This window comes from Balaenoptera borealis (genome assembly GCF_965194805.1).
Source record: "Balaenoptera borealis genome assembly, chromosome: 5".
Taxonomy (NCBI): Eukaryota; Metazoa; Chordata; class Mammalia; order Artiodactyla; family Balaenopteridae; genus Balaenoptera; species Balaenoptera borealis.
Window position 1 is genome coordinate 143,803,912 of NC_138862.1, and position 72,089 is coordinate 143,876,000.

The 72,089-nt window shown below is 41.9% G+C and overlaps 1 long non-coding RNA gene and 1 pseudogene across 2 annotated transcripts in view; one reads left to right on the forward strand and one right to left on the reverse strand.

The window, feature by feature from the left end:
• Window positions 1-21,228: 21,228 nt before the first annotated feature.
• LOC309629095 (S-phase kinase-associated protein 1 pseudogene) lies at window positions 21,229-31,821 on the reverse strand (annotated as a pseudogene). The gene has a single exon. The product of its transcript is annotated as an S-phase kinase-associated protein 1 pseudogene (transcript).
• Window positions 31,822-44,861: 13,040 nt separating this feature from the next.
• Window positions 44,862-72,089, forward strand: part of LOC309629151 — a 147,355-nt gene continuing 120,127 nt past the window's right edge. Inside the window, exon 1 of the long non-coding RNA XR_014244895.1 lies at window positions 44,862-46,455. This is a non-coding gene — a long non-coding RNA (uncharacterized lncRNA). The remainder of the gene's footprint in view (window positions 46,456-72,089) is intronic.

Here is a 72,089-nt window from a genome sequence, read left to right on the forward strand (position 1 = left end):
TATATGTTCTGAAAATTGTTTTTTGCTCTTAACTGGGCCTCATATTAAAAAAAAAAAAATCTGGGCTTCCCTGGTGGCGCAGTGGTTGAGAATCTGCCTGCCAATGCAGGGGACACAGGTTCGAGCCCTGGTCTGGGAAGATCCCACATGCCGCGGAGCAGCTAGGCCCGTGAGCCACAATTACTGAGCCTGCGCGTCTGGAGCCTGTGCTCCGCAACAAGAGAGGCCACGACAGTGAGAGGTCCGCGCACCGCGATGAAGAGTGGCCCCCGCTCGCCGCAACTAGAGGAAGCCCTCGCACAGAAACGAAGACCCAACACAAGCCATAAATAAATAAACAAATAAATAAAAAAAATTAAAAAAAAAAAAAATCTCCTCCCTCCCTCCCTCCTTCCCTTCCTTCCTTCCTTCCTTCCTTCTTTCACTACTGAACTATCTCCCCAGCAGGGGGGGCAATGGAGTGGGTCACGCCCAGTGTTTCCTGCATCACCAAGAGTGCTCTGAGGATTCTCCTCATCTCTGTCGTCTTGTGGACACAGGCCAGTGCTCCTCTGGTGTAGATACTGAGTAATGGAATTGCTGGACCAGAAGATAAGCGCATCTCAAACGTGAGCACATTTTGCAAAGTGATCTCACCAAGATTCCGTAATTTCACGGGAGTGGTGAGTTTTGCCCCATCTTCTCCGACACTTGATGTTGTAAAACTTCAAATTTCACTTATCAAATAGGCCTCAAATGGTTTTCCATTGTTATTTAATTTGCATTTTACTGATTACTAGTGAAATTCAGTGCCTTTTCATGTGTTTATTGCTCATTTGTTTTTCTGCTTCTATGAATCATTGATGCGTTTTCATTTTCCATTTAGGTTGTTTGTGTTATTTATCTGTAGAAGTCCTTGGTATATTCTGGATATTGCTCTTTTGTTATAAACATTATAGTTTCGGTAGTCTGTCTCCTTTTAAACTCAATTATGGTGCCTTTGTGGTATAGAAATTTAAAATTTTTGTTGTCAGATTTATTAATATTTTACTTTCCAGATTATTATTATTATTGAGGTATAATTGACACATACCATTATAATATCAATAGTTTTATGTGTACAACATAATGAATTGATATTTGTATATATTGTGAAATGATCACCACAATAAGTCTAGTTAACATCTGTCACCATACATAGTTTCAAAATTTTTTTTCTCGTGATAAAGACTTTTAAGATCTACTCTTTTAGCAACATTCAGACACACAGTATGGTATTATTGACTGTACATTACATCCCTATGACTTCTTATTTTATAACTGGAAGTTTGTACCTTTTCACCCCCTTCACCCATTTCACCCACCCCCTCACCCTCTGCCCCTGCTCTGGAAACCACCAGTCTTTTCACTCTATCTGTGAACTTGTTTTTTTTGTTTTTTGTTTTCCTCTTGTTTTGTTTGTTTTGTTTTTAAAATTCCACATGTAAGTGAGCTCGTATGGTATTTGACTTTCTCTGTCTGACTTATTTTACTTAGCATTCCGATTTAGTATTTATCTAAAAATCATGTTCCAAAGAGACTTTTTGAACTCAAGGTTATAAACACATTCTAGATTTTTTTTTTCATTTTTTTAAACTTTAAATCTTCAATTCACATGGAATTTATTTTTGTGGGTGGCAGGAAACCTAATTATTTTTTTCCAGATTGATAGTTGTTCTCGGAATTATTTATTGCATAATTCATCTTTTTGCCAATGATTTTATGTACAACATTTAAAAAAATCATATACTAAATTCCTGTCACACATGGAGGTATGTTTAGGGTTTCTCTTTTTTTCTATTTCTGCTCCAATGCCCCATTTAAAAAAATTTACCGAAATCTTTAAAGTATATATTTGACAATTAGTATGGCAAATCCCCTTCCAATGCTATTTTTCAAAATTATCTATTCTTGGACATTTTCTTATGAATTTTAAAATCAGCATGGTCTTCTCTGTGAAAATCTTCTGGGGATTTTAATTGAGGTTTCTTTGAATTTGTAAATTATTTTGGGGAGATATATTGAGGACTGCTTTTATACAATAAATTCAGTAAATTTTTTAGATTTCTTTATGTAGGTATAATATATTTCTTGTTTATTTATAGTGGTAATAGTTTTTTTTTTTTTGGCTGTGTTGGGTCTTTGTTGCTGCATGCGGGCTTTCTCTAGTTGTGGCGAGCGGGGGCTACTCTTCATTGTGGTGCCTGGACTTCTCATTGCAGTGGCTTCTCTTGTTGCAGAGCACAGGCTCTAGGTGCATGGGCTTCAGTAGTTGTGGCATGAGGGTTCAGTACTTGTGGCTTGCGGGTTCAGTACTTGTGGCTTGCGGGCTCTAGAGCGCAGGCTCAGTAGTTGTGGTGCACGGGCTTAGCTGCTCTGCGGCATGTGGGATCTTCCTGGACCAGGGCTCGAACCCGTGTCCCCTGCATTGGCAGGTGGATTCTTAACCACTGCGCCACCAGGGAAGCCCAATAGTGGTAATAGTTTTAACTGCTAGTGTAAATGGGATATTTCTTTTTTCCCCCACAATTGGTAATTATTAGTTTATAGTAGAGCTATGGATTTTTGTATTTTGTAACTAGCTACCTTGTTGTGACTTTCTGTCAGTTAGTTCTCATGGTTTCTTCATGCTACACAATTATATTACCTACAGAGCTTTTTTCTTTTACTTTATTTATTGAATTGGCTAGGTCTTCCAGTATGATTTTTAATAGTAGCAGTGATAGAAGGCATCCTTGAGTTGGACCTGATCTGAGTGGGAAAGGTTCTAATTTTCACCATTAAGTACAATCTTTGTTTTGGTTTTTGATGTTTTTTTCCACTCTAGATTGTTGAGTTTTTTTTTTTTTTTTTTTTTTTTAAGAAATAGGTATTAACTTTTATCTTGTACTTTCCTGTCATCTATTGAAATGTTTATACACGTTTTCTTCTCTGATTTGTTAATATAATTCAATGTATAATAGATTTTTAAAATGTGATCTAACATTGCATTCCTGGAATCAGTCATATTTTTTTCATTATTTAAATATTCTAGTAGGTATACATTCTGCATGTAGGTTCATACATGAGATTGGCCTGTGGTTTTTTCCTTGTATATTCTTTATCTGGTTTTGATGTCACTGCTATGCTAACTTCATAATATCAATGAAAAATCTTTCACCCTTATCTGTGATTTGGACTTGTTTGTATAACATGGAAATGCTAAACTTCAAGGTTTGACAGAACCCACCTATCATACGGACCTGATGCAGTTTCAGGGAGGAGACATTTGATTATCTTTTGTGGTTAGTGTTCTATTTAGATTTATAATTTCTATTTTACTTTTTCTTTCACGTAGGCATTATTTAAGAGTTTGCATTTTTGTGGCTATCCCCATTCTTTGGCTGGAGGAGGGGGGAGGCACTGTCCATCTTTTTGTTTTGTGAATTTTAAATTGTGTTACGATAATGATCTGCCTTTTTGCTTTTTGGAGTGTCTGAGGTTTTCTTTGTGGCTTGATACATAGTTTTTATAAATGTGCCATGTGTGTTTGCACACAAATTGTTGGCTACAAAATTCTTTTTTTGCATCTTTAGTTCAAGTCTGATGGCTATGTGGTTTAAATCTGCCATGTTATTATGTTTTGTTTACTTTATTTGTAGATTTCTGAGTGGGGTGTGTAAAAGGCTTCTGTTGGATTATGTTTTCCTTGTCTCCTTTTCTCCTAACGTCTTGGAACTTACATGTACTACTTCAGTTCTTCTGGAGGTTACCTTTACATTGAAAACAATTAATTTAATTTTAATTTTGTTTTAGAGATACAACCCAGATGGTCCAGAACTATCTTTAGAGCCAGGTTCCCTGATTCTGTGTACTCTAGATGATTGCAACAGGGATAATTTAATTCTATAAACATTTAGCAAGCACCTGCTGTATGCTGGACCCTGAGCCAACCCTTGTGGATACGGACGATGAGTGAGATAGTTCTTGCCCCCATGAGGTTTAGAGTCTAGGAGGGAGGCTGACAAGTAAACAGATGATAACATCACATGGGAGGTGATAATAGAGGTAGGCATGGAGTCATGGGGGATTGTGGAAGGGTGGATGTCACAAGGATGCCCCCCGTGGGTCATCCCTCCCAGTCCTGTGTGGTCCCCTCCCCTTTACTCTGGGCTCAGTAACTAACCTGTGATTCATTTCTTACCAGTAGAATGCAGCATAAATAACACTGTAACTTTCATTTCATATTTTTGATCTCTTTGAAAATTTGGGCTGCATTCTGAGAGAATTTCTTGATTTATTCATCGCTCCTCAGCTGTATCCATTGTGCTGTTTATGTTTTTCCAAGATCTCTAGTTGATTCTTTTCCCAGTACTTCTTTCAGTGTTTCTGTTTGTTTCATTAACTCTGTTTCCTTAGGTATTACTTCTGTCTGTTGAATTTAGTACCTCTTTTTCCTGATGTTCACTTCCTTCAAATATTAGAAAATTATTGCTTCTGTACTCATCTAGATACTTGAGACTTCCTGTCTTATGTCATATTGTCTTTAAGGAGAGGTAAGGTATGATGCTGGTGGGATGCTGGTACACAGTTACCTGGTGGTGAGAGTTTGTGTTACTTCTGGGTCTCTCCAGGTACCCCAGGCACTATGGGGTCTCTTTCATCCAAGCGTCCATCCCTGTCTCACTCTTTTGGCACAGGTGGTGTGTGGTGAACCACCTGGCTGCCTTATCTGTTAACCTCACTGGGCATGTGGTCATTTGCCCCCTCCAAATCCCAACTTTGCTCACCTTTTTTTTGGTCACCTCCAAGCTTGGGCCTCTCCTGTGGCAGCTCCCACCTTGACAGAAGCCCTCTCCCATGCCTGAATTGTGCTGGGGTTTCCCTCTTTGATCTGACTGCATTTGCTTTCTGTCTTTGTTCCTGACATGTTCATCATTAAGAAAAATGACTTGGGATAAAAATATAACGTGGAATCGAGAGCTGGCATGACAGATAGGAAACTTTGTTAATTTCAGCCCAGAATTCAGACCTGTTCAGATCATTTGGAAATTTGAGTGTAATAGAAATAAGTGTAGGCCCTGGAATTTAGCTTCTTTTTTTTTTCTATTCACAACCATTTTATTTTATTTTTTAAATTTATTTTTAGACATCTTTATTGGAGTATAATTGCTTTACAATGTTGTGTTAGTTTCTGCTTTATAACAAAGTGAATCAGCTATGTGCATACAATATCCCCATATCCCTGTATCTCCTCCCTCTTGCGTCTCCCTCCCACCCTCCCTATCCCACCCCTCTAGGTGGTCACAAAGCACCGAGCTGATCTCCCTGTGCTATGTGGCTGCTTCCCACTAGCTATCTGTTTTACATTTGGTAGTGTATATATGTCCATGCCACTCTCTCACCTCATCCCAGCTTACCCTTCCCCCTCCCCGTGTCCTCAACTCCATTCTCTACGTCTGTGTCTTTATTCCTGTCCTGCTCCTAGGTTCTTCAGAACCTTTTTTTTTTTTTTTTTAGATTCCATATATATGTGTTAGCGTATGGTATTTGTTTTTCTCTTTCTGACTTACTTCACTCTGTATGACAGACTCTAGGTCTATCCGCCTCACTACAAATAACTCAATTTTGTTTCCTTTTATGGCTGAGTAATATTCCATTATATATATGTGCCACATCTTCTTTATCCATTCATCTGTCGATGGACACTTAGATTGCTTCCTGGCTATTGTAAGTAGAGCTGCAATGAACATTGTGGTACATGACTCTTTTTGAATTACGGTTTTCTCAGGGTATATATGCCCAGGAGTGGGATTGCTGGGTTGTATGGTAGTTCTATTTTTAGTTTTTAAGGAACCTCCATACTGTTTTCCATAGTGGCTGTATCAATTTACATTCCCACCAACAGTGCAAGCGGGTCCCCTTTTCTCCACACCCTCTCCAGCATTTGTTGTTTGTAGATTTTCTGATGATGCCCATTCTAACCAGTGTGAGGTGATACCTCATTGGAGTTTTGATTTGCATTTCTCTAATAATTAGTGATGTTGAGCATCCTTTCATGTGTTTGTTGGCAATCTGTATATCTTCTTTGGAGAAATGTCTTTAGGTCTTCTGCCCATTTTTGGATTGGGTTGTTTGTTTTTTTGATATTGAGCTTCATGAGCTGCTTGTATATTTTGGAGATTAATCCTTTGTCAGTTGCTTCGTTTGAAAATATTTTCTCCCATTCTGAGGGTTGTCTTTTGGTCTTATTTGTGGTTTCCTTTGCTGTGCAAGAGCTTTTAAGTTTCATTAGGTCCCATTTGTTTATTTTTGTTTTTATTTCCATTTCTCTAGGAGGTGTGTCAAAAAGGATCTTGCTGTGATTTATGTCATAGAGTGTTCTGCCTATGTTTTCCTCTAAGAGTTTTATAGTGTCTGGTCTTACATTTAGGTCTTTAATCCATTTTGAGTTTATTTTTGTGTATGGTGTGAGGGAGTGTTATAATTTCATTCTTTTACATGTAGCTGTCCAGTTTTCCCAGCACCACTTACTGAAGAGACTGTCTTTTCTCCAATGCATATTCATGCCTCCTTTGTCATAGACTAGTTGACCATAGGTGCGTGGGTTTATCTCTGGGCTTTCTATCCTGTTCCACTGATCTATATTTCTGTTTTTGTGCCAGTACCATACTGTCTTGATTACTGTAGCTTTGCAGTATAGTCTGAAGTCAGGGAGCCTGATTCCTCCAGCTCCATTTTCCTTTCTCAAGATTGCTTTGGCTCTTTGGGGTCTTTTGTGATTCCATGCAAATTGTAAAATTTTTTGTTCTAGTTCTGTGAAAAATGCCATTGGTAGTTTGATAGGGATTTCATTGAATCTGTAGATTGCTTTGGATAGTATAGTCATTTTCACAATGTTGATTCTTCCAATCCAAGAACATGGTGTATCTCTCCATCTGTTTGTAGCCTCTTTAATTTCTTTCATCAGGTTCTTATAGTTTTCTGCATACAGGTCTTTTGTCTCTTTAAGTAGATTTATTCCTAGGTATTTTATTTTTTTTTGTTGCAGTGGTAAATGGGAGCGTTTCCTTAATTTCTCTTTCAGATTTTTCATTGTTAATGTATAGGAATGCAAGAGATTTACACCAGCATAGAATGAAGAAAATCAAGATTGGTAGTAAATCATTAAAAAAAAAATTGTAGAGCATTTAGTTTATTGCAGGTGTTGCAAGTTGTGATTACTGAAAGAGGCAGTGCAGGGCATCATCAAGATGGGGAAGTGGGGACCCTAGGCTGTGTCCCACAGCAAAGGTTAGACAGCTGCCCACCAACAGAAATAGCTCTAGGAGAGATCCGGAGTCCACTGAAGAAACTTAAGCAACGCAGTGGAGCAAAAACCGTGGGAAAAACTGCACCAAAAGGGAAAGGAGAGCAGCTCACTCTGCCTGCATCATCCCATTCCCCTCTGCTCAGTGCTGAGAGATAACGTCCCACCCAGAAAGAGTTGCCCTTGCCTGGAGAGGGAGGTGGGGTGAGCCACTAGCTTCCCAGCCTTTTGGGGCACCATGTGAAGGACCCACTTTAGTTTCATCCTGTTCAGAGACTGGCAAAGCTGAGACACGTCGGGATGGCTGGGAACAAGGAAGAAGAGCAGGGGCCACCAGAATCAGCCACACCTTGGGAGCCACTGAGGTTCCCAGTGCCCTCCTCTACAGAGGACACCAGAAGCTTTGACGCCGAGGAAACCAGTGGCCAGCACGGCCACCGTGGGCCCTGAAGATTTCACCAGTTTTCTGCCATCAGCCGCCTGATGTCTTCCACTGCCCCTTCTTCACCTCCCCACTGCCATTGGAGCCTGGCGTCTGCACTGACAGCCTGCCCAGGCCTCTGTGGTGGCACGAGTGCAAGGTGCCAGCCTAAACCCTGCAGCTGACCCTCACTGCTGCATGCACACGTGGGGCTAGCCCCTTTAGCTGTGCACCTGCACCTGCTAGCCTGACTCCCGTCACCAGCCTCCGTGCCATGTGTGTGCCCATAGTGTGAACCTGCAGCCACGGAAATGGCTGTTAGCATGGCTGTTATCAAAAAGACAGAGATCAGGGTCTTCCCTGGTGGTGCAGTGGTTAAGAATCCTCCTGCCAATGCAGGGGACACGGGTTCAATCCCTGATCTGGGAGGATCCCACATGCCACGGAGCAACTAAGCCCCTGCGCCACAACTACTGAGCCTGCGCTCTAGAGACCGCGAGCCACAACTACTAAGCCCACATGCCACAACTACTGAGCCTGCGCACCACAACTACTGAAGCCTGCGTGCTTGGAGCCCATGCTCTGCAACAAGAGAAGCCACCGCAATGAGAAGCCCGAACACGACAACAAAGAGTAGCCCCTGCTCGCTGCAACTAGAGAAAGGCCATGCACAGCAATGAAGACCTGACACGGCCAAAAGAAAAAAAAGACAGAGATGAGAAATGGTGGGTAGGATGGGTCGAAAAGGGAACCCTAGTGCTCTGTTGGTGGGAATGTAAGTTGGTGCAGCCACTGTGGAAAACAGTATGGAGGTGCCTCAAAAAACTGAAAATAGAACTACCATATGATCCAGCAGTCCCACTTGTAAGTATATAACCAAAGGAAGTGAAATTGCTGCCTCAAAGAGATACATGCATCCCCATGTTGCAGCATTATTCACAACAGCCAAGCCATGGAAACAGCCTGAGTGTCTATCAATGGATGAATGGATAAAGAAAATGTGATTGATATATATGTATATAATATAAAAAAGAAAGGGAATATTATTCAGCCATAAAAAAGAGTGAAATCCTATCTTGAGGACATTATGCTAAGTGAAATAAGTCAGAGAAAGACAAGTACTGTATGATCTCACGTATATGTGGAATCTAAAAACATTGAACTCACAGAAACAAAGAGGAGAGTGGTGGTTGCTAAGGGCTGAGGGTGGGGGAAGTGGGAGGATGTTGGTGAGAGGGATAAGCTTTTACTTATAGGGTAAGTTCCAGGAATCTAATGTACAGCATGGGGACTGTAGTTAGCAATACTATATCGCATACTTGAAAGGTGCTGTGAGAGTAGAGCTTTAATCTTCTCACCATGGGGCTTCCCTGGTGGCACAGTGGTTGAGAATCTGCCTGCCAATGCAGGGGACACGGGTTCGAGCCCTGGTCTGGGAGGATCCCACATGCCGCGGAGCAACTAGGCCCGTGAGCCATAATTACTGAGCCTGCGCATCTGGAGCCTGTGCTCCGCAACAAGAGGCCGCAATAATGAGAGGCCCGCGCACCGCGATGAAGAGTGGCCCCCGCTTGCCGCAACTAGAGAAAGCCCTCGCACAGAAACGAAGACCCAACGCAGCCAAAAATAAATAAATAAATAAATAAATAATAAAAACAAAAAAAACAAAAAAAACCCCCAAAGTTTAATCTTCTCACCATAACAACAATAACCACAATGAATGGTCATTATGTGAAGCCAAGGATGTGCTAACTAACCTTATTGTGGTAAACATTTGTGATATATACGTGTATCAAATCATCACATTGTAAACCTTAAACATATACAGTGTTATATGTTAAGTATATCTCAATAAAGCTGGAAAGAAAGAGAATGAATAAAAATGCTGATGCAATTTTAGATTCCATTTTTAAAGGTGAAACATCTTTTTTTATGTTTAATAACATTGATTTGTGTGTTTTTTACTGAGAAATGTTTGTTCATATCCTTTGCCTTTATTTTATTGTGCCATTAATCTTTTTCATGTTGATTTGTGAGAATTTTGTACGCATTGCCCCTTTCTTGTCACGTATATTGTATACGTTTTCCTTTTTGTGATCTGAAATATTGTGTATGGTCACTTTTGCCCCTTGGATGCTTAAAATTTTGACCAGAAGTCAAATATATGAATATTTTGCGTCACGTTTTAAAATATCTTCCCCCTCCAGGATTATAAAAAATATATTTTCTTCTAGCGTTTTTATAGTCTTATTTTTATGTTGAAATCTTATATTCAATTTGAACTTCATTTTCACTGATGTGTGATATAAGGTTCCATATGTATTATTTTCTGAATGGGTGACCAACTGCTCCAGTGTCATTAGGGTTTTTGTGCCTGTATTCCTGTTGAGGTTCTTTGGTACTTCCTGTTTGTATCCTCCTTTGTCAGATATACTAAGAGGATTGTGCGAGCCTTGAAAAAATGAATGGGGAGGATTTTTATGGAAAAAGCAAAAGAAAATATGCTCTGGAACAGAGTGATATGATGTAAATGTCTCATGCCTCTCCTCTGCTTAAAATCCTTCAGTGAAATTCCCATGTTCTCAAGGTAAGCCGTACTTTCCTGGCTGTGCTTCAAGGCCCTGCCTCCCTGGCCCCCTTTTCTCGGATGCTTCGGGTTCCTCGGCGCCCTGCCTTGCCTCCCTGCTTCCACCAACACAGTAAGCGTCGTGAGGGTCAGGGTTTTTGTGGTGTCTTGCTTTCTGCTGTCCCTCCAGACTTAGAACCATGCCTGGCACATCGTAGGTGCCTGTGAGTATTTGTTGTAGGAAAAACTTGCGGTTCCTGGAAGAAACCGCTCTATCCTCCAGACTTCCACATGACCTTTCCTCTGTCTTTGGCACCTTCTCCTTACACTCTGTGCTTAGGTAAACCTGCGTGTCCTTTAGGACTCAGCTCAGATCTCACCTGCTCTGGGGAAACCCTCTCGTTTCTGCCTGGGTCAGGTCCCCACAGAACAGGCCTATTGTGGAGCTATTAGTGTTTCCCTGTGTAACAGCGGAACTCAGAGGGACTTCCTGTCTAGAGCTATCAACAGGGGCCAACCTGGGCTTGAAAGTGACGCTCATTCTTTCACAGCACTAGCAGAGCTGCCAACAGCTGGGCCTAATAGCCACTGCAGGGCTTGCTGAGGGATTGGTGGCTGGAAATGCTACCACCAGCCAGGTGTTCGGGGCGCCGAACGGCCCGCAAGGGCAGCGGGCACTCACCTGTAGACTCACGGGTTGTGAGCCGGCGAGGAGTGCCGTGGCTCTGCCCGTCTTCCCCCGTGGTCGCTCTCTTCCCGCCCCGCCCTCGTAGAGATGCCGCTCCCGGGAATCCCAGCCCAGAGAGTGGAGGCATCTGCAGGCCCCGGAGCCTGGCACCCATTCCCCAGACGGAACGCCGCTAAGGCGGCGGGTTAGGATTGGGTCCGGGCCGGGGCTCCCCGAGCAGGGGAAAGGAGACCTGGAGAGAGACGATTGTGTGGCTTGAAGCCGCTTGCTGGTGTCCCGGGCAGGAGGGGTGCCTGCTGGGCAGTGGGACTCCAGCAGGAAGCGGGGTACCTTCAGGGGGAGGGCCAAGAGGGGGTCTGAGAGAGGGCGAGACGGGGCCTGACCCCCGTCGGGAGCCCCGCAGAGCAGAGGCCCTCCCATCCAAGAGGCTGTGCTCCCTGAGACATGGGGCGTCAGGAATAGGAGACGCTTTTCTTCCTTCGTTCTCCCTGTCCTGGCACATAGGCAGGAGGGAGAGCAGGTGCTCCAGAAGCTGACCTTGCCACCCTCTACCCCGCCAGCCAGGGAGAGGAGAGACACCGTTCATGTTGGAGTTTTAAAATGGAATTTTAATCGCTGAAATGACCAGAAAGCTATACGATCTGCCTGAGACGTTGCGATGGAAAAGAGTAATGCAGCACAACGCAGTGGGGGAGAGAATTTGGAAAAAAGAAAACCACTTTATTCACCTCTGTACTCTACTTGGTCTCATACTTGTGTCTATCTTGCTTTGGTTTGTAAGCTCCTGGAGGGCAAGACCTTGTAGGCCCAGTACCTACTACATAGTAAGTGTTCAGTGAATATTTGTTGAATGAGTGGATAAATGAATGCATGAATGAATATAGCAACATGACTAAGGGAAGTCAGTAATCCCATATAATGAATTATTTTACACAGTGATATACTAAAACTTACTGAGGGATGGATTGGTCTGCGTCCAATCAAGAGAGAGGAACCGTACAGCAATTTGAACAGGGAGACCGTAGTATAAAGACGTGCCAGTACAGCAGAGGCTTGTGGAATGAGGGATTGGGTAGTCAGAAGTAAAGAGATCTCTAAACAATACAGGATTAGCAGACATAAGGAGCGGCCACCGCCCCTTGGGCTGAGGTCCTAGGAAGAGCTCCACCCCTCCCCTCCCCCAGGTCTGAGCTCCAGACGTTCTGGGGAGGCTGTGGCTGAGTTTCACTGACCGGTTGAGAGGTTGCTGTGGGGCCTCCCTGGTGGAACCTGCTGGAAATCCGCCCTCCAGGTGCCCGGGGAAGTTGCGCAGGGGAGCTTCACAGAAGGCACACAGCTCCAGAAGCCCTTCGGGGGTGCCGGGGGTACCTGGCTGCTGGGTCCTGCAGGCTGTCATTCGCTGTAGGAGTTGGGTGCTGGGGGAGTCATTTGTACTGCGGGAGCTGGAGGTGGGAAAAGCTGCCCCTGCAGCAGGAGTCTCTCCAGAACCAGGAAGCAGAACCCCTTCCTCCTGCCATCTCTCCAGTGCCCTCCACAGACAAAACTTAATTTCCAGCCAGCAGCCAAAGGGAAATGTTTAAAGGGCCCAGATTCATTCTCACGGAGCAGGAAGGAAAGCGTGAATTTCGCTCAGAGAGGCAATACATTGATAAAAGGTACAAGGGGGAATATACGCACACACACACGCACGCGTACACACACACACACTTCTGCTGGCTTGCTCTCTGAAGCAGAAGCTTGTGAGCCTTACTTTTTTTTTTTTTTTTTTCCTGTAGCTGAGATCATTGACAGTACTTTTTTGCAATGTCTGCACTTGCTAATTTCCTGAATTCTAAAGGCAACTTTCTCTTATGTTTATTTCCTCAGCCCCTCCAATGTTTTTGTAAGCTTCTAATCTCTAGTATTAAATCCCTTCCTGTTCAAAATACCTAGAGTGATTTCCGTTTTCCTGAATGAAGTCATTACTGACAAATGTGTAACTTTATTTTTGTTAGTTGCTTAAGACCTGTGGCCAGGAATGTACACTTTGAGGCAGTAGTTAAGTTCTGTAGTTACATTTAAAATTTTACATCTTTCCTTTAAGGTCAGGCTATCAGCCATCTCTTTTCCTGCCTTGAAAAGCACTTCCCATCCTCTTCCTGTAGACTGAGAAAACTAAGACGGTTCATTGAGCTCTTTTGAAACACTATATAATGTCCCAAGCATGTTCACATGTTATCTCTGACCCTCAGAACAGCCCTACGACAGAGGCAGGAAGGCAGTAATTCATGTGTTCATCCATCTTGTTAACTGAAAAGAAAAAAAAAAGCACACCATGAGAGCTGTGAGTTAAGTTTTGTTTGGGGCAAATTGAGGACTGTAGCCCAGGAGACAGTGTTTCACATGGCTCTGGGGAACTGCTCCAAAGACGTAGCGGGTGAGGTCAGCATGTATGTGATTGTGGTGAAGGGGGTATATGTGTGGTGGAACACACATGTTGGCACAGGCTGCCTGCTAGTCATGAGGAGCAGAGAGATGAGAAGATGTAAGAATTGGGGCTCATCAGATCTTCTGAAAATATCTAACTATCTGAAGGGCCTGTTCTGCCAGTTTTCCCAGAGCACAGAGAGCCTCCTTCCTGATCTCCACTCTGAACTCCTTTCGGCGGGTGTTGAAGGTCAGCGACTGTGGTGGCTCATGATTTAATCCTTGTAGGGGTAGATGGCAAGTGCCAGTGTTTAGTTGGCAATCTGTTTATCTGTTCAATAAATACTTATTGAACACTATGGATGTCCCAACTCCCATGCTCCGTGTTGGGATTACGGAAGTAAAAGATAACATCTTTGCCCTCCAGGACATACAGTCTAAGGGGCAACTAGACAGGCAAATATGATACAGTAAGTGGTGAGAGGGATTCTGGAAGCCTGTAGAACAAAGAGACTGCCTTTGTTTCCATCTTCAATTATAAATGAACCTTCATAATGCAGTGGAAGTTCTGTGTTTTGGTGCCATCTTAATTTTTTCTGGAGGTGTTCTTCGACCCCCTCAAGTACATTTTCAGTGGTGTTTACAGAACCTGACTTAGGCAAAGTTGAGCTTAGAGGAAATTGAGCTTTATTTGTAAAGCTTTTTGGGTTGGTTAAAAAAAAAAAAAAGGCAGGAAATCTCATGTAACTCTCACAATCAACCTGTTATCTGGGCATTGTGACCCCCGTAATATAGTTGGATAAACTGAGGCTCCAGAGAGATGAATTTGCTCAGTCGCACACAGCCAGGGCTAAGTGGCAAGGCCTGGTTAGAACCTGTCCTGTTTCTACAGGCTTTGAAGACATGTTCTATGATGATACCACAGTGTCTCTTAGATGGTGCAAAGCTTTGCTGTTTTTTGAGACAGGAGCTTAGAAACAGGCAAATAAGTGACAAGTGACTTTGGTTTTCTGGTCTTACTTTTTGGGCTCACATTGTCCCACCTTTTCTTATTTCTGGCATGGTTACCTGCGCTTGGCTTCTCATCTGTCTGCGCAGAGGTGGCAGCAAAGGGGTTATCCCATTCTTCAGGTTTGACTCAGTTGAGCTGAGATGCTTCTTTGTCAGCCTGTAGTGCCTGCCCTTGTGGCCTGCTAAATACCTTTCTGCTTAGGATCTTCTCTGTGGCAGAATTAAAAAAGCTCCGAGCTTGCCTTGAAATATACGCCTATAGAAATACAGAAATCCGTGGAGATACTTGCTATGAGTGTGAAAAGGAATCAGGCATAAATTAGCCTTCACTGGTTTATGAGAACAGGAAAACACTTGAGAACAGAATAAACTGTTGTTAATCTAGTGAAACACACAGAGAGTGTTATGCTTTCTGAACTAGGCTTTCTCCTTGGTGTCAAGTAGCTACCAAATGCATTCCTTTTCGAAAAAGTTGCTAAGGAAAGACAAGAACCCTCCCCTTGCCCACTGATGTAAAGTCTGCAGGATGGAATTTTGCCTAATCAGCCTTGCTCTCTAAGCTTTCACACAATCAGTGATGTTGGCTTCTCCTGAGGCCTCATTTTAATCTTCATAGATTTCTGAAAACGGAAGCTTTGCCCAGGCTGAGACAAGCGATTCTCCCCTTTCAAACGTTAATTTATTTCTTATTTTGGGTGACTGTTTCCAAACATAGACCACTTTCTGTACTGCTTGTCCTCATACAAGGGTTTATAATTCTCTCATAGAGGGTTTTACATGAAAATGTCCATATGCTGTAGTTCTAGAAAAAAATATTTTGAGCAGTAAGATGAGAATGGGTTATAGCCAAGTCCTTGTGCAGTCTGAGAATCCCACTTTTAAAATATAACTGTTACAGGCAGTAATCAGAGTGGCTAAAAGTGTGGGCCCTGTTGTCAAGCAGACTTGGGTCTGAATCTTATTTTTGTAGATTATTTTTTTATTAATCTTTACTGAGTTACTTTTCCTCCCAGATACATAGTTCAACTGTCTGAAAAAAGAATACAAGTGGTATCTCCTGTTGATCTCCTGGACCCATGTTTTACCATGGGGTAAAAATTATTTTACAAATTAAATGGCTTTGAGCACTTTCTCCCCACCCCTGTGAAAAGTATCCTGTTTGCCTTTCTAGAATAACTCTAAATTCTTCTTCTCCCTGCTCTGCCCTGCAAGGCTGATCATTATGAACTTTAAGGAGTCCGGGCTTTGGTTGGGATCAGCTGATGGGAAGTGTCAGGGAGATTTGCAGGGTGGAGGGAAGTGAGCTCAGGATATTTTTTTCTGCCCTCTCTGAATTCCGATAGCTGCTTTTCCCTCGCCTCTCTAGGGGTGGCAAAGGTAAATATCCCTAGCTAATCTAGGCTACTTCATCTGTCTTGGTTTCCCTTAAGCCCGCCTCCATCTTTGAAAACAGTGCCTCTATTAAACTCTGCTCAGGTATCCCATTTGAAGGGCTGTCAGTTTCCTGCTGGGAGCCTGAACTGGAGAAGGCTCTCTCCCTGCAGTTCCCTAAGGACGACAGGGCCTGCTTTCTCAATTCAGGGTGGGGGTCCTGCATGGTATTGCTCAGCGGGCCAGTTTGGGTTGTTGCGGCCATCAGGTGTTGCTGCTGAAACGGGCCTCGTGCCTGCCTTCTGTGTTCCTCCCTGATGATCTGGAGTGAACCCCATCAGTCCATTTCTGGTGCCTGATCGCCGAGCCTGGTGTGATCCCAGCGCATGCCTGTGGAGCAGCCACGGGAGGGAGAACACCAGTGCCGCCTCGGGACAAGACCGGCAGTAGCCATCCTGCCTGCCTCGGTCTTTGGCCCTCGGGCATCGAGCGCACACCAGCGCCGCAGGCCTGACCTCGCCCAGCTGCTCAGCTCATGGAGGTCTCTCTCTCACACACCCAGCCGTCTCCCCCAGCGCAAGCCTGCAGGGCAACGTGGCTCTGTAGTGCGTGGCCTTTCTAGTTGTCACACGCGCTTTGTGTGGGACAAGTCCAGTCTCTCCCAGAAACTCTCTACGTGCTCCATGGAGTCTGTGGTTAGACCTGTGATGCGGTACGGTGGTTTCCTTTGTTCTGTACGTTTAAAAACATAATTCTGAGATGGTGCTGGTAGACTTCACAAGACTGCCAAAAGGGGCCATGGCACCAAAAAATGTCACCTGCTGTCTAGCAGGCCGCATCCCCACCTGGTGAGAAACACCTCTTTCTGGGGATATGACACGGGCATGTTAGTACACACTTTGCAGGGTGGTTCAGTGAGGTGATAAATGGAAAGCACTCGGTTTCCACTTGCTCACCGCGGCAGGTACTGTGCTGTTATCTAGTATCATAAAAATCATAAATACCTTAGGTTCTCCATCTTATTCAAAGCAATAATCTGCTTCAAATGTCAGAAAATGGGGAAAAAGATCCTTCTCTTTCTCCATTTTTCCCAACCTCCTTCCCCACCCCCACTGATATACACTAGCTAGGGAGTTCCTCTGTTTCCAGGAGTGGGGTGATACTTTCCTCTCCTTTCCCCATCCCCAGCCTCCACTCCTGCCCCGCCTTCCCAGACTCGAGTGCACATCTGCCACAAACCAAATTAGTAAGACGCCTGCCGATAGTAATGGGTTTGCAAGTTAATTTTGCTGTCATTGGTTGGTGCCTGCTTTGTCCTAGGCCCTGTGCTTAATATGAGATGAAACACCTGATCTGGGTTTAATTATTGAACCATTTCATCCAACTGGGTTAAGCTGCCGTGGAATGCATTGTATTTCTGGCTTCTTTCTTCAAGCCAGAATGATATTCTAAAAGGTTGATGAAATATACTTGGAAGAGAATTATTTGCTGGTTTAGGGGAGATTATGACAAATTAATAAAAGGAGACAAAGGAGAGGAGAGGAAACTGATTTCAATTTGAGTTAGACAAGGGATAGAAAAAACATATTTTGAACCTTGAGTAAGTTTGCTTAGAATATTTAATGTTGTTTTTATAGTAATTATTTTCTTGAGTTTTATTTCCTAGAAGTTGAAGGGTGGATTGAATGATGTATTATGAATCAAGAAATTGTAAACTGGGTATTGTTTGGACAGTTGATACTTAAGAAGCTGGTTTTTGTTGTTTTAAACTTTGTCTGAAGCACAATTTTACAACCGAATAAGATACCTGTGGGGATTGGTGGAAGAATATTTGCAAAGTGTTTTGTCCTTAGAGCAAAGCCTTTTACTGGTGGAGGGATTAGCATTAATGTTCCTTTGTGTAAGATTTTAGTTTGGACCTGTTATCTTAATATTGACCTCAGAATCCACCATGCTAGAATCTCCAGTAGCTTTTACGTTAGGTATATTGAGCTTAATGAACTTGGAACAAGCCAGGCAGCATTCAGAGATAAGGCTGTACCTCTTGGCTCTTTGGAATCTGGGCAGCCCTGAGCACACCCATTCAGAGAATTTCCAGCCTGCAATGACATCTTTCGTGCCATACTTTGAGCTCCAAAGTATAGTGGCACATGTGTGGACTTTGGAATTAACACACTTGGGTTCAGATGCTGGTTCTGCCACTTGCTAGCTGTGTGATCTTAGAGGTTTACTTAACCTCTCTGAGGCTTGGTTTACTCATTTGCAATAAAGGGATAATAATGGCAACCTTGAAGCCTTGTTTTAAGGATTAGAATTAGTGAAAATCAAGCTTTTCTTATGATGCCAGGCACAGAGTCAGCGCTAAATATATGGTAGAAGTTGTTAGGATTATCTTTATCTCCTGTTTCTCTACAATTTTTTTTAATGTTTAAATGTAGTGTCTCTAAAAGGCGCAAACACCGTAAGGACCAGAATCCAGGTGCACAGCTGGCACAGAATGAATAATTGTTGAATTAATTGGATGAGCTCCTTCCATTTTCAGGTGATCGCTAACATCCCATCTAATATCAATTTCTTTTTAAAAAATTTTTATTGAAGTATAGTTGATTTACAATGTTGTGTTAGTTTCAGGGGTACAGCAAAGTGAATCCGTTATATATATACATCTATCCACTCTTTTTCAGATTCGTTTCCCGTATAGGTCATTACAGGATACTGAGTAGAGTTCCCTGTGTTACACAGTAGGTCCTTATTAGTTATCTATTTTATATATAGTAGTGTGTATGTGTCAATTTCAATCTCCCACTTTATCCCTCCCCCCCTTAGCCCCTGGTAACCATAAGTTTGTTTCCTATGCCTGTGACTCTATTTCTGTTTTGTAGGTAGGTTCATTTCCGTGTCAGTTTCTACGAGTCTGTGAACGACGCTTATGGACAAGTGGTGTCACTGCTGGGAGGGGGAGTGTTGTGTGTGCAGCCATGTTTCTGAGTAAAGATCCGCCTGCAAGTGTCTAGGGGAGAGGAGGTGGGCAGCGTGGACAGGGTGAGGTTGTCTTTCAGGAGAGTGGCTCACCGTGGGCACTCCTCTCTGTGCCTCTGACACTGTCCCTCTGAGCAGGACCTGAGGAGGCTGCTGGGAGAGGCCCTGGAAGGTATCTTGAAGGCACTTCTGCCTCTGAACAGAAAATGTGTTTCACAAAGGGGGTAGATTTGTTCTTTCTTTTTTTTTTTTTTTAATTGAAGTATAGTTGACTTACAATATTATATTAGTTTCAGCAGCGTGATTTGACATTTTTATGTATTATGCCCCATACAAAGTTATTACAACATTATTGAGTATTTTCTCTGTGCTGTACATTATATCCTGGTGACTTATTTATTTTATAACTGGCAGTTTGTACCTCTTAACCCCCTCAACTATTTCACCCATCCCCCCAACCCCTTCCCCCGGCAACTAATAGTTCACTGTATCTATGAATATGTCTCTGTTTTGTTATATTTGTTTTGTTTTTTAGGTTCTACATATAAGTGAAAACATACAGTATTTGTCTTTCTCTGTCTGACTTATTTCACTTAGCACAATACCCTCTAGGTTCATCCATGTTGTCACAAATGGCAAGATTTCATATATATGTATATAACATATCTTCTTTATCCATTTATCTATTGATGGACACTTAGGTTACTTCCATATCTTGACTATTGTAAATTATGCTGCAATGAACATTAAGGTGCATATATCTTTTCAAATTAGTGTTTTCATTTTCTTTATAAATACCCAAAAGTGGAAATGCTGGATTGTATGGTGGTTCTATTTTTAATTTTTTGAGGAATCTCCATACTGTTTTCCATAGTGGCTGCATTCAATTTACATTCCCACCAACAGTGTACGAGGGCTCCCTTTTCTCCATATCCTCACCAGCACTTGTTATTTGCAGTCTTGTGTGTGTGTGTGTGTGTGTGTGTGTGTGTGTGTGTGTGTTTTATTTTTTTTAACATCTTTATTGGAGTATAATTGCTTTACAATGGTCTGTTAGTTTCTGCTTTATAACAAAGTGAATCAGCTATACGTATACATATATCCCCATATCTCCTCCCTCTTGTGTCTCCCTCCCATTCTCCCTATCCCACCCCTCTAGGTGGTCACAAAGCACTGAGCTAATCTCCCTGTGCTATATTTGCAGTCTTTTTGATGATGGCCATTCTAACAGGTGTGAGGTGATATCTCATTATGGTTTTGATTTGCATCTCTCTGATGATTAGTGATGTTGAGCATCTTTCATGTGCCTGTTGGCCATTCGTATGTCTTCTTTGGAAAAATGGCTATTCAGATCCTCTGCCCATTTTTTAATCGAGTTTTTAAAAAATTTTATTTATTTAATGTATTTTTGGCTGCATTGGGTCTTGTTGCTGTGTGCGGGCTTTCTCTAGTAGTGGGGAGTGGGGGCTACTCTTCATTGTGGAGAGTGGGCTCTAGGCATGTGGGCTTCAGTAGTTGTGGCACACGGGCTCAGTAGTTGTGGCTTGTGGGCTGTAGAGCTCAGGCTCAATAGTTGTGGTGCACGGGCTTAGTTGCTCCGTGGCATGTGGGATCTTCCCGGACCAGGGCTCGAACCCATGTCCCCTGCATTGGCAGGCGGATTCTTAACCACTGCGCCACCAGGGAAGCCCCCCCCTTTTTAAAAATAAATTTATTTATTTATTTTTGGCTGCGTTGGGTCTTCGTTGCTGTGCATGGGATTTCTCTAGTTGCAGAGAGCAGGGGCTACTCTTCGTCGTGGCGTGTGGGCTTCTCATTGTGGTGGCTTCTCTTGTTGCGGAGCACAGGCTCTTGGCACGTGGGCACAGTAGTTGTGGCTCACGGGCTCTAGAGCGCAGGCTCAGTAGTTGTGGCACACGGGCTTAGTTGCTCTGTGGCATGTGGGATCTTCCTGGACCAGGGCTCTAACTCATGTCCCCTGCATTGACAGGTGGATTCTTAACCACTGCGCCACCAGGGAAGCCCCGAGTTGTTGTTTTTTTGTTGTTGAGTTGTCTGGGTTCTTGTATATTTTGGATATTAGCCCCTTATTGAATATATATTTTACAAATATTTTCACCCATTCAGTAGGTTGCCTTTTCATTTTGTTGATAGTTTCCTTTGCTATACAAAAGCTTTTTAGTTTGATGTAGTCCCATTTGTTTATTTTTGTTTTTGTTTCCCTTGCCTGAGGAGACAGATCCAAAAAAATATTGCTTAAGCTGAATCAAAGAGCATGCTGCCTCTGTTTTCATCTAAAAGTTTTATTGTTTCAGGTCTTACATTTAAGTCTTTAATTGCTTTTGAGTTTATTTTTGTATGTGGTGTCAGCAGGTAGTCCAGTTTCATTCTTTTGCATGTAGTTGTCCAGTTTTCCCAACACCATTTATTGAAGAGGCTGTCTTTCCCCCATTGTATATTCTTGCCTCCTTTGTCGTAGATTTCATTGACCAAATAAACGTGGGTTTATTTCTGGGCTCTCTGTTCCATTCCATTGATCTATGTGTCTGTGTTTGTGCCAGTACTGTACTGTTTTGATTACTGTAGCTTTGTAGTATAGTCTGAAGTCAGGGGGCATGATACCTCCAGCTCTCTCCTTTCTCAAGATTGCCTTGGCTATTCAGAGTGTATTTTTTCATTTCACTTGTTGTATTTTTCAGCTCTGATTGGTTCTTTTTAATATTTTCTGACACTTCGTTGAAGTTTTCACTGTGTTGCTGTATTCTTCTGCTGGGTTTGGTGAGCATTTTTATTACTGTTGCTTTGAACTCTTTATCAGGTAAATTATTTACAACCATTTCATTAGGATTTTCTCCCGGGGTTTTATTTTGTTCTTTCGTTTGGAACAAATTACTTTTTTTTTTTTTAATTTTTATTAGAGTATAGTTGATTTACAACGTTGTGTTAGTTTCAGGTGTACAGCAAAGTGAATCAGTTATACATATGTCCACTTTTTTTAGATTCTTTTCCCATATAGGCCATTACAGAGTGTTGAGTAGAGTTCCCTGTGCTATACAGTAGGTCCTTATTAGTTATCTATTTTATATATAGTAGTGTGTATATGTCAATCCCAGTCTTGCAGTTTATCCCTCCCACCCCCCCATCCCTTGGTAACCATGTTTGTTTTCTACATCTGTGACTCTACTTCTGGAACAAATTACTTTGTCATCTCATTTTGCCTGGTTTTCTCTGTTTGTTTCTATAAGGTAGGTGAAACAGTTACCTCTCCTGGTCTTGAAGGCATGGCCTTGAGTAGGCATGTCCCTATGCAGACTGTGTGCGCCTGCAGCTTTGGTGGGAGGGCTGGATCTGGAGCTGGGTGTGTGCTGGGGTTTTTCCCAAGGCAGGCGGGGGGCCTGCTGCCTTGTCAGGAGGGCTGGAGCTTGATCTGGGCATGGGTTGGGGGCTTCTGAGGCAGTCTTGGCAGGATGGCTAAAGCTCCAGGCTCTTTTTAATCTGCTGCTTTGTGCCGATGAGCTTGTGTGTGACCCTTTTAACTCCTTTAAGAGTGGAGTCTCGGTTTCCTACAGCCCTCAGGCTCTCCTGGATGTAAACCCTGCTGGTTTTCAAAGCCAGTTATGGGGGTTCGTCTTCCCTGTGCTGGACCCTGGGCCTGGGGTGCCCAGTGTGGAGCCCAAACCCCTCATCCTTAGGGGGCACCTCTGAGTTTGTGATATCCCCTCCTGCTTGTGGGTTGCTGCTCTGGGGGTGTGGGTCCTGACTAGATTATGTCTCTGCCCCTCCTTCCTGTCTCAATATGGTTTATTCTTAATATCCCTATAAGGGCTGTCCTGCTAATCTTCCGGTCGTTCTCGGGGAGACTTGTTCTACATGTAGCTGTGGTTTTGGTGTGTCCATGGGAGGAGGGGTGCTCAGGACCTTCATATGTATTATAAATAATTTTATGCCAATAAATTTGAAATTTGAAATGATTACATTACTAAAATAAAACTTACCAAAATTAATCCAACAAGAACTAAAACCCCTATAAACCTTTTTTTTTTTCTTTTAAAGAACTTCTTGTGAAGAAATATCAGGCCCCCAAACTTTTTTGACAAATCCTTTTACATTTCAAGGAATAGATCCTTGAAATTTTACACAACATCTTCCAGAAAGAAGAAAAAGAGGGAGTTCTCCACAACTCATTTTTAGAGACTGGCATAACCTTTGTTTTAAATTTTTTTTGCAAGTTGTCTTATTTACAATGTCAACTTTCAAAAGTCACTAAAGTTAACTGGACAATAAACTAGGCAGAAATTGCTTTACAAAAAGAGGGAAAGCCCAAAATGCCACTTTCTATAGAGAATCAACAGTTCAGTTTTATTCAGAGCAAAGAAAAAATAAACTTTTGATCATACTAGAAGAAACTCAGCCATAGGTTTGGAATCTGTACTGAAACTACACATGCAATGAGGACAACATTCTGCTAATACAACTGATTTGCTGCTGCATTTGTGGACTGTTTTTCTAATATTAACAATTATAAACAGAGCATTGCAACTAGTCTTTGGAACAATTCTTACAGTGTTACAGCGTCAGGCACAAAATTTCACTTCTCCTCACACCACTGGTTCTCTTTGGGTACCTGGGCTTCCTCTTCTTCCTTAAAATCATTTTTGATATTGAATGTCTTTCGAATCTCCTCAGGAGTTTTCCTCTTGATCATAATGGCAACCGTCTTGCAGATAACATCAAGCAAACCTTTAATGTCTAAGTAGTTTGCAGCCAGGATCAGCTCAAAAAGTGCTCCTTGGTCAACTTTCAGGGATTCTTGATGCCAAGCAGGGATGTCATCTGTTCGCTTTTCTTTGTCCTCACCATCGTCAGGAGGAGGAGGTTCATCTTGTGGTGGGTGCACCACTGAATGACCTGTTTAATATTGCTGCATTAACACTTGGCAAAGGGACTGGGTCATCATCTCCTTCATCATCCATTCCCAAATCTTCCAACATGGTCTTGATAGTCACAGACTGTTTGGCAATTTCCACATCAGCTTGCGAATATCTCTCCATTAGAACTCTGCACCTTAATTGAAGGCATGGTGTGAGGTCTCAAGGAGACTGTGGGCTGGAGGCTGATGAGAGCAGGGCGGCGTCCGCAAACAGAAAAACAGAAAGGCGGAGAACAAGGCCAACACCTGTTCTGTTTCATTCTTGACATGATTTATCTGTGGTGCTTTTTTATCTGTGCCTGCTTTTTTCTTGGCTAGGGTTGACAGACATTTGTCTATTTTAGTATCTTTCCAAAGGACTGATTTTTAGCTTTGTTGATTCTGTCTCTTTATATATCCTTATTTTATTTTATTATTATTTTTTAGAGCATAGTTGATTTACAATGTTGTGTTAGTTTCAGGTGTACAGCAAAGTGAATCAGTTATACATATACATATATCCACTCTTTTTTAGATTCTTTTCCCATATAGGTCATTACAGAGTATTGAGTAGAGTTCTCTGTGCTATACAGTAGGTCCTTATTATTATCTATCTATTTATCTACTTTATAGATAGTAGTGTGTATATGTCAATCCCAATCTCCCAGTTTATATAGAGAGATCTATATGGATATAGAACAAAGTGGAAAAATCATATATCATTACCTTTATATTATGTATACATATGTATAAGATATATGTTCCTTTTTATCTCATTACATTTTTCCCCTCTGTTTAGAAGTTTTATGTTTTATATATATTATTTTGGTGGTAACCGTTTATATTTTAACACGCCTGTTTAACAAAGTCTAAAGTTTGTATATATTTTTGCCTTCTTCCTGACAATACATTGATCATAAAATATTATAATTCTCATCATCCTCTCTCAGTTTATATGTTATTCTTTTTCAGCATTCTAGTTCTGTCCTGCCTTCTCTCTCATTATCCATTATTATTATTGTTTTAAACAGTTCATATTTGTTTAGATTTCCTCACATGTTTACTAACATCTTTTTCTTTTTTTTAAAATCTGGGTATACTTTATTTATTTATTTATTTATTTATTTTTGGCTGTGTTGGGTCTTCGTTTCTGTGCGAGGGCTTTCTCTAGTTGCAGCAAGCAGGGGCCACTCTTCATCGTGGTGCACGGGCCTCTCACTGTCGCGGCCTCTCTTGTTGCGGAGCACAGGCTCCAGACGCGCAGGCTCAGTAGTTGTGGCTCACGGGCCCAGCTGCTCCGCGGCATGTGGGATCTTCCCAGACGAGGGCTCGAACCCGTGTCCCCTGCATTGGCAGGCAGATTCTCAACCACTGCGCCACCAGGGAAGCCCCTACTAACATCTTTGACCACTGTCTTTCTTGAGTCTCAGATCTTTGATCAGGGATATGTTTCCTTAGGCCTGAAGTACATCCTTTAGAATTTTCTTTACCAAAGGACTATTGGTGGTAAACTCCTTCAGTTTTTGACCTAAATTCTTTCAAGAAACTGACTTTAATTCTTCCTTGTTCTTGAAAGAAGTTTCTTTGGGTATAAAAATCTAGGCTGACATTTATTTTCTTTATGCACATTAAATATTGTTTCACTGTCTTTCAGCTTTCATTTTTGCTTCTCTGAGTTCAACTATATTTGCCATTCCTAAGTGGATGATATTTTTTTCTCCCTTTTTATGATCTTCTCTTTTTCTTTGGTGTTCGGAAGCTTCACTGCTTTGTCTCAGTGAGAATTTCTAAAAAACCCCTTGATGTGACGATTGCTGTCTTTCACCAATTCTGTAAATTCCCTTCATGGTTTCCTTGAATAGTGCTTCCACTCAATGCCTCTATTATTTCCACCTGAAACTCCAGGTGGGCATAAGTTGGACCCTTTTGTATTCTCTATGCCTTCAGACCTCTATTTTATATTTCTCTCTCTTTGTCTCTGTGAGGTGCATCCTGGTGCATATTTTCAAAGTCGTCATTTTCCTTAAACATGTAAAACATTGTTATTTTTCATTTTGTATTGTAAGGTTCCAGTATCTGAAGTCTTTGTGGGATTGACTATATGGTTTGTTGTTTTTCCTGGCTCTCACTTGTGGTGTGTTGTTTCTCCGTGTTTAGTACTTTTATACTGTGAGCTGTTTGTTTTCCTTGGAACTTAATCTATGAGAATTTTTTGAGGCCTGGGATGATGGTGTTACTCCAGTGAGGGTTTGTGTTTGCTTCTGCCATTTACCTTGGCGTATTGCTACCCCAGGGCTGACTTTATTTTTTTATTTATTTACTTTTTAATTAATTAATTTTTATTTATTTATTTTGGCTGCATTGGGTCTTCGTTGCTGTGCGCGAGCTTTCTCTAGTTGCGGCGAGCAGGGGCTACTCTTTGTTGTGGTGCGCAGGCTTCTCATTGCGGTGGCTTCTCTTGTTGTGGAGCACGGGCTCTAGGCGTGAGGGCTTCAGTAGTTGTGGCTCGCGGGCTCTAGAGCGCAGGCTCAGTAGTTGTGGCGCATGGGCTTAGTTGCTCCCCGGCATGTGGGATCTTCCTGGACCAGGGCTCGAACCCGTGTCCCCTGCATTGACAAGTGGATTCTTAACCACTGTGCCACCAGAGAAGTCCCGCCAGGACTAACTTTAAATTAAATTCTGTACTTGAGGTGTGTGTGTGAGTGTGTGTGTGTTTATCACATAATTAGTGTGTATTTGGACCACAAACCTATGTGAGAGCTGGTTTGTGGTAGTGAATTTTTTTAAAAAAACTAAAAAATTTTAGGCAGTGCTAAGGATGAAACAGGCAAGTTTATGTTATTCTCTTTGTGTGTTTCCACTGAAGGGTATAGTTAGACTGTTTACTTGGGTGGCCCTAGAATTTTCCTCTCTTGTCTGCATCCCTATAGCTTTGAGCACCAAGGCTTTCTTTCCATTTAGGCCGTTGCTTCAATTCAAACGTTTATTACCTTCTTCTGGCACTGCTGTAGTAGCTGCTTTGTTTCATGGTCCAAGGATTTCCCCCTCTCTCTCATTTTTAAACTGCTGTCAGAGTGATCTTTCTAAAAAATCCAATGGATAATCTGATTGTCATACAGACAGAGAAGGAACATCCGACGTGAAAAGAATTTCACAAGTGTCCGTAGGCTGCAGTTGGACCCTCCCCTCCGCCACAGCAGACTCTCCATCCACTCCGCTACCCTGTGCGTTCTGTACTCAAGCCGCGCTAGATTCTTCATCATTTTCTGAATAATCGTCAGCATCTTCTTGCCTTTGCACATGCTGGGATCCCACCTGGGACACCTCTGAACCTCACGACTGGGACCAGGGCAAAGGCAAGTGAGTGTCTGGGCTGCAGAATTTAAGGAGACGCTCGCTGTCAGGCTCGTACAGGTGCTGTCTTGCTTCTGCCGAATGAACTGCCTAATGCAGCTGTCAAAGTCAAACTCATGTGTTACCCGTTTACCTTCCTACAGAAGGAAAGTAGCCCGTGCTAAATACCATATCCCGGGAGGACGGGAACCATGTCTGTTAGGTATTGTTTCACCAGTGTCTGGAACAGTACCCAGCACAGAGCAGGTGCTCAGTAAATACTTGGTGAATGAATGAATGAATAAGTAGATTCTGAGTTTCTTGATGGCAGAGAATAAGTCGTGTTCCTCTGTTCCCTGCTGTCTTATAATTCATTCCTTCTAGATCCTTGAAAGATGTTTGTTTGTTAGTTGCACAAGTGGAAGGAGGAGGCTCTATTTGGTCCTCTCCAGGCCGGGAGCTTTCTGGGTGAACCGCAGTCCTGTGACTCACTTGCTGTCTGCTTGCTTACAGCTCCTTCCTCTTGATGTTTTATGGAGGCTGTAGATGCAGGTGGGTGAGGCTTTCGAAGCTGGCTGGCCATCAAATCACTGGGAAGATTTTAGGGTACACATGAATTCTTGAACCCCTTTCCCGGAGTCTCTTTTTCCATTTTTCTGAGGCAAAATCTAGGAGTCTGCACTTTTACAAAATCACTCTGTGGTTCTGGTAATCAGTCAAATGTGGGCACCAGGACACCACAGCACCAACTGTCTAATTTTAACTTTCCAAATATTCGCGTGCATTTTAAAAGAATAGTGATTGCCACAACGATCTCGGAATCCTGCATGTTTTAAAAAGACTTACACGTCTGCAAAATGTTTCTTAAACATGCCACGAGATATCCTGAGGGCATGGAGTAGGAGGAGAAGGCATGGCCACGGATATGATGTTCACACGGTTCAAATTTGACCTCTGTTTATTATCCGTCTTCAGGAAGATTCTAATGCCATCCCAGATGACACCGTGCTAAATGGATGGACTGGAAAGTGTTGGCAGTGAAGAAAGCAGAAAGGAGCAAAAAGGTGGAATGTAAAATAATTCCAGTTTCTACAGAAAATAACTTCCTCATCAGAGAAGGAATTCCATAAATAACTGAGAAAGCTGATGGAACATTTAAAATAGCTGAAGGAAAAACACCTACATTCAATGTGAGCCTCGACCCTGCAGTGATGGTTAGATCTGAGAAGTACGTTGCAGGCGTTTGGGAGTAATGGGTGTCGTGGAGGCGTCATATTCAAAGCCGTTAAAAATAACCCGCTCCCTGAGAAATAAACACCTAGCCTAAGCCCTTAGGAATTCTCAGTGAGAGACAGAAATAGCTCCTGTAGTTCCCATTGCTCTTTAATTTCTACTCCTACTATTTCATTATTCATCATTTCTGTGCAGTTTGCTTCGTCTATTTATTTAAAATGCGATTCCAGACCACAGGCAGCAGTCCCAGTGTTCTGTGTCTTGCATAGCCCTTTCCACCCTGGGAAACAGAAATTATATAACTTGTTTTCAGTTGTGCAGACGGGGGAGGATTCACATGTTTGGTTTGGTGAGCTTCCAGGAAATAATTTTAAGTGTTTATCTAAAGTTTATTCAGACTGTCTTGATCTAGAAGTTAGACAGGAAACCTAGCAACGAAGTGAAAGAAACCAGGCTCTGAAGAGGGGGAGCTCTAAGTGCAGCCAGAAGGGTTGAACTGTGACACCCTGGGGTATTCACACCATGGAAAGCGGGAGGCTCGATTCTAGGGCTTATGTGCTTTAGAAGCTGCGTCAGTATTCATATTTGCTGCCGCTTCCTGTTGCTCGTTGTTCTGGGTGCTATATAATACCCTGCCCTAACACTTCATAAACTGGCATAAACTGGTATAAACTGCTTCACTTCGCTCGTGATCTTGTGGGTGAGGAATCTGGAAAGGGCTCAGCTGGGTGGCTCTCGCGGAGGTTGCAGTCAGGTGCTTGTGGTCTGCAGGATGGACTGGGCTAGGTGTCCGCGCAGGCTCCGTTACGTGGCTGACCGCTGGCCGCCCGCTGGGAGCCCTGAGAGCTTCGCCGGGTTGTTCCCTGGAAGATCTACGTGTGGACTCTCCGTCCTGCTGAGCTGGGTTAGTCAAGACTCCCTGCGTGAGAGCCGACCTCTCCCAGAGCAGGCATCCCACGAGGGGAGGCAGAAGCTGGATGGCCTTCCCTGAGCTAGCCACGGAGAGCACTTCCATGGCACTGCATTGGCCGAAGTGGCCACAAGTCCGCCCAGACTCAGTGGGAGAAGACATGTCCTTCACCTCCTCACAGGAGGAGTGGGAAGGAGTCTGTGGCCATTAAAAAAATTCACACTCACATAAAAACCAGACATTACATAAAATATTGGGTCGGCCAAAAAGTTCGTTTGGGTTTTTCTGTAAAATCTTGGGAAAAACACGAACGAACTTCTTAGCCAGCCCAATATATAGCTTACTTAATCCTCACAAAACCCTATGAGGTAGGTGCTATTTATTGTTCATGTTTTACAGATAGGAAATCGAGGTTCAGAGAGGTTCAGTCATTTGCCCTAGGTTGCACAGCTAGTAAGAGGTTGAGCGGTACATGAACCTACAACTGTCTGTCTCCAAACGTTTACTGTCTGTGTTGAGTTGCACAGTGTTTTAGAGGCTCAAATGTTGTCTCAGATCTCAATCATTGCAGCTACTCTAGGCAACTGGATAATTCCACCCAGTCTAGAATGCCAACACGTGAAGTGCCAGTTTGGGTGTCTTGTCAACCCGTTTGAAGCAAGGAGCATTCATTTGAGGATGTGGTCCTTTGCCCTGAGGTAGAGAGCTGCTCAGTCCCTTATCCAGAGATGGAATCTGGCCTGTATCACTCAAGTAGCCCAAGACAAAAGTAGGATCTTGTGTGATACTGGGGGAGGGGAGGGGAGGTTACAGTGGCTTCCCTGAGGTGGATGGGTACATGTGAAGCAGATGTGGTAATTATAGGGGAGGACCCTGCAGCAGGGGTGTCAGCTGGTCATTGGCCTGTCCAAGGTGAACCATGCCAAGTGCCCGTGTGGACAGACGGACAGATAGAACCACAGAGTGTGTTCGGGGGCCTGCCTGGCTGAGAGCAGAGGCTGTCCTGAAGGGCCCAGAGACAGGCAGGCCCAGGCTGAGAGGGGACGAGAACAGAGCTTGACAGTCAGAGGAGGGCAGTGAGAAGACCCCAGGGGAGGGCCCTACAGAGCGCCTGCGGCAGGAAGCACACAGGTATGATTATCCTCCCGTTGTGGGTCGCCTGCCCCAGGGTGTGGGTCTTTGCTGGAGGGCAAAGACCTTGGGCGGTAATTCTCCTTTTCTTCCTCAATCTTTTCCTCGCTTCTAATATTTAATAAATGTTTGTGGGTAGCATCCTGGGCCCCTGGAAATAGAGTGACGAGCGAGTTAGACATCTTTGCCCTCATGGAGCTTACAATCTAGGTGGAGGAGCAGAGCCATTAGATTAATAATTAACGCACGTAATACCTGATGACCAAGTGATACGTTCTGACAGAGACTTCTAACTGTCCCCTCCCCATCCACTCTGCTCTTTTTAGCAGTGGAGTCGCCTAGAATAGTAGCAGGGTATTGTGGCTATAAACTATCGATAAATTTCCCAGCCTCCCATGCAGCTACGAGTGGTCATGTGAGTCGGTTCAGGCTAATAAAAGTGATGGGTGTCACTTCCATGTCCTGTCCTTAAAATGAAGACTGATTGCCCTATATCTTTCCCCCGCTCCTTCCCACTAGCAGGTAAATGGTAGCAATTTGAGCAGATACCTTGGACGTAGAGATGGAAGTTTTCCGTGGAGGATGGTCTTGCCAGTTTTTTCCCCTATTGTTATAATGACAGATTAGCTTTTACCCTAAACGAATACCACAGTAGTTGTATGAAAAAAAGTACAGTGTGAAACAGCAATGAGATAATCCTACACGCCTATTAGAATGGCCAAAATCCAGAACACTGACAACACCAAATGCTCGAGAGGATGTGAAGCAACGGGAACCTTCATCACTGCTGGTGGGAATGCAACATGGTGCAGCCACTTTGGGAGACAGTCTGGTGGTTTCTGACAAAATCAAGCATACTCTACCGTATGATCCAACAATCACACTCCTTGGCGTTTATACAAAGGAGTTGAAAACTTATGTCCACGCATAAACCTGCACATGAATGTTTATAGCAGCTTTATTTATAGTTGCCAAAACTTGGAAGCAACCAAGATACCCTTCCAGGGGTGAATGGATACATGAACTGTGGTTCATCCAGACAGTGGAGTATTACTCATTGCTGAAAAGAAACAAGTTATCAGGCCAGGAAAAGACACGGAAGAAACTTAAATGCATGTTACTAAGGGAGAGAAGCCAATAGGAAAAGGCTATGTGCTACATGATTCCCACTATATGACACTCTGGAAAAGGCAGAACTATGGAGACAGTAAAAGGATCAGTGGTTGCCAGAGGTTGAAGGGGTGGGGAGAGTTGAACAGGTGGAGCACAGGGGATTTTCAGGGCGGCAGAACTGTTCCGTATGACGCTATAATGATGGATACGTGTCATTATACATCTGTCCAAATCCATGGAACGTACAACACCAAGAGTGATCTGTAACGTAAACTTGGACCTTGGGTGATAATGGTGTGTTTGTGTACGTTCATCACTTGTAACAAGTGTGTCACTTTGGTGAGGGTTGTTGATAACAGGGAGGTGATTTGGTGGGAAGGGGCAGAAGGTATTATATGGGAAATCTGTACCTTCTCCGTTTTGCTGTGAACCTAAAACTGCTCTAAAAAAAAAGTGCAGTGTGCTATATGGCCAAATGGCTCGTGAGGCTACCTGATTAAGGGTTATTTAGGATAAGCGGTTTCTGTCTTCTGACTGAAACAAATAAAGAGTTGACAAAATAAGCAGAATGACAAAATAACAGTTTGTGGTTGTTCCTTTTACTGCTTGCTTTGAAGATGGTCTCTGGGCTAACGCCCTTTTCTTGCAGACCGAAGAAAAACCTGGATTAGGGTTGCTTTCCAAAAAAACCCAAAAAAACAAAAAACCCCACAGGGGGCCCAGTTAAATTTGAATTTCAGACAGACAGTGAATACTTTTAAGTATAAATGTTCCATGCAATATTTGGGACATACTTATACTAAATTTTTTTCTTTTGTTTACCTGAGTTCAAATTTAACTGGGCCTCGTGTTATTTTTTATTGGCCGAGTCTGACAACTTCAGCCTGGACTCAAGTCCCTGTCGGACTCAAGGAGCTCAATCCTTTCTTCTTAAGGTTTGTTTGTCTTAAGGTTTGTTTGTCTTTATATCCACAATGCCTGGCACGTAGTAGGAACCCAGTAAATGATCAGTTTAGCCTCCGAGATGAACAGTGATAAATCACTAAGAATCGTCTGAAATGTGAAACCCATAGGGGGTCAAAACTGTGCATTCTTTCAATGGTCTTAATTTGCCATGACCAAAAATGCTTAGAGTTTTGGTTTGTCCACACATTGTCTGAGATTATCTGTCCATTTAGATGATCTTTGAAAAATGGATTAAGAGGAGTGGGCAAGACAGCGCAGCAGCTCACTTTCTCCTGTGGGCGCACAACTATTGACAAAGCAACTATTTTTTCTTCTTTTTTATAAAGTTATTTATTTATTTATCTACTTTTGGCTGTGTTGGGTCTTCGTTTCTGTGCAAGGGCTTTCTCCAGTTGCGGCAAGTGGGGGCCACTCCTCATCGCGGTGCGCGGGCCTCTCACTGTCGTGGCCTCTGCCGTTGAGGAGCACAGGCTCCAGACGCGCAGGCTCAGTAGTCGTGGCTCACGGGCCTAGCTGCTCCGCGGCATGTGGGATCTTCCCAGACCAGGGCTCGAACCCGTGTCCCCTGCCTTGGCAGGCAGATTCTCAACCACTGCGCCACCAGGGAAGCCCAACAAAGCAATTATTGATGAGAAAGACTGGAAGAGCAGCCGAAAAGATCCTCTCCGACTAAAGATACAAAGAAGGAACCACAGCGAGACAGGTAGGAGGGCTGGAGACATGGTAGAGTCAAGACCCACACCCTCGGGCTGGTGACCCACAAACGGGAGGATAATTACAATTGCGGAGGTTCTCCCCAAGGAGTGAAGGGTCTGAGCCCCACATTGGGCTCCACAGCCCGAGGGTCCTGCACCAGGAAGATGAGCCCCCAGAATGTTTGGCTTTAAGGCCAGTGGGGTTTACTTCTGGGAGAGCCAGAGGACTGTGGGAAACAGAGACTCCACTCTTAAAGGGCACACACAAAATCTCACACGCTCCGGGACCCAGGGCAGAAGCAGTAATTTGAAAGGAGCCTGGGGCAGACCCACATGCTGATCTTGGAGAGCCTCTTGGAGGGTTAGGAGACATCTGGGACTCCCCCTGGGGACACAGACACTGGAGGCAGCCATTTGGGGGAGCTCGTTCTACCATGTGGACACTGGTGCTGGCAGGTGCCACTGTGGAATCCTCCCTCCAGCTCATTAACACCGGGGCCCGGCCCTGATCACCAACCTGCCAGCACCAGTACTGGGACACCTCCTGGGTGGGTAGGGACACAGACCCACCCACCAGCAGGCCTGCTGCCTTAAGATCCACTGAGCCCACAGCTGCCCCAGGACCTGGCCCTGTCCACCAGAGGGCCAAGGACCTGGCCTCGTCCACCAGTGCACCAGCACTAGCCCTGGGACCCCCTGAGCCTCGACCCTGGCCACCAGTGGGCTGACACCAGCTCTGGGACCGCTGGGCCCTGCAGCCAGAGACCCCAGGGCCAGGCTCTGCCCACCAATGGGCCAGCGCTAGCCCCAGGACCTGGCTTCACCCACCAGTGGGCAAGCATCAGTCCCAGGACCTCCCAGGACCACCACAGCCCTGTAGCCTGCTGTGTCAGGACCCAGCCCACCCGCCGTCCAGCGGGCACCAGCCCCAGCACCCCATGGGTCCTGGCCCTGCCCACCAGCAGGCCAGCACCAGCTGCAAGACGCCTTGGGCCCCTTAGCCACGGCCCCGGGATCTGCCCCCACCCATCAGTGTGCCAACCCCCCAAGGGCCTGCAGCCAGAGACCCCAGCCCCCAGCCCCACCCACCAGTGAGCCTGTACTAGCCCTGTGACCCACTGGGCCCTGGCCTTGCCCACCAGCAGGCCTACACTAGCTCTGAGACACCTTGGACCCCCCCCGCCAGCCACCCCAGGATCCAGCTCCACTCACCGGCAGGCCAGCACCAGCTTTGGGACCCCCCAGATGCTACAGCCACCCACCTGAGAACCCAGCTCTGCCCCCCAGTGGGTCAGCATTAGCCTCGGGACTGCCCGGGGTTCTGCAGCCAGCCGCCTCATGACCTGGCCCTGCCCACCAGCACCTGGCAGCCTCTGCACAAGGCAGGGCCTGGCAAACAACCCGACCGGGCACCAGCCACGCCTACTGGACTGCCCACAGAAGTCAGCCTGCCACAACAGAAGGACCCACGCGGTCCACACAGGGGCAGCCCTGGAACTTATAGCTCTTGTGACCAGAGGGGCATGCTGCTGCAATGTCTCCTACAGAACGCCACTTCTCCAAGGCTGGGCAATGTAACCCACCTACTAAATACCTGGAAATAAAACCAGCAAATCAGGCAAAGCAAAGCAACAGAAAAATATGTTTCAAATGAAGGAAGAAGATAAAACCCCACAAGAGCTAAGTGACGTGGAGATAGGCAGTCTACCCAATAAAGAGTGCGGGGTAATGATCATAAAGGTGTTCAAAGAACTCTGGTGACAACTGGATGAGCAGAGTGAAAAGTTAGAAGCTTTTAACAAAGAGTTAGGAAATAGAAGAACCAAACAGAGATGAAGAATACAATAACCGAAAGAAAAAATATACTAGAAGAAATCAACAGTAGATTAGATGATACAGAGGAATAGATCAGTGAACCGGAAGACAGAGTAGCGGAGATCACTGAAGCAGGACAGCAGAAAAAGAAACAAGAGCAGTTTTAGAGACCACATCAAGTGCGCTAACATTCTCATTATATTAACATTCCCAATATAACCTTCCCAGAAGGAGAAGAGTGAGAGAGGGACAGAGAACATATTTGGAGACATAATAGCTGTAAACCTGGGAAAGGAAACAGACATCCAGGTCCAAGAAGCACAGAGAGTCCCAAGCAGGATCTCACCAAGACTCGTTGTAGTTAAAATGGCAAAAATTAAAGCGAATATTAAAGGGGAGCAAGGGAAAAGCAACAAGTTATGTGCACGGGAACTCCCATAAGGCAATCAGCTGACTTTTCAGCAGAAACTCTGCAAGCCAGAAGGGAGTGGCATGAGATGTTTAATGTGATAAAAGGGAAAAACCTGCAACCAAGAGTACTGCACCCAGCAAGGCTTTCATTCAGATTTGATGGAGAGATCAAAAGTTTTATAGACAAGCAGAAGTCAAAAGAGTTCAGCACCACCAAACCAGCTTTACAAGAAATGTTCAAGGGACTTCTCTAAGTGAAAAAGAAAAGGCCACAACTAGAAACATGAAAATTGTGCAAGGAAAAAATCTCGTTGGTAAAGGCAAATATACAGGAAAGGTAGTAAATCAGCTATGTTTAAAGCTAGTAAGGTTAAAAGATAAAAGTAAAATCATCTATAGCCGCAATAAGTAGTTAAGGGATACACAAAACAAAAAGATGTGAAATATGATGTCAAAATGGTAAACGCGGGGGAGGGGAGTAAAAATGCAAGGTTGTTAATATGCATTCATGTATATATATAGGTTGCTATATATACTTTTAAGTTTCTGGTGGGGGAGTGCAGAGATCTACTCATCTTGTGGTGCCCAAGACAAGCCCCTTTGTAAGTTCCCTTGCTTATTACACCTGCCACCTGCCCATCTGGAGTGTCTGCCTCTTTCTTCGGTCTCCCCCTGCCCTCCGTGTACAAGAGGCCAGTTTACGAACCAAACATGGTATTTCTCCTTGCCCCACCTCCTGACATAACATTGGCGATTTTGGCATTCGTTTTGGTGGCTCTTTTTCACCCACGAAGCTTCAGTTTTATATTCTGTGTCCCTATACCCTCCAGGCCAATCTCATCATCACTTGAAATGGATTTACCCCCAGGATTTAAAACTTAAGTTGCCTATTTTTCACTTCTCTCACACCCTCACTTCTGCTGGTTTTCCTTTGCATCCTCACTGTGACTCCTTCACCTTTAATTCTTTGATTCTTCCCTGCTTTACTAGCCCATGACCTTTCCTACCACGTCGGCTGTTTCACTGATGTCACAGTGCTTAGGCCTGGCTGCCTCCGTTACTGCTTTGCTGGAAAGAGACATGAGACCACATGGGTTGGTGGTCCCACAAATGACTATTCCCGTGCTCAGGGGAAACTGCTGGTCCAGCAGTCTTCCATCAACCTCTTCTTCTTTTTTTTTTTCCTTAAAGTGACTTATTACATCTGAACAAATGAAATATCTTAAGGGTCTTCTCCCACATCCCATCCTGATCCGCTCCCCAAGTTCTGACCATTTAGAGATGGTCTTTTCAGGCGTGTTTTGGGGTATCCCTCTCAAGATGCCTAATGCAGTCGCAGAGGCTTGGGAGAATAGAGCAGCATCTCAGACTCCAGTGTGCTCAGCAGTCACCTGGGCCTCCAGTTAAAATGCAGAGTCCAGGGCTGGAGGTCTGGGGTTACTGTCTGTGGAACCCACTCGGAGCGGCAAGGGTGAACAGCACTTACTTTAGAGAAAGCTACACGCACTTGCCTAGGTGGAGAAGCAGGGGTAGAGCAGAGAGTCCTCTGACTCGTCCCAAGCTGCCAGCCACAGCCAGAGTGAGGGAAGCGTGGGCCGGAGCTCTCGGCTCCGGAGCTGGCGGCGTCCATGTCTCTTCTGTGCTGTTTTCCTCATTCCAAGTAGAAGCGGCCGCAGAAAGGGCAGCAGCTGGACTGGACCTTCCTCGTGGGACAGTTAAAGGCTTTCACCCAACGCTGCACATCCTCAGCTTGTGCTGCGTCCTGCCTGCCGTCCGTGACCCTCCTTTAACACAGTCGAGTGCCAAGTAGGGAAGTGACTGACCCCATACTAGGTCAGAAACAAAGGCCAGTCCGTCCAGCCCCAGGCTGGCGCCGAGGACCCCTCTCTGCAGCTCAGCCCTGAATCACCGAACCAGAGTTGTTCAATGTCCTGACTTCCCGCCGCCTGAACCACCAGCATCTTCTTGATGTCGTGGTGCATCATGCCCAGTGGCTTTCCCAGGCCTTTTCTGTTTTCTGTAATTATCAATCGAAATTTTGTCCCGACCCTCTTCTCTCTCTCTTCTCCCTCCAAGACCTATGACTCCTCAGCACCAACTTCCACTTCTGAGCAGATGACCCTGCTCATTGGTCTCAGTCTCTCTTCTAAGATGCAAACTCACTTCCAGAATCTTTTTTTATTTTCCCCACTCCTGAAGTCAGCCACTTATCTTTACGTCCCAATTTTTGTTAACTGATATGTTGAATGGGCTACACATGTAGCGTATAAACCCAAGACTTATTTTTTATCACTTACTGTTTCTTTTAACCCCTTCTGAAGGGGTATCCATCCCCTGCCACGGGGTAAGGGAGGTCCATAACTCTTCTACTCATTCTTAGGTAATAGAAAGCCCTAAGTTACAAAGCACAGTTTTGATACAGAAATGAGAACATCTAGTTATTAGCACGGGAGGGCCGGCTCTAGGCGGGCCGTATGCCATTCAGTAGGGGTTATGATCAGCTTCTCCTTTTCTCACTTCCCTCCCCCTGGACGTGCCAGCTGCTGTTCCTGACTTCACCAGAATGGAGGGGGGTGGAACGGAGAAGTAAAGGAACATGCGCTGGCGTGAGATGGCTTCACGCTTCCTGGGTGGACAGATGTTTACATTTGGCTCTTTTTCTTGTGGGCGCTCTGTGGGCTCTTGCAAAACCCATTCTGGGCCCCTCTGTTAGCCTGTGATGTGAATGGTGCTTCTCCATCGGGAGCTGCTGATTCCATCTTGACTTCTGCCTCTGTGCTGCATTCTCCAGCCTCGGATTTCTGGGCCCCTTTGGCCTGGAAAGCCACCCTCTAGGGCAAGATCCCTTTAAAAAAAAAAAAATTTTTTTTTATTTAATTAATTAATTTATTTTTGGCTGTGTTGGGTCTTTGTTGCTGCGTTTTATAAATTTATTGGGGAGCTTAAGGGAGAATGAATGATAGGTATATAGAGAATGTAAAAATGAAAAATGAGTCAATTATTAACTGCTGGAAAACTATAAGTTTTACATGAAAGGAACTACTGAACAATAAATGGCTCAGTAGAAATCAGTATTCGTATAACCCTAATAAATTAAACCCTGAATGTTGATTTCACCATATATTCATTGTAACTGTGTTCTGTGAGAGGAAGGGAAGGAATGAGGTATATAAGGGAGATTTGCAAGGCAGGAAAGTGGAAAGAGAGCTAAAATCTTATCAACTGCAATAGGAAGTCGGTAGATAATAACTGAAACGTATGAATTCAGAGATAGCAACATGAGCTTGTCATTTGTGAAAGTGGAAGTAAATATTAGAGGGGTTGAAAGTGTGTGAAGTATTTCTTTGGAATGCAGGATTCAAGGGTGGATGGAGTGAAACAGATGTCTCTGATGTAATACTCAGATGTATTTTTATTTTTATTTGAGAGTCCGTGTCTGATAACTCTGATACCTGGATCATCTGTTGGTCTGTTTGTATTGTCTATATTTTTCTCGTGGGCCTGTGTGTTGGCATACATGAAAATTTTCAATTAATTGCCAGACATTATGTAGGAAAAGTAATAGCTGCTTGAGTGGTGTTATCTTTGTCAAAAGTTGTTCTGTTTTGTTCTTTGTTTTTTTTCCAGTTTTTGTCAGGCAGTTAATATAGTCATACATTGCTTTCAGTCATTAGTTGATTTGAGGTTGGATTACGGTGTTTGTAAAGGCCTTGTCTATTTAAGCTCTATTTTACTTTCAGGGTGTAATCCTTTAGTGGTACTAATTAAATCTGGGGACGTTTACACAACAGCTGTGAATTCCAGGTTTTAGCCCCCAGTTTTGTGAGATTGTAGGCAGCTTGTTTTCCCCACTGTCTTACAGGTTTCTCCTGGGAGAATTTTCTGAATAAATAACTTGCACCTAAATTCTTGGCTTGGATTCTACCTCTGGGATAATGCAAGCTAGGACAACATCTATTAATAAAGCACAATTAGATGGGCAGACAAAAGTAAGACTTAGGGATAAGTAAACCCATCTCTCCATTACACTCGGGCCAAAACCAGCCCACGTATTTCTGTGTTCCATCCTGAGGACCATGAAAAATGAACCTTTATTTTATTTTCCTTTTATGATTTATTTTAGAGCTGTTCATTTATTTCTGAATAAGGCAGAAATTGGGAAAGAAATAAAGGAAGACATGTAGACTTAGATCCACTGTCAGATACTTGGGTTTTTGTTTGGCTCAGCTTAACTCTGTTACGAGAACCCACAGTTCAGGCCTTCCATCTAAGTGTTTTTCTAAAGATACTGACTCCAAGATATTTGAACTTCTTTTTTTTTTTTAACATCTTTTTTGGAGTATAATTGCTTTACAATGGTGTGTTAGTTTCTGCTTTATAACAAAGTGAGTCAGCTGTACATATACATATATCCCCATATCTCCTCCCTCTCACCCTCCCTATCTCACCCATCTAGGTGGTCACAAAGCACCAAGCTGATCTCCCTGTGCCATGTGGCTGCTTCCCACTAGCTATCTATTTGACATTTGGTAGTGTATATATGTCCATGCCACTCTCTCACTTCGTCCCAGCTTACCCTTCCCCCTCCCCGTGTCCTCAAGTCCATTCTCTACGTCTGCGTCTTTATTCCTGTCCTGCCCCTAGGTTCTGAAGAACCTTTTTTTTTCTTTTTTCTTTTTAGATTCCATATATATGTGTTAGCATACGGTATTTGTTTTTCTCTTTCTCACTTCACTCTGTATGACAGACTCTAGATCCATCCACCTCACTACAAATAACTCAATTTTGTTTCTTTTTATGGCTGAGTAATATTCCATTGTATATATGTACCACATCTTCTTTATCCATTCATCTGTCGATGGACACTTAGGTTGCTTCCGTGTCCTGGCTATTGTAAATAGAGCTGCAATGAACATTGTGGTACATGACTCTTTTTGAGTTATGGTTTTCTCAGGGTATATGCCCAGTAGTAGGATTGCTGGGTCGTATGGTAGTTCTATTTTTAGTTTTTAAAGGAACCTCTCCATACTGTTCTCCATAGTGGCTGTATCAATTTACGTTCCCACCAACAGTGCAAGAGGGTTCCCTTTTCTCCACACCCTCTCCAGCATTTATTGTTTGTAGGTTTTTTGATGGTGGCCACTCTGACTGGTGTGAGGTGATACCTCATTGTAGTTTTGATTTGCATTTCTCTAATGATTAGTGATGTTGAGCATCCTTTCATGTGTTTGTTGGCAATCTGTATATCTTCTTTGGAGAAATGTCTATTTAGGTCTTCTGCCCATTTTTGGATTGGGTTGTTTGTTCTTTTGATATTGAGCTGCATGAACTGCTTGTAAATTTTGGAGATTAATCCTTTGTCAGTTGCTTCATTTGCAAATATTTTCTCCCATTCTGAGGGTTGTCTTTTGGTCTTGTTTATGGTTTCCTTTGCTGTGCAAAAGCTTTTAAGTTTCATTAGGTCCCATTTGTTTATTTTTGTTTTTATTTCCATTTCTCTAGAAGGTGGGTCAAAAAGAATCTTGCTGTGATTTATGTCATAGAGTGTTCTGCCTATGTTTTCCTCTAAGAGTTTTATAGTGTCTGGCCTTACATTAGGTCTTTAATCCATTTTGAGTTTATTTTTGTGTATGGTGTTAGGGTGTGTTATAATTTCATTCTTTTACATGTAGCTGTCCAGTTTTCCCAGCACCACTTATTGAAGAGGCTGTCTTTTCTCCATTGTATATTCTTGCCTCCTTTATCAAAAATAAGGTGACCGTATGTGGTGGGTTTATCTCTGGGCTTTCTATCCTGTTCCATTGATCTATATTTCTGTTTTTGTGCCAGTACCATACTGTCTTGATTACTGTAGCTTTGTAGTATAGTCTGAAGTCAGGGAGTCTGATTCCTCCAGCTCCGTTTTTCTTTCTCAAGATTGCTTTGGCTATTTGGTGTCTTTTGTTTTTCCATACAAATTGTGAAATTTTTTGTTCTAGTTCTGTGAAAAATGCAAGTGATAGTTTGATAGGGATTGCATTGAATCTGTAGATGGCTGTGGGTAGTATAGTCATTTTCACATTGTTGATTCTTCCAATCCAAGAACATGGTGTATCTCTCCATCTGTTTGTAGCCTCTTTAATTTCTTTCATCAGTGTCTTATAATTTTCTGCATACAGGTCTTTTGTCTCTTTAGGTAGCTTTATTCCTAGGTATTTTATTCTTTTTGTTACAATGGTAAATGTGAGTGCTTCCTTAATTTCTCTTTCAGATTTTTCATCAATGTATAGGAATGCAAGAGATTCCTGTGCATTAATTTTGTATCCTGGTACTTTGCCAAATTCATTGATTAGCTCTAGTAGTTTTCTGGTAGCATCTTTATGATTCTCTATGTATAGTTTCATGTCATCTGTAAACAGTGACAGCTTTACTTCTTTTCTGATTTGGATTCCTTTTATTTCTTTTTCTTCTCTGATTGCTGTGGCTAAAACTTCCAAAACAATGTTGAATAATAGGGGTGAGAGTGGACAACCTTGTCTTGTTCCTGATCTTAGTGGAAATGGTTTCAGTTTTTCACCATTGAGGATGACGTTGGCTGTGGGTTTGTCATATATGGCCTTTATTATGTTGAGAAAAGTTCCCTCTATGCCTACTTTCTGGAGGGTTTTTAACATAAATGGGTGTTGAATTTTGTCAAAAGCTTTTTCTGCATCTATTGAGATGATCATATGGTTTTTATTTTTCAATTTGTTAATATGGTGTATCACACTGATTGATTTGCGTATATTGAAGAATCCTTGCATTCCTGAGATAAACCCCACTTGATCATGGTGTATGATCCTTTTAACGTGTTGCTGGATTTTGTTTGCTAGTATTTTGTTGAGGATTTTTGCATCTATGTTCATCAGTGATATTGGCCTGTAGTTTTCTTTTTTTGTGACATCTTTGTCTGGTTTTGGTATCAGCATGATGGTGGCCTCGTAGAATGAGTTTGGGAGTGTTCCTCTCTCTGCTATATTTTGGAAGAGTTTGACAAGGATAGGTGTTAGCTCTTCTCTAAATGTTTGATAGAATTCGCCTGTGAAGCCATCTGGTCCTGGGCTTTTGTTTTTTGGAAGATTTTTAATCACAGTTTCAATTTCAGTGCTTGTAATTGGTCTGTTTATATTTTCTATTTCTTCCTGGTTCAGTCTCCGTTGGTTGTGCTTTTCTAAGAATTTGTCCATTTCTTCCTGGTTGTCCATTTTATTGGCATATGGTTGCTTGTAGTAATCTCTCATGATCCTTTGTATTTCTGCAGTGTCAGGTGTTACTTCTTGTTTTTCATTTCTAATTCTATTGATTTGAGTCTTCTCCCTTTTTTTCTTGATGAGTCTGGCTAGTGGTTTACCAATTTTGTTTATCTTTTCAAAGAACCAGCTTTTAGGTTTATTGATCTTTGCTATTGTTTCCTTCATTTCTTTTTCATTTATTTCTGATCTGATCTTTATGATTTCTTTCCTTCTGCTGGCTTTGGGGTGTTTTTGTTCTTCTTTCTCTAATTGCTTTAGGTGTAAGGTTAGGTTGTTTATTTGAGTTGTTTCTTAAGGTAGGATTGTATTGCTATAAACTTCCCTCTTAGAACTGCTTTTGCTGCATTCCATAGGTTTTGGGTCGTCGTGTTTTCATTGTCATTTGTTTCTAGGTAGTTTTTGATTTCCTCTTTGATTTCTTCAGTGATCTCTTTGTTATTAAGTAGTGTATTGTTTAGCCCCCATGTGTTTGTTTTTTTTACAGATTTTTTCCTGTAATTGATATCTCGTCTTGTAGCGTTGTGGTCAAAAAGATACTTGATATGATTTCAATATTCTTAAATTTACCAAGGCTTGATTTGTGACCCAAGATATGATCTATCCTGGAGAATGTTCCATGAGCACTTGAGAAGAAAGTGTATTTTGTTGTTTTTGGGTGGAATATCCTATAAATATCAATTAAGTCCATCTTGTTTAATGTATCATTTAAAGCTCGTGTTTCCTTATTTATTTTCATTTTGGATGATCTGTCCATTGGTGAAAGTGGGGTGTTAAAGTCCCCTACTATGAGTGTGTTACTGTCGATTTCTCCTTTTATGGCTGTTAGCATTTGCCTTATGTATTGAGGTGCTCCTATGTTGGGTGCAAAAATATTTACAATTGTTATATCTTCTTCTTGGATTGATCCCTTGATCATTATGTAGTGTCCTTTGTCTCTTGTAATAGTCTTTATTTTAAAGTCTATTTTGTGTGATATGAGAATTGCTACTCCAGCTTTCTTTCAATTTCCATTTGCATGGAATATCTTCTTTCCTTCCCCTCACTTTCAGTCTGTATGTGTCCCTAGGTCTGAAGTGGGTCTCTTGTAAGCATATGTATGGGTCTTGTTTTGTATCCATTCAGCCAGTCTATGTCTTTTGGCTGGAGCATTTAATCCATTTACATTTAAGGTAATTATCAATATGTATGTTCCTATTACCATTTTCTTAATTGTTTGGGGTTTGTTATTGTAGGTCTTTTCCTTCTCTTGTGTTTCTTGCCTAGAGAAGTTCCTTTAGCATTTGTTGTAAAGCTGGTTTGGTGGTGCTGAACTCTCTTAGCTTTTGCTTCTCTGTAAAGGTTTTCTTTCTCTGTCGAATCTGAATGAGATCCTTGCTGGGTAGAGTAATCTTGGTTGTAGGTTTTCCCTTTCATCACTTTAAATATGTCTTGCCACTCCCTTCTGGCTTGCAGAGTTTCTGCTGAAAAGATCAGCTGTTAACCTTATGGGAATTTCCTTGTATGTTATTTGTTGTTTTTCCTTTGCTGCTTTTAATATTTTTTCTTTGTATTTAATTTTTGATGGTTTGATTAATATGTGTCTTGGCATGTGTCTCCTTGGATTTATCCTGTATGGGACTCTCTGCGCTTCCTGCACTTGATTAACTATTTCCTTTCCCATATTAGGGAAGTTTTCAACTATAATCTCTTCAAATATTTTCTCACTCCCTTTCTTTTTCTCTTCTTCTTCTGGGACCCCAATAATTCGAATGTTGGTGTGTTTAATGTTGTCCCAGAGGTCTCTGAGACTGTCCTCAATTCTTTTCATTCTTTTTTCTTTATTCTGCTCTGTGGTAGTTATTTCCACTATTTTATCTTCCAGGTCACTTATCCATTCTTCTGCCTCAGTTATTCTGCTATTGATTCCTTCTGGAGAATTTTAAATTTCATTTGTTGTGTTGTTCATCACTGTTTGTTTGTTCTTTAGTTCTTCTAGGTCCTTGTTAAGCATTTCTTGTATTTTCTCCATCTAATTCCAAGATTTTGGATCATCTTTACTATCATTACTCTGAATTCTTTTTCAGGTAGACTGCCTATTTCCTCTTCATTTGTTTGCTCTGGGGGGTTTTTACCTTTCTCCTTCATCTGCTGCATATTTCTGTGTCTTCTCATTTTGTTTAACTTACTGTGTTTGGGGTCTCCTTCTCGCAGGCAGCAGGTTTGTAGTTCCCATTGTTTTTGGTGTCTGCCCCCAGTGGGTAAGGTTGGTTCAGTGGGTTGTGTAGGCTTCCTGGTGGAGGGGACTAGTGCCTGTGTTCTGGTGGATGAGGCTGGATCTTGTCTTTCTGGTGGGCACGTCCACGTCTGGTGGTGTGTTTTGGGGTTTCTGTGGCCTTATTATGATTTTAGGCAGCCTCTCTGCTAATGGATGGGGCTGTGTTCCTGTCTTGCTAGTTGTTTGGCCTAGGGTGTGCAGCATTGTAGCTTGCTGGTTGTTGAGTGGAGCTGGGTCTTGGTGTTGAGATGGAAATCTCTGGGAGATTTTTGCCGTTTGGTATTACGTGGAGCTGGGAGGTCTCTGGTGGACCAATGTCCCGAACTCGGCTCTCCCACCTCAGAGGCACTGGCCTGACACCCAGTCGGAACACCAAGATCCTGTCGTCTGCATGGCTCAGAATAAAGGGGAGAAATTGGAAATTGAATTTTGGTCTGAGAGTTATTGAGTTATTGATAATTTTATTAGGTATGATAATTATATTTCAAAAATGTTCATTTTTATTCCACTTTTATTGAGATATATTTAACATAAGGCACTGTATAAGTTTAAGGTGTATAGAGTAATGATTCAACTTATATACATCATGAAATGATGACCACAATACGTTTAGTGAACATCCATCATCCCATATAAATCCAAAATGAATGAAGTAAAAAAAATGTTTTCCTTTTGTGTTGAGAACTCAGGATTTGCTCTCTTAACAACTTTTGTATATAACATGTAGCAGTGTTAGTTATATCTATCATATTATACATTACATCCTAGTACTTATTTATCTTATAACTGGCAGTTTGTACATTTTGACCACCTTCATCCAATTCCCCCTCCCCCAAACCCTGCCTTTGGTAACCACAAATCTGATATCTTTTTCTATGAGTTTGGTTGTATGTTTTTTTGTTTGTTTTCGAAGTATAATTGAACCACAACACTATGTTAGTTCCTGTCATGCAACATAGTGATTTGATATTTCTATAGATTTCAAAATGATCACCATGATAAGTGTAGTTACAATATGTTACCATACAAAGATATTACCTAGTTATTGGCTATATTCCCCGCTCTGTACATTTCATACCTGTGACTCATTTATTTTGTAACTGAAAGTTTGGACCTCTTAATCTCCCTCACCACCTATTTCTTTCTTCCTTCCACTCCCTCCCCTCTGTAAACCACTTGTTTGTTCTCTGTGTCTATAACTCTGTTTCTGTTTTGTTTTGGTTGTTCATTTGTTTTAGTCCAGTTTTGTTCTTTTGCATGTAGCTGTCCAGTTATTTTTTAGATTCCACATATAAGCAAAATCACACATTATTTGTCTTTCTGTGTGACTTATTTCACTTAGAATTAATACCCTGTAGGTCCATCCATATAGTTGCAAATGGCAAGATTTCATTCTTTTTCATGGCTGAGTAATATTCCATTGTATAGGGACTTCCCTGGTGGCACAGTGGTTAAGAATCTGCCTGCCAATGCAGGGGACACATGTTTGAGCCCTGGTCCGGGAAGATCCCACATGCCGCGGAGCAACTAAGCTCATGCGCAACAACTACTGAGACTGTGCTCTAGAGCCTGTGAGCCACAATTACTGAAGGCCACGTGCCTTGAGCCCATGCTCCGTAGCAAAGATAAGCCACCGCAATGAGAAGCCCGCACACCACAACAAAGAGTAGCCCTTGCTCGCCGCAACTAGAGAAAGCCCGTGCATGGCAACAAAGACCCAACACAGCCAAAAATAAATAAATAAATAGATAAATATTCCATTGTATATGTGTATACCACGTTTTCTTCATATATTAATCTATTGATTGGCACTTGGGTTGCTTCCATGTTATGGCTATGGTAAATAATGCTGCAATGAATCTAGGGGTGCATTTTTTTTTTCTAATTAGTGTTTTTGTTTTCTTTGGGTAAGTACCCAGAAGTGGAATTGCTGGGTCATACATTAGTTCTATTTTTAATTTCTTGAGGAATCTCCATACTGTTTTCCATAGTGGCTGCACCAGTTTACATTTCTACCAATAGTACATGAATGATCCCTTTTCTCCACATCCTCGCCAACATTTGTTATTTGTTGTCTTTTTGATGACAGCCATTCTTTTTGATGACAAATGTGAGGTGATATCCCATTGTGGTTTTGGTTTGTATTTCCCTGATGATTAGTGATGTTGAGCATCTTTTCATGTGCTTGCTGGCCATTTATATGTCTTCTTTGGAAAAATGTCCATTCAGATCATCTGCCCATTTTTTAATTGGGTTGTTTGTTTTTTTGGTATTGAATTTTATGAGTTCTTATATATTTTGGATATGAACCCCTTATTGGATATATTGTTTGCAAGTATCTTCTCCCATTCGTTAGGTGGCCTTTTTGTTTGTTGATAGTTTCCTTCACCGTGCAAGAGCTTTTAAGCTTGAAGTAGTCCCCTTTGTTTATTTTTGCTTTTGTTTTCTTTGGCTGAGGACACAGATCTGAAAAAATACTACTGAGACTGATGTCAAAGAGCTTTACTGCCTGTTTTCTTCTAGGAGTTTTATAGTTTCAGGCTTTACATTTAAGTCTTTAATCCATTTGAATTTATTCTTGTGTATGGTGTGAGAGAGTAGTCCAGTTTTGTTCTTTTGCATGTAGCTGTCCAGTTTTCCCAACACCATTTATTGAAGAGGCTGTCTTTTCCCATTGTATATTCTTCCTCCTTTGTTATAGATCAATTGCCAGTAAGTACATGAGTTTATTTCTGGGCTCTCTATTCATTGATCTATGTGTGTCTTTTTGTGCCAGTACTGTACTGTTTTGATTACTTTAGCTTTGTAATATAGCCTGAAATCAGGGAGCATGATACCTCCAGCTTTGTTCTTTCTCAAAATTGTTTTGACTATTTAGGGTCTTTTAGTTTTCCACACAAATTTTTAGAATTATTTGTTCTAATTCTGTGAAGAATGCTATTGGTATTTTGATAGGGGTTGCATTGAATCTGCAGATGGCCTTGGATAGTATGGTAATTTTAACAATATTAATTCCTCCAGTCCACGAAGACAGTATATCTTGCCGTCTGTTTATGTCATCTTCAATTTCTTTTTTTTTTATTGGAGTATAGCTGCTTTACAATGTTGTGTTATTTTCTGCTGTACTGCAAAGTGAATCAGTTATACATACATATATCCACTCTTTTTTAGATATCTTTCCCATTTAGGTCACCAGAGAGCATTGAGTAGAGTTTTCTGTGCTATACAGTATGTTCTCATTCGTTATCTATTTTATACATAGTAGTGTATATATGTCATTCTCAATCTCCCAATCCATCCTACTCCCCCCTTCCCCCCTTGTTATCCATATGTTTGTTCTCCATGTCTGTGTCTCTATTTCTGCTTTGTGAATAAGTTCATCTGTACCATTTTTTTAGATTCCACATATATGCATTTATATACAATATTTTTCTCTTTCTGACTTACTTCACTCTGTATGACAGTCTCTGGGTCCATCCGCGTCTCTGCAAATGGCACAGTTTTGTTCCTTTTTATGGCTAATATTCCATTGTGTATATGTACCACATCTTCTTTATCCATTCCTCTGTTGATGGACATTTAGGTTGCTTCCATGTCCTGGCAGTTGTAAATAGTGCTGCAATAAACATTGGGGTGCATGTCATCTTCAATTTCTTTCATCAGTGTCTTGTAGTTTTCCAGGAGCAAATCGTTTAACTCCTTGGTTAGATTTATTCCTAGATATTTCGTTCTTTTTGATATGATTGTGAATAGGATTATTTTCTTTCTCTCTCTTTCTGATAGTTCATTGTTAGTGTGTAAAAACACAACAGATTTCTGTATATTAATTTTGTATCTTGCAGCCTTACCGAATTTATTGATGAGTCCTAATAGTTTTTTTTTGGTGACATATTTTGGATTTTCTCTATATACTATTATGTCATCTGCAAACAGTAACAGTTCTTTTCCGATTTGGATTCCTTTTACTTCCTTTTCTTGTCTGATTGCTGTGGCTCGGACTTCAATACTATGTTGAATAAAAGTGGTGACAGTGGGCTGCTGAATAAAGTGGCGAGAGTGGGCATCCTTGTCTTTTTCCTGATCTTGCTTTCAGCTTTTCACTGTTGATGATGTAAGCTGTGGGCTTTTCATATATGGCCTTTATTATGTTGAGGTATGTTCCTCTAGGCCAATTTCCAGAGAGTTTTTTTTTTATCATAAATGGATGTTGGATTTTGTAAAAAGCTTTTTCTGTGTCTATTAAGATGATCATATATGTATTTTTCAATTTCTTAATATGGGTGTTACCACCTTGATTGATTTGCAGATATTGAGCCATTCTTGAACCCCTGGGATAAATCCCACTTGATCATGGTGTATGAACCTTTTCATGTATTGTTGGATTCGGTTTGCTAGTGTTTGGTTGAGGATATTTGCATCTGGGTTTATCAGTGATATTGGACTGTAATTTTCTTTTTTGTGTGGTATCTTTTTCTGGTTTTGGTATCTGGGTGATGCTGGCCTCATAGAATGTGTTAGGAAGCATTCCTTCCTCTGCATTTTTTGGGAATAGTTTGAGAAGGATAGGGATTAACTCTTCTCCCAGTGTTTGATAGAATTCACCTGGTAAGTCAGCATCAGTGTCCACGTGGTAGAACCAGCTCCCCAGAATGGCTGCCACCAGTGTCTGTGTCCCCAGGGGGAGCTCCAGTTACCTCCTGCCTCTCCAGGAGACTCTTCAGGATCAGCATGTGAGTCTGACCCAGGCTCCTTTCAAATGACTGCTTCTGCCCTGGGTCTTGGAGCGTGTGAGATTTTGTGTGTGCCCTTTAAGAGTGGAGTCTCTGTTTCCCACAGCCCTCTGGCTCTCTCAGAAGTAAGCCCCAGTGGCCTTCAAAGGAAAGTGTTTTGGGAACTTGTCTTCCTAGAGCAGAACCCCCAGCTGGGGAGCCCAGTGTGGGGGCTGGACCCCTCATTCCTTGGGAGGAACCTCTGCAATTATTCTCCTGTTTGTGAATCACCCACCCGGGATATGGGTCTTGACTATACCACGACTCTGTCCCTCCTCCCATCTTGTTATGGTTCCTTCTTTATATCCTTAGTTAGAAGATCTTTTCTTCTAGTATTCTGTGCTTTCTCATCAATAGCTGCACTGTCAGTAGTTATAATTGTGATGTGCCCATGGGAAGAGGTGAGCTCAGGGTCTTTCTACTCTGCCATCTTGGCCACACCCCTGAAATATTCATATTTTTAAAGATATGTGTATTGCATAGAATATGTAGCAGTGAACTGATAACGATGTATGCAATTTAAAATACTTAAGCCAAAAAAAAAAAAAGCTGATTAAGCAAATGTGGCAAAATCTTGAAAGTTACTGAATCTGAGTGATGGATTTATGGGGGTTTTCTGTATCACTCTCCCTGCTTTTACAATGTTTGAAAATTTTCATAATAAAATAGGATCTCTCCAAAATTTGGTCACTTTCTCCCTCCTTGCACTGCTGTTATCCTGGTCCAAGCCACCATCCTCTTTCTCTTGCAATAGTCCCCTGACACGTTTCCCTGCTTCTACCCTTTCCTCCCTATCGTCTAACCTTTAGTACAGCAGCCAGAGCGAGCCTCTGAAGCAGAAGTCAAACCATGACATTCCTCTGCACAAAACCTTCCAGTGGCTCTCATCCTTTTGAAGTCCTGCCCACTCTTCACTGTCTGGCCACCAGCGCTCTCCTGCATTGCTTCTCTACCTTCATCCCATCATCCCCTCTCCTGGCTCACTCCGCATCCACCTCACTGGCCTCCTTGTTGTTCTTTGGACCAATCAGCATGCTCTCACTTCAGGGCCTCTCCACTTCCCAGTTCCTTTTTCTGGATTGCTCTCCCCAGATGTCCGTCTGCCTTCTTCTCTCACCTCCCCAGATCTTCACTCAAGGGTCACTTTTCTCAGTGAGGCCAACCCAGGTCATCATCTCTAAAACTGTACTCTGTCCTCTAATCCTGGGCACACCCCTTCTCCCTTTCCCAAGCTAACTTTCTTCATACTGCTCCCCTTCATTTGACATACTATGTGTTTCACCCATTTAGTCTCTTATTGACTGTCTTCACCCTCAAGGATGAGAACAGGTTTTTGTCTATTTTGCTCCTGTTTTTAGCCTCAATGTTTAGAACAGTGCCTGGCATCTATGAGGTGCTCAGTATTTTAAAAATACTGTTGATTGAATCTCATTTATTTTTCATCATTAATGAAAGGTAGTATGCATTACCTTGGGGCATTACCATGGGGCAAGAGAAGGGTCTTGATTCAGAGTGGGTTGGTCTGAATTTCAGGTCTGCCATTTCTGAGCTAGAAATGTGACCTTGGAACAAGCATTTATCCCCTCTGCACCTCAATTTGCTGATCTTTGAAGTGAGGAGAACACTACTCACTTCTACTCTCTATTAGGATCAAAATGAAAATTGTTATTCAAGTGTTAGGAATCATTCCTAACAATGATATAGTAATACTTATCATTTATGGAACACATAATATGCTCCAGGCACTGTGATGATAGCTTAATATATAGAGTATAAATATAAAATTTCACTTAATTACCACAATAACCATATGAACTGAGTTTTTTTATTTTTGAAGTTTACAGGTGGGGAAACTGAGACAGGGGACTTAAAAGGGGTTTGTCCAAGGTCACGTGCAATTAAGTGGTAGATCAGATATTTTATATAGAAAGACACTGTGTTGCCTGGATCTTTCACAAGTGTGTGTCCACGTACTACATACATAATAAAAGCAAACAGAATAAAGCCCAAAGCTCCCCCAAGGGACCCATTGAGCTGGGATGGAATTTCTCTAGGTTCCTGACGGTCTCATTTAGAACCTTGTGCATCTCTTACGGATTGTATCTCATCTCACTCAGTTTAGGGCAGAGGTCCCTGAGCAGGAGGTCTTATGAAACACCCATGCCCCGATCCCTTCTAAATATCTATTCCATTCATAGATACATGTCGCAGATGCCATATGAAAAATGTTTGTCAAGGGTCTTTGTTTTCAAAGAGTGTATAATTGGGAAGGCAAAATATATAATGCAAAGTAAATATTAATATACTCGGGTGAGGTCTTAGCACAGGAACTTTACCAGCCTTTCTTTTTCACTGTGTAAAATGTAGAAGTTGGACTAGACAATCTCTAAGGGGCCTTTAGTTCAGGTATTTTGGAATTCTGTGATTTTGTTGTAGGCTGTTCAAGATTTTTAAAAAAGTCATGAAGGGCCATGGCTGGTATTAGACTCCAAGCCATAGGAACCCAGGAGAGAATTCAATATACCTTTGGGTCATTTGGGAAATATTTCGGTAAATACAAAAGACACATGTGTTCTTCTTGAATATAAGATTAAGGAAGGCAACGGGATAATTACATTTTTATATAATTCTCAGCTTAAAAGCAGGAAGTACCAATGGAAAAAGAAAAGGAACAAAAACCAAGCAGTGAACTCTGGAAAGCTTACACACAATCAAGGCAAATGGACTCTGCCCACAATGGACTCTCAATCCTTGACTGAATAGTCAGACAAACACTTAACAAGAACCTTATAGCCAGTTGCAAGGTAAGTGGTGGCGAAGGCTTTTTGCCTACTCAGTTGGGCTAAAAGCTTCTGGACAAGTGCTCAGGGCTTACAGATGAGAGAAGAGCAACAGAGGGAGCTGTGTTGGGGAATAGGTAAAAGCAGAGGCATGGAGTAAACAGGTTTTCAACAAGACACTCTTCTTTTTGAAAAGTCACTCTAAGCAAACCCTGCTTTTTACTTCCAAATCACCGTAGCGGGAAGCTTTAGAAAATGAGCAGGGCCAGCAAAAGTAAACACTGAACCACAGTGCCCTTCACATGTCTCACCTCTCTGTTCCTTTCTTGCCATGATGTTAAAAAGGGCTATGTTAAAAAAATGAAAATAACATACTCCTTCCCCATTATAAAGGGGCACAAACTTGAACAAATATCTTTGGAAGAGGCAGGACAGCAAAGAAGTTCAGCTCTGATATCAGGCAGGCTTAGTGTGTACTCTTGGGCATGTAACTTCACCTCTCTGAGCCTGTTTTCTCATCTGTAAAGTGGAGATAATAATGGTAACTACCTTTTAGGACTGTCGTGAGGATTGAAGGTAATACATTTCAAGTGTTTAGTACGAGACCTGGAGCACTGTAGTAAACTCTGAGTCAACAGTAGATATAATTACCATTGTTATTTATTATTTTTATTTTGAAAATTGCGTTGGTGTAGAAATACAAGACAACTCTGCTTCAGCAGTTGTAGAGAGTAATTTTCGGTTACCTTCCTCTGTGGCTTTGGGGATCTTTAGATGTAGTCAGTAGATTACCCTAGGAAGGACCAACTTGTGGATGGCTCTTCCCTGCCCGCGTGTCTCCTGGAAGTGCAGCCAGCCTCCAGGCCTCCGTTTAAGCACCATTTCCTCCAGAACCCCTCGATCCATGACAGGTCACCCCCATTTCCTTCAGAGCCCTTACCACAATTGTAATTGGGTGGTGATTTGTGTCATTATTTGTTTAACGTATAAGCAGTATAATTTTTGAAAAGTTGAAAACATGACTTTCATCTAAATGTATAGTGAGTATATGTCAACGATTTACCTAACCCAGGAGACCAGCAGCATGACGGGGCTGATTCTCAGAGCATTTGTCAGTTGGGAAAGGCATGCTGAAGCTAGTTGTCTACCTCACAGGCAAAACAGTTAGTGCCGTACAGGGCAATAAAACTATAAGCTTTTGGGTTATCTTTAGTACTAGACAAAAATCATTTGCTTCTTCACTGGACAAAAGTCTAAGCATACAAGTTAACATATAGCTTCACAGGGGCTTGGCTTGTATCCGTGGTAAATAGTAAATAAAAGTACATTCTGCTAGAGAATGAAATAACCCCTGGGTGGGGGGGCAGCGGCTGTTAAATAAAGCTTCGGTATGACTTTGAAAAGACGTGCAGTCATCTTTATGCCTTATTGCCAATATTTGGCTTAGCAGTTGTCTATCTCCTCATTTTTATTGTTTAAAGCAATATACTTACTACTTTTAATGGTAAAGCATTTATCATTAAAACCAAGAACAAGACCGGGACTTCCCTGGCAGTCCAGTGGTTAAGACTCTGTGCTTCCACTGCAGGGGGCAGGGGTTCGATCCCTGGTTAGGGAACCAAGATCCCACATGCCATCCAGTGTGGCCCCAAAAACAACAACAAGAGCAACAAAAACCCTGAGAACAAGAAAGCCCATTTACATATCATTATTTAGGAGTTCTGACCAATGCAATAAAGTTAAAAATAAATGCAACTGGCAGGAAGGCAAAGAGTTTACATAGTGGTACTAAATAAAAATTAAATAAAATTAAAAATATGCCATGTTACTGGTGAAAAGACAGTATAGGAAAAATGTGTTTTCAAAAAACCGTTTTATTACCATAATTGCTATTTTACTTATAATTTTATCTGAAAGAACAAGCAGGCAACATAGACAAGAAAATTCACAAAGGGTAATAACAAAATAGTATTCTTGACAGATATTCAATATATTTGTAGATAAAACAGAGTGACGTTGCCTTAAAAACATAGAGCTATCAATAGAAAATAGAGCTATCAATAGAAAGACAGAGAAAGCTCCTGAAAGGACTCAAGTCCAGCAGCAGGTGAGTCCCTGGTGCTTCCCTGGGGGCGCAGTGGTTAAGAATCCGCCTGCCAATGCAGGGGACACGGGTTCGAGCCCTGGTCCGGGAAGATCCCACGTGCCGCGCAGCAACTAAGCCCATGCGCCACAACTACTGAGCCTGCGCTCTAGAGCCCGCGAGCCACAACTTCTGAGCCCGCGTGCCACAACTACTGAAGCCCGCGTGCCTAGAGCCCGTGCTCCGCAACAAGAGAAGCCACCGCAATGAGACTATGTGGGACTCTGTCGTCCTGTATCCTCAGCCTGGCACAGTGCCTGGTGTCTACACCAAGCCTCTGGGTTTGGGGGAGGCCTGTGGTGTCTTTGCCGTAATGTCTTGTTGGCTGTGCCCTCTGGGGTGTGCCCTAGCCCTCTGACTGGAGCCAATCCCCATGGTAGAGTTGGTTCCCTAAACTCACACCTGGTGTCCTAGATTTTATTTTGGAATTTTGTGTTTAAGTTCAGAAGATTAAGCTATCATTTAATTTTCTTCATGGTGCCTTTAGGTTTTATGATCAAAACCACATTTACTTTATAAAAACAAATTGAGTTATATGCTGTTCTCTATATTTTGGAATAGTTTTGGTAGCAAGAAAGGAGTCAATTGTTTTCTGAAATTTAAGACAATAATCTAGTGACTCCAGTAGTGCCATTTGTTTTTTGGGGCCATGAACTTTTTATAACTGTTTCTACTTCTGTAATTAGTCTGTTGACCTATTTACGTTCTTTCTTTTGTGATATCTAATTTATTATTTCATACTTAGCAGCTACCTACAGAGTATTAGTAATCATACTTATGAATGCATAGCTTAGAATATCATCCCTACTTTAAAATAGTCATTTCTATTCATTGCCAATATGTTTTTTTCACCCCACATTTAAAAATTTTTAATAAATTTGCTAATTAGGGATTAGCAGTTTGGGGGAAGAATTGGGATTTGCTTTTATTTATTTTTTCTTCCTTATTAATCTTATTAAGAGAAAAATAAGTGCTCTTCTAAGCACTGCTTTGGGAGAAGTCCACACTTTTAATATGGAAATATTCTTTCAAAATATTCTGTTATGTAAGGAATTTTCTTCTTGATGTAGGAAGTACTGAAGCACTTAAAATTTTTATATGGTGCCGAGCTTTTAAATTCTGCATGCATTTAAAAACTCTGGTTCATTGAGATGTGATTTATATACAATAAAATTTATGCCTTTTAACCAGAGAATTTAATGAGCTTTGACAAATGTATACAACTGTGCGACAACCAGCACAGTCATGATCTAGAACATTTCTACCAATCACTCTAAAAAGTTTTCAATGCTCCTTTATAACCAAATTCCATATCCTACCCTCGGTTCCTGGCAACCACTGATCTGTTCCCTCTTCCAGTAGTTTTGCCTCTTAGAAAATGTCATGTAGATGCCACCATACAGTGTTAGTAATTTGTGTCTGGCTTCTTTTGCTCTGAATAATATTTTTTAGATTCGTCCATGCGTTGCACACATCAACAGAATGCTCATGTTCATTGCTGAACGGTATCTGTTATGTAGATGCACCACGGTTTGCTTGTCCACACTCACCAATTAGTGAACATTTGGGCTGTTTTCAGTTTTTGGCTATTATGAATGAAGCTGATAGGAATTTTGCCTGCACTTTTAATTTCTACTTTTATCGTTTTTAATATTGTGGAATATTAGATGTTCTGGCTTCGTTTTATCTCCTTTCACATGTAATATGAATTTTTATGAGATCCTTATATTCTTAAAAACAAAGTGTATTCTTTTCTTCTGTCTTTTGCGTCTCTCCCTTGTCTGTCCAATTGATGCTGTTGATCAGCTCTGCGATTTCTTTTATTAATTTGTTATTTATCGATTACCCACATTCTGGTTAGTTCATATTGAGAGGCAACATAATGTCGTGGTTAAGAGCATGGGCCCTGGAGCTCGACAGACTCAAGTCTGAGTCACGGGTTCACCTCTGATTAGCTGAGTCTTCATGGCAAAGACACTTAACATCTTTGCATCCCAGTCTCCTCATTGGTAAAACAAGGAGAACAGTTATAGCAGCTGCCTTATAGGGCTGTGAGGACTGAGATAATGTATGTAAGGTGCCCAGCACAGTTTCAGGCACTTAGAAAAATCTCAATAAATGGTAGCTTTGGCTGCTTTTATAGTGGAACAATTAGGTTTCTAATGTCAATTTATCTCTTACTTTTTCTTGAATTTCAGTTATTTTTATTGTATGTGTTATGTTCAGCTGTTGTTTGGGACATAACAATTCAGTTTTGTTGGACTTTCGTTCTTTAACCTGTAGTTTCCAACTTTCATTGAATGACTGGCTCGTCTCTCAATGCTTCTACCACGATACTGGTGTTAACGAGTACTTTTTATGGCTGTGATGATTGTTTTTATGATTGTTACCATTATGCTTTTGTAACTCTGCTCTTACAGTGTTCTCACGGGGTTGAGTGGCCTCCAAGTCAAATGCCTACGAAGGCCACACAGCATAATCGTGAGAAGCAGACCAAGACTACGGCAATCAGGGCTCAGCTACTACCTGACCGTTTTCATCACCTTTGAAAACAACATGCATTTGTCACAACCTGCCCATCTCAGCACCTGCCTGGAATCTCACCTAAGTTTTGTGTGTCAGTTAAAAGAATTCTTTTAGTTGTATCTGCTTCAGGCAGCCAGTTGTAGGATTTATGTTCTCCTAAAGCCCACATTCTGTGCGGGAATGTTCTTGCTTATACTCACCGTGATATTGAACCCATTCGTAGTAGTCGTAGTATCTGCCACTAAATTTAGCTGAACTGTTGTTAGAGTCTAGTTTTATTTCTACTCTATGTGTTTTCTTCAGTGTAACAAAACCTCTTTGACATATTCTTTGACATTTTTTAAATGGCACGGATAATACACGAATATACTATCATTGTAAAAGATTTTGTACAGAAACTCTACAGAGGCGTAGAGCATGAAACGTAAGAATCCCTTTCAATTTTTCCCTCCCCCAGTCTCACTTCCTTCCCAAGGGAAAATCCCGGTAGCAGTCTAGAGTACCTTTCTGCTCCTCTTTTCTATACACTTAAAAAAATTGCTGTACATCATTCTTCCTACATATATAAATATCTCTTAAAAGTAAATTATGTATTTTATACCGTTCCATGATATCCTTTTAAAAGTACTTAAGACTACGTCTTGTGTTGATACACAGCTCATTATTTTTATTTTTATTTATTTTTTAACTTTTTGATTCTTTATTTACATTTCCATTAAACATCTGTATGTTTATATGAGTCATAAACACATAGCCATGGAAGCTCCTCTGAGATCACTACTGTTACAGGGTAAACAGACCACAGGAAGTGGATGGCTTTCAGTAACACCTCCAACAATGACGCCTCTATTGAAATGTTTATTGACTACATAGCATGTGCTAGGTCTCTTGTCCCTTGACCTGCTCCACTCTATCCTTATAACTAAATAACCAAGACAGCCGAGCCAATCAGGCAGCTTTTAAATTACTTTCAGTGGGGAAAGAAATAGACTGATGGTCACACAGCCACAGGTATACAGCTGGCATCCTGGGCTCATGTATCGCCATTCAGCTCATTACTTTTTGAGATGTTCCAAAATTCATTTTCCTTGGATAGGAACTTGCATTGTTTCCAATTTTCTGGTTTTACAAATGATGATGCAGTAGACAGCCTTGTGCATGCCTCTTTATGCAGGAAGAACAGATATCTATATGAGTGGAAATGCTTGGTCACATGGTGTGCACACTGAAACACATGAATAGATAAACTTCCAGATTACTCTGCAAAAGGCTGAGCCCATTGGTGCAATCATCAATACATACATGGAAGTACCCATTCTTCACACCCTCCTAAAATATTTATATTTTTATCTTTGTGATTTTGCCACTCTGATGGATAAAACTGGTATGTCACCAGTGCTTTAGTTTATATTCCCCTAAATAGTCGTAGATTAAACCTTTTACATGTTTATTGGGTATTTGGGGGCCTACATTATGTATTTTCTTCTTTAAAAAATGTTCAAGTGTAATTTATTATAGGAAAGGGCATAGATCATAAGTACACAACTTGGTAAATTTTCAACAACTGAACATACCCCTATAACCATCACCCAGATTAAGAAACAAAATATTACCAGCATCTGACTTGTGTACTCTCCCGGTCTGCATTCCCTTCAAGCGTTGCTCCTTTTGTACTTTGTATAAATGACAGCATACAAGATGTGCCCTATCATGTCTGGCTTCTTTTGCTCAATGTGGTTTGACAGATTCTTCCATGTCACTGAGTGTGGGCACAGATCTTTCTCTCTTTATGGTCTGGTATTCCCTGTATATCACCATTTGCTCATCCATTCTATTATTTTATTTATTTATTTATTTATTTAAATTTTTATTATTTATTTATTATTTTTATTTTTGGCTGTGTTGGGTCTTCGTTTCTGTGCGAGGGCTTTCTCTAGTTGCGGAGAGCAGGGGCCACTCTTCATCGCGGTGCGCGGGTCTCTCACTGTCGCGGCCTCTCTTGTTGCGGAGCACAGGCTCCAGACGCGCAGGCTCAGTAGCTGTCGCTCACGGGCTTAGTTGCTCCGCGGCATGTGGGATCTTCCCAGACCAGGGCTCGAACCCGTGTCCCCTGCATTGGCAGGCAGACCCTCAACCACTGCGCCACCAGGGAAGCCCTATTTATTTATTTTTGACTAACCATTCCTCTTCTCCTAATCACAAGTTATTTTCTTTTTTTTTTAAACTTTAGGTTTTATTTATTTATTTATTTATGGCTGTGTTGGGTCTTCGTTTCTGTGCAAGGGCTTTCTCCAGTTGCGGCAAGCGGGGGCCACTCCTCATCGCGGTGCGCGGGCCTCTCACTATCGCGGCCTCTCTTGTTGCGGAGCACAGGCTCCAGACGCGCAGGCTCAGTAATTGTGGCTCACGGGCCCAGTTGCTCCGCGGCATGTGGGATCTTCCCAGACCAGGGCTCGAACCCGTGTCCCCTGCATTGGCAGGCAGACTCTCAACCACTGCGCCACCAGGGAAGCCCCCATCCATTCTATTATTGATGGACGTTTGTGTTGTGTCCAGTTTTTGGCTGACTAGTGCTGCTGTAAACAATCATGTACAGGTTGTAGAGCAAACTAAGTTTTCATTTCTTATGGGGAAGTATCTAGGTGTGAACTTGCTGGGTCATGTGTTAAGTGTATGTCTAACAGTGTAAGGAATCATCAATCTGTTTTCCCAAGTGGCTTTACCATTTGCATTTCCATCATCAGTGCATGAGAGTTCCAACTGCATTGCATCTGCTCAGCATTTGGTGTTGTATTTTTTATTTTATCCACTCTAATGCATGTGACATGGTGTCTTGTTGTGTTTAATGTGCATTTTCCTAATGCCCAGTGATGTAGAGTATCTGTACATGTGTCTATTTGCCTTCTGCATATCCTCTTTGGTCAAGTGACTGTTCTGTAATTTTCTCACTAAAAACCTGGGTTTTTTGGTTTTTTACTGTTGATTTCTGAGAGTTCTTGATATATTCTGGATGCAAATCCTTTGTTAGACATATGATTTGCAAATATTTTCTCCAGTATGAAGCTTGTCTGTTCCTTGCTATTTTAACACCGTTCACAGTTTCTCTGGCCCACGCGAGTTTTACGTTTTTATGTAGACAAATTTGCCAGTCTGTTTTTTTAGCTTCTTTTGTTAGTGTATTGCTTAAGAGGGATTATTAAAGTTATACACACCTTCCTTTCTACTGTTGAAAAACTAACATTAAAAACCATCAATAGACATATTAAAACTTACATTTTCTCCTGTCCAGTATCTTCTTCCTTCTCTCAAAAACAGGAGAAACTTCTCGTACCTCTTCTTCTTTTCCTTCTTTCCTTTCCTCGCAGTCTCATATTGTGATATAATTCCAAACTGCTATTAGCCTGTATCATCATTTAGCTTAATTTTTTGTTCTTGCTTTTGTTTTCCTCTAAGCATGTTGTCTAGGCATTTCTTTCAGAGAGAGTTCACAGGTTACAAACTTTTAAATTCTTGAATATTAGAAAACATTTATTTTCTCCTCATTCTTAAAGGACTAGGTAATAATTACAAGTTGAAAATAGTTTCAAGGTACTGTTTCATTGTCTTCCTGCCCCCAGGTATGACAGTGAGAAATGCAGTACCATCCGATTGCCATGGATTTTTTTGTCTACTTATTTATTTTCTTTGGAAGTTTTAGGATTTTCTTTTTACCTTTGGTTTTCTGAAGTAGCACCACAATGTTCTAGGTGTTAGTCTTCTTAACATATTTTTAAAATTTATCCTTCTTGACACTTTGTGTGCACTTTCAGTTTGAAAACCCATATATTCTTTCAAAAAAATTTGTGATAGCAAAACATATGTGATTCTTTATTTACACATTATAATGTGTAAAGTATATATTATATATGTTATATATAACAAGATCTAGCAGCAAGTCTAATAACTACCATAATTTCAAGGTTATGATGAGCTTACACAATATCCTAAGATATGAAAATATCTGTGATTTCTATTGGTGACAAAGTCACACTGTTAATGCATTGAAAACCCATACATTCTTTTTTTTTAAACTTTTTACTTTATATTGGAGCATAGTTGATTAACAATGTTGTGTTAGTTTCAGGTGTACAACAAAGCGATTCAGTTATACATATACATGTATCTATAATTTTTCAAATTCTTTTCCCAATTAGGTTGTTACAGAATACTGAGCAGAGTTCCCTGTGCTGTACAGTAGGTCCTTGTTGGTTATTCATTTTAAATATAGCCGTGTGTACACGGCTAGAATGAGAGGAGAGGAGGGGGAGAAAGGAGGGGAGAATGAGAGAGGGGAGAATGAGAGGAGGGGGAGAAAGGAGGGGAGAATGAGAGGAGGGGAGAAAGGAGGGGAGAATGAGAGAGGGGAGAATGAGAGGAGGGGGAGAAAGGAGGGGAGAATGAGAGGAGGGGAGAAAGGAGGAGAAAGAGAGAGGAAGAGGGAGAGGGAGGGAGGGAGGGAGTGGAGGGATGTGGGGAGAGCCAGCCTTCATCCGTGCACACCCATCACATGCAGACCGGGTGCAGCAGCAGCGGTGGCAGGCTCATGGCTGGCAGTGATTGGTGACGTTCTTCCAGCCCGGGAATATTCTGGTTTTCTTGCTTGGTCTCTTCACCTGTGTCTGTTAAGTTTAGAAGCTGAGACGCGGGGCATGGGCTCTTGGATTGGCCCCGGTCTGTCAGGCTTGGATCCGTCCTCTCTGCGCAGGGGCTCTTATCTCTGTGCTCACCCCTTCCACCCGCCTTACTCCCCATTTTGTGCTATTGAATGTACATTTGAACTGGAGACATGCAGACATGTTAAAGTTTGAGAAGCACTGCTCTACAGAACTCCTGTTCACCCCCGATGCTCTCAGAATAATTTGTTTCTCACCTTCAATGGTAGAGTGCAAATTCCTTAAGGATAGGCTTCTTGACTAATTCATCCTCAAGGCTGGAGCACCTAGCACAGGGCTTTTTGTTTTTGTTTGTGTACAGAGCTGCTCATAAATATATTTGAATAAATGACTTTTCCTGTGGGTGTGAATTTGATCCTTAGCTACAAGGTGCACACACACTCTCTTCCTTCCTACTCCTGCCAATGCTCCCATCTCTCAGATAAGGGACCTCACATGATATGATTGTCATATCACTTTAATTGCCCCTGAATCTCACACTGTTAAGAAAGTCTCACGGACAGGAGTCATTTCAGACGTTCCTGTTGTTTCAAGAAAAGGCAATTTGGATGCTTCAAACTCCACTCTTCTAGAATGCATTGCTTCCCAGAGGTTCTCTGTGTGGCCAAGGCTTTGGTTTCATCTGCTCTCACATACACATTCTTCTTGGAACTTCTGTCACCACGGTTACTGGCACCCGACAGCTTCCCTTAAATCCCAGGAGGATTCCTTTGATCATTTTTTTTTCTGATAATGTGTAGAAATTGGAAGAAATTTAGAGACACCCTGTCACTCGGCCCTGTTCATTCTCCTCACTGTGGCAGAGACGTTCACCTTTAGAAAAATTGTAACCTTTCTGGGAAATGGTCAATTTGAACAATTTTGAGAATTAGCAAATCGTGGGAGGCTTCTAGAAGTAGAGTGTGGTCAGAAGAATAAGGTCCTTCCCCAAAGTCTTAATTAGTCTAGATCCTAATCCCCACCCCCCAGACAAGTGAGTACGTTCCTTTATGTGGCAGATGTGATTGAGGACCTTGAGGTGGGGAGATGGCCCCGGGTTATCCCAGTGGAGCCAAGGGGATCACACGAGTCCTTAAAAGCAGAGAACATTTCTGGCTGCAGAGAACCAGAGAGATGGCAGCGTGAGAACTTGACCTGCCAAGAATGGGGAAGAATTGTTTCTTCTTTAGTTGTGGAGAATTGTCTCTCCCAACACAAAATAAATGCTAGTATTCCCATCTCACAAACAAGACATTTGGGGCAAAAGAAAGTCAAACAACTTGTCCAAGGGCACAAGAGGTAGTAAAGCCTCAAATTTATATATATGTTCAGAAACCCATGATCTTCCTACCATATGCTGCTGTCTACTGGGAAGGCTGTTGGCAAAATAATTACACACATTGCTTTTTACTATGAATCAATAAGATAACAAATGCAAACTTGATATTAAAAAATTTACCAGGAGGTAGTGGGATTTCTGATGGACATGTAGAGATACTTATTCATCCGTTCATTTATAACTTTTAGTACAAACCTTCTCTGTATCTACTCTGTGGTAGGAATAGGTGCAGAGCCTGAAGAGAAAGGGGGAGAAAAAGTTTAGAAAGGAACATGCTGGTAGGGGGATGCCTCCATGCCCCTTAGCACAATGGTGTTCTAAATCTCCAAAGTCAAGATTTGAGAGTCTGGACAACTTTGACATCTGGAAGCGTTGCTTTTCCTGAACCTCTAATCGCTTTAAATTGAAAGTCACTTCAGTCTCTTCCTTGTGACCTCTCTGGATCTTTGGTTTCATTGAAGTATGATCTGGGCAGCTTCTGTGGAAATTTATCATTGCATTAAGCAAGAAGATACATTTTGATTCAGAAAAAACCTTCATCTCTTATTTAAGGTCCAAAAGCTAAAAGACATTTGGAGTAAATTTTTTTTTTTTTGAAAGTGCCTTTCCTTTATTTTTTATTTTTTTCACAAATTAAGTCCAAGACTAAAAATGCAAGACCCAGAGACCAGGTGTGTCACACCAAGACCACCATTGCAGTGGGTACTTCTCAGATACTTCATCTTCCAGCTCAGCCCTCCAGCGGATCCAATTTTGTTTGACAAGTGTAATCTTTTCAACAACAGGGCCATTCAGATTCACTTCATTTATTCCCAAGCTCTTCAGAGAGCATCTCTGCTTGACTGCCTCAAGGATCTCTCTGCTGGTGACGGCTCTTCTGTGGATGTAGAGGGACAATCTAACCGCCTCTAGGCTAACCCGTTCCAGCCACCAAATCCTCCAGAGCTCCCAGTGCATCCAAGATCCAGGAGCACCCACTGAAGTCCGGGTGGGTTTGCTTTAGGATTTTCCCCATGCAACTAAAATATGCCTCCTTCTTCTTCTTCCTCCTCTTCTTCCCAAAGGTGGAGCTGGCCCGCTCCTCCTTCTCTTTGGCTGGGGTATAAGTTGTGGGCTTCTTCTTAGGGAATCGTAGGCCATGTAAGCAAATGAAGTGCACGTGGAAGACTTGTCTTTACTCTTCTAGCTCAGAGCGCTGGCCGTCTGGAGTAAATTTTAATGTGATTCGTCGGAAAGATTCTTTCAGTTTGAACTCTCTCCTAGTGTAAAAGGACGAACTCATTAAGTTCTCAAAGGTCTCCAGGAAGACAGTGACAATTGAGTGCTACATTGTGGCACTTCGTGTTTCTGATAAACGTTGAGAATGAAAACATGTTTGACCCTTTTGACATCACTTACCTAAACACAACACTTAACCAAAACAATTATGTTTGTTGACCTTGGAGCAGAGAAACTCTCAGCTTCCAGAAAGCTTAGGGAAGCTATTGTTCAAGTGTAAGCCTCTCCACCTGCCCTCTGCCCGTCTCTTCTGTTGAGCTGATCTTTGGATTTTACAGTCCTTTGGGATTAACCCCTAGAGATCTTTGTCTGGAGTCAAGTCTACCCTGAAAGTTGAAAAGTGATTAATATGCTTGTGTATCTCTGCACATATGAACGTCTGGAAGGACGTTTATGCACCAGATGTGGACAGTGCTTGTCCCTGGGCCACAGGATCACAGGCCATTCTTGTATCTTCACCCGAGGGGGTTACCTGGCGTGGAGAAGGAGGGCTTCTCTCCTTGCCCCTGGCTTTCCCTGTGCCTCTCCCTTGCCTTGTTGCCTCCTTTCCTCCTGCAGATAGCAACTACGTACCTCTTCTTAGTGCTGGTGGGTAAGGCATGGGGGTGAGAGGAGGGGAAGTTGGGCGCGCAGAGGGAACTGGTGGGGTGTATCCTGGGGTGGACAGTTTCCCTCCTGCCTCTTTGGGCATTTGTGGCAGAAGGGTTCTTGGTCCCGTTGGTCTGCTGGGCCTTTCTGTTCATTCATTTGACAGTCATTGACTGAGTGATGTTACTTGTCAGGCTCTTCCTAGGCCCTGGGGATCTAGCAGTCAACAAAGCAGATTTCCTTCTTTCGTGGTGTTTACATTCTAGTAGACAATTCAAAGAAGAAGAAGAAAAAAAACTAAAATATATATGTCGGGTCATGATAAGTGAAGAAAAAGACATTGGAATAGGGACTTTCCTGGAGGTCCAGTGGTTAAGACTTTCCGCTTCCATTGCAGGGGGGTGTGCTTCGATCCCTTGTCGGGGAACTAAGATCCCACGTGCTGCACACAGTGCAGCCAAAAAAAAAAAAAAAAAAAGGACCAAAGTAGAAAGAGAGTGAAGGGAAATGAAGGGGAAGGGAGCTCCTTTTTATCGGTTAAGAAGAAGGCGTCCCTGAGAAGGTGATAATATTTGAGTAGAGACCTCGAGGAGGAGTGGGTGGGACAGAGGGATGTGCACGCAGGTCCTGCGGTGTGGACGGCCTCCAGCTTTGCCAGGAACAGGAGATGGGTCAGTGTAGCTGGGCAGCGTGAGTGAGCTGGGGTGCAGAGAGGATGGGGGGGCGGGGGGCCCTGAGCCATGGAGAGCCTTGCAGGCCACCGTGGGGTGGCCTGAACTTGAGTGACACGGGAGCCACTGGGGAATTTTGACCAGGGAGGTGACTTGATACGATGTATTTTAAAAGAATCATTGCTGAGTGGGAAGACGTGGAGTTCGTGTCTCCCCACAACTAGGGCACCTGCTGGACGCTGGTGGGGGACCCCGGCACCCAAGGAGATGGGAAGAACCCCCGAGCAAACCGGTAGGATGTGGGGGGACTGAAGGGGGAGCAGAAATGGATGCCAGACAGGACCAGCGCCCTGAGGGGTGGCTGAGGGGGGGAGGGGTTCCCACACCTGGAGGGACCCTGGGGGCTCGGATCTGGGGGGAGCACACCCAGCATTTCCCCTGCCCAGTTGGCTGGGGAAGTCTACCTTGCTCTCATGCCAGGTCCTACACCCTCAGAGGCCTACAAACTCCAGTGTCAGAAGCCTCAGGCCAAACAACCAGTAAGACAAGAACACAATCCCACTCATAAAAAAAAAAAGAAAAAAAAAATGAGACAGCAGAAAAATATGTCACAGTTGAAGGAGCAAAATAAAAACCTACAAGACCAGATAAATGAAGAGGAAATAGGCAATCTACCTGAAAAAGAATTCAGAGTAATGATAATAAAGATGATCCAGAATCTCGGAAATAGAATGGAGGCACGGATTGAGAAAATACAAGAAATGTTTAACAAAGATCTAGAAGAACTAAAGAACAAACAAACAGAGTTGAACAACACAATAACTGAAATTAAAAATACACTAGAAGGAATCAGAAACAGAATAACAGGCAGAAGAACGAATAAGTGAGCTGGAAGACAAAATGGTGGAAATAACTGCTGAGGAACAGAATAAAGAAAAAAGAATGAAAAGAATTGAAGACAATCTCAGAGACCTCTGGGACAACACTAAACGCACCAACATTTGAATTATAGGGGTCCCAGAAGAAGAAGAGAAAAAGAAAGGGACTGAGAAAATATTTGAAGAGATTATAGTGGAAAACTTTCTTAACATGGGAAAGGAAATAGTCACCCAAGTCCAGGAAGCACAGAGTCCCATACAGGATAAACCCTAGGAGAAACACACCAAGACACATATTAATCAAACTAACAAAAATTAAATTCAAAGAAAAAATATTAAAAACAGCAAGGGAAAAACAAAAAATAACATACAAAGGAATCCCCATAAAGTTATCAGCTGATTTTTCAGTGGAAACTCTGTAGGCCAGAAGGGAGTGGCAGGATATACTTAAAGTGATGAGAGAGAAAAACCTACAACCAAGATTACCCAGCAAGGATCTCATTCAGATTTGACGGAGAAAGCAAAAGCTTTTCAGACAAGCAAAAGCTAAGAGAATTCAACACCACCAAACCAACTTTACAACAAATACTAAAGAAACTTCTCTAGGTGAGAAACACAGGAGAAGAAAAAGACCCACAAAAACAAATCCAAAACAATTAAGAAAATGGTAATAGGAACATACATATCAATAATAACCTTGAATGTAAACAGACTAAATGCCCCAACCAAAGATACAGACTGGCTGAATGGATACAAAAGACCCATATATATGCTGTCTATAAGAGATCCACTTCAGACCTAGGGACACATACAGACTGAAAGGGAGGGGATGGAAAAAGATACTCCATGCAAATGGAAATCAAAAGACAGCTGGAGTAGCAATACTCGTATCAGATAAAATAGACTTTAAAATAAAGACTGTTACAAGAGATAAGGAAGGACACTACATAATGATCAAGGGATCAACCATAGAAGAAGATATAACAATTATAAATGTTTATGCACCCAACATAGGAGCACCTCAATACATAAGGCAAGTGCTAACAACCATAGAAGGGGAAATCGACAGTAACACAATAATAGTAGTGGACTTTAACACCCCAGTTACACCAATGGACAGATCATCCAGACAGAAAATAGATAAGGAAACACAAGCTTTAAATGACACAATAGACCAGATAGATTATTTTTAACATCTTTATTGGAGTATAATTGCTTTACAGTGGTGTGTTAGTTTCTGCTTTATAACAAAGTGAATCAGCTATACATATACATAGATTCCCATCTCTCCTCCTCCTTGCGTCTCCCTCCCACCCTCCCTATCCTACCCCTCTAGGTGGACACAAAGCACTGAGCTGATCTCCCTGTGCCATGTGGCTTCTTCCCATTAGCTATCTATTTTATATTTGGTAGTGTATGTATGTCCATGCCACTCTCTCACTTCATCCCAGCTTACCTTTCCCCCTCCCCGTGTCCTCAAGTCCATTCTCTACATCTGCATCTTTATTCCTGTCCTGCCGCTAGGTTCTGAAGAACCGTTTTTTTTTTTTTTTTAGATTCCATATATATGTGTTAGCATATGGTATTTGTTTTTCTCTTTCTGACTTCACTCTGTAGGAGAGTCTCTAGGTCTATCCACCTTACTGCAAATAACTCAATTTCATTTCTTTTTATGGCTGAGTAATATTCCATTGCATATATGTATCACATCTTCTTTATCCATTCATCTGTAGATGGACACTTAACGTTGCTTCCATGTCCTGGCTATTGTAAATAGTGCTGCAATGAACATTGTTAGACCAGATAGATTTAATTGATATTTATAGAACATTCCACCCAAAAGTGGCAGAATACACTTTCTTCTCAAGTGCACACAACATTCTCCAGGAGAGATCACATCTTGGATCACAAATCAATCCTCGGAAAATTTAAGAAAATTGAAATTGTATCAAGCATCTTTTCTGACCACAACACTATGAGATTGGAAATCAGTTACAGGAAGAAAACTGTAAAAACCACAAATACACGGAGGCTAAACAGTGCGCTACTAAATAATCAAGAGATCACTGAAGAAATCAAAGAAGAAATAAAAAAATACATAGAAACAAATGACAATGAAAACACAATGACCCAAAACCTATAGGATGCAGCAAAATCAGTTCTAAGAGGGAAATTTATAGCAATTCAATCTCACCTAAAGAAACAAAAATCTCAAATAAACAATCTAACCCTACACCTAAAGCAACTAGAGAAAGAAGAACAAAGAAAACCCAAGTCAGTAGAAGGAAAGAAATCATAAAGATCAGAGCAGAAATAAATAGAAACAAAGAAAACAATAACAAAGATCAGGAAAACTAAAAGCTTATTCTTTGAGAAGATAAAAAATATTGATAAACCCTTAGCCAGACTCATCAAGAAAAAAAAGGGAGAGGACAGAAATCAATAAAATTAGAAATAAAAAAGGAGAAATCACAACTGATACTGCAGAAATTCAAAGGATTGTAAGAGACTACTACAAACAACCATATGCCAGTAAAATGGACAACCATGAAGAAATGGACAAATTCTTGGAAAGATCCAATTTTCCAAGACTGAACCAGGAAGAATTAGAAAATATAAACAGACCTATCACAAGTAATGAAATTGAAACTGTAATTAAAAATCTTTCAACAAACAAAAGTCCAGGACCAGATGGCTTCACAGGTGAATTCTATCAAACGTTTAGGGAAGAGCTAACACTGATCCTTCTCAAACTCTTCCAAAAAATTGCAGAGGAAGGAACACTCCCAAACTCATTCTACAAAGCCACCACCACCCTGATACCAAAACCAGAAAAAGATACCACAGAAAAGAAAATTATAGACCAATATCACTGATGAACATAGATGCAAAAATCCTGAACAAAATACTAGCAAACAGAATCCAACAACATATTAAAAGGACCATACACCATGATCAAGGGGGATTTATCCCAGGGATGCAAGGATTCTTCAATATGCATAAATCAATTGATGTGATACACCATATTAACATATTAAGGAATAAAAACCATGTGATCATCTCAGTAGATGCAGAAAAAGCTTTTGACAAAATTCAACACCCATTTATGATAAAAACTCTCCAGAAAATGGGCATAGAGGGAACCTACCTCAACATAAAAAAGGCCATATATGACAGACCTACAGCAAACATCATACTCAATGGTGAAAAACTGAAAGCATTTCCACTAAGATCAGGAACAAGACAAGGATGTCCACTCTCGCCACTCTTATTCAACATAGTTTTGGAAGTCCTAGCCATGGCAATCAGAGAAGAAAAAGAAATAAAAGGAATACAAATTGGAAAAGAAAAAGTAAAACTGTCACTGTTTGCAGATGACATGATACTATACATAGAAAATCCTAAAGATGCCACCAGAAAGCTATTAGAACTAATCAATGAATTTGGTAAGGTTGCAGGATACAAAATTAATGCACAGAAATCTTTGGCATTCCTATACACTAACAACGAAAAATCAGAAAGAGAAATTAAGGAAACCATCCCATTTACCATCACAACAAAAAGAATAAAATACCTAGGAATAAACCTACCTAAAGAGGTGAAAGACTTGTACTCAGAAAACTATAAAACACTGATGAAAGAAATCAAAGATGACATAAACAGATGGAGAAATATACCATGTTCTTGGATTAGAAGAATCAATATTGTGAAAATGACTATACTACCCAAAGTAATCTACAGATTCAGTGCAATCCCCATCAAACTACCAATGGCATTCTTCACAGAATTAGAACAAAAAATTTTACAATTCGTATGGAAACACAAAAGACCCTGAATAGCCAAAGCAATCTTGAGAAAGAAAAATGGAGCTGGAGGAATCAGGCTCCCAGACTATACTACAAAGCTACAGTAATCAAGACAGTATGGTACTGCCACAAAAACAGAAATATAGATCAATGGTACAGGATAAAAAGCCCAGAGATAAATCCACCCACATATGGCCACCTAATTTATGACAAAGGAGGCAAGAACATACAATGGAGAAAAGACAGCCTCTTCAATAAGTGGTGCTGGGAAAACTGGACAGCTACCTGTAAAAGAATGAAATTAGAACACTCCCTAACACCATACACAAAAATAAACTCAAAATGGATTAAAGACCTAAATGTAAGACCAGACACTATAAAACTCTTAGAGGAAAACATAGGAAAAACACTCTTTGACATAAACCACAGCAAGTCTTTTTTGACTCCTACAGTAATGGAAATAAAAACAAAAATAAGCAAACCGGACCTAATGAAACTTAAAAGCTTTTGCACAGCAAAGGAAACCATAAACAAGACAAAAAGACAACCCTCTGAATGGGAGAAAATATTTGCAAATGAAACAACGGACAGAGGATTAATCTCCAAAATATACAAACAGCTCATGGAACTCAATATCAAAAAAAACAAACAATCCAGTTAAAAAATGGGTGGAAGACCTAAATAGACATTTCACCAAAGAAGACATACAGATGGCTAAGAGGTACATGAAAAGATGCTCAACATCACTAATTATTAGAGAAATGCAAATCAAAACTACAATGAGCTATCACCTCACACCGGTCAGAATAGCCATCATTAAAAATCTAGAACCAATAAATGCTGGAAAGGGTGTGGTGAAAAGGGAACCCTCCTGCACTGTTGGGGGTATGTAAACTGATACAACCACTATAGAGAACAGTATGGAGGTTCCTTAAGAAACTAAAAATAGAACTACCATATGACCCAGCAATCCCACTACTGGGCATATACCCTCAGAAAACCGTAATTCAAAAAGAGACATGTACCACAATGTTCATTGCAGCACTATTTAAAATAGCCAGGACATGGAAGCAACCTAAATGTCCATTGACAGATGAATGCATAAAGAAGATGTGGCATATATCACATACATACAATAGAATATTACTCAGCCATAAAAAGGAATGAAATTGAGTTATTTGTAGTGAAGTGGATGGACCTAGAGTCTGTCACACAGAGTGAAGTAAGTCAGAAAGAGAAAAACAAATACCGTATGCTAACACATATATATGGAATCCTAAAAAAAAAATGGTACTGATGAACCTAGTGGCAGGGCAGGAATAAAGACAGACATAGAGAATGGACTTGAGGACCCTGTGGGTGGAGGGGGAAGCTGAGGTGAAGTGAGAGTAGCATCGACATATATACACTACCAAATGTAAAATAGTTAGCTAGTGGGAAGCAGCAGCATAGCACAGGGAGATAAGCTCGATGTTTTACGATGACCTAGAGGGGTGGGATAGGGAGGGTGGGAAGAGACTCAAGAGAGAGGGGATATGGGGATATGTGTATGCATATGGCCGATTCACTTTGTTGTACAACAGAAACTAACACAGTATTGTGAAGAAATTATACTCCAATAAAGATCTATTAAAAAATATAATCATTGCTATCCTGTCTATAATTTATTTAGAATACTTTAGACAGTGGCTTCCAACACCAATGACCTTGATTTCATTAAGTGTTGAAGAAATAAATCACTAACATATTACTGGGTATATTTAAGAATTCTATTCAGTACTGCCAATAGAATAGGAATTGATGCTTTCCAGAGGAGAAAATAACCAAGTAG